General features: G+C 34.4%; 2 protein-coding genes across 5 annotated transcripts; both read right to left on the bottom strand.

Annotated features, from left to right (window-relative positions):
* Positions 1-12,261: 12,261 nt before the first annotated feature.
* Positions 12,262-29,958, bottom strand: LOC100922596 (alpha-1-antiproteinase 2-like). 2 transcript variants are annotated; one of them, XM_023504697.2, is made up of 6 exons: positions 29,897-29,958; positions 22,133-22,251; positions 19,902-20,540; positions 18,285-18,555; positions 14,418-14,565; positions 12,262-12,525 (listed from the first exon to the last, which is right to left on the bottom strand). In XM_023504697.2, exons 3-6 carry the CDS (start codon positions 20,536-20,538, stop codon positions 12,325-12,327), a joined length of 1,257 nt encoding a protein of 418 aa, XP_023360465.1. In that variant the 5' UTR covers positions 20,539-20,540; positions 22,133-22,251; positions 29,897-29,958; the 3' UTR covers positions 12,262-12,324. The 2 variants fall into 2 exon arrangements, with proteins under 2 accessions (XP_023360465.1, XP_012406132.2); XM_012550678.3 differs by lacking the exon at positions 22,133-22,251.
* Positions 29,959-43,361: 13,403 nt separating this feature from the next.
* On the bottom strand, positions 43,362-70,379 carry LOC100919984 (thyroxine-binding globulin-like). Of its 3 annotated transcripts, XM_023504684.2 has the most exons (6): positions 70,314-70,373; positions 61,015-61,172; positions 51,047-51,697; positions 47,924-48,197; positions 45,649-45,796; positions 43,362-43,636 (listed from the first exon to the last, which is right to left on the bottom strand). In XM_023504684.2, the coding sequence occupies exons 3-6, from the start codon at positions 51,678-51,680 to the stop codon at positions 43,433-43,435; spliced, it is 1,260 nt and encodes a 419-aa protein (XP_023360452.1). In that variant the 5' UTR covers positions 51,681-51,697; positions 61,015-61,172; positions 70,314-70,373; the 3' UTR covers positions 43,362-43,432. The 3 variants fall into 3 exon arrangements, with proteins under 3 accessions (XP_023360452.1, XP_023360447.1, XP_003756626.1); XM_023504679.2 differs by lacking the exon at positions 61,015-61,172 and having other exon boundaries at positions 70,314-70,379; XM_003756578.3 differs by lacking the exons at positions 61,015-61,172; positions 70,314-70,373 and adding an exon at positions 54,354-54,493.
* Between the last annotated feature and the right edge of the window lie 1,710 nt (positions 70,380-72,089).

Genomic DNA, 72,089 nt, shown 5'->3' with positions numbered 1-72,089 from the left:
GTCAGAGTGCTAAGAGTGGAGTTAGAGGAGTGAAGAAACAGATCAGAGAGCAATCCCAATACAGGTATCTGATTTCTGGTTGTTTCTAAAAATAATCCCCAAAACTGAGTCTGACAGGGCAATTTCAACAGAATAAAGGATCTCAAAGTTAAAACCAGCAAATCATCAATCTGAACTAGTGATATAGGGAGTGGGGCAGAAGTGCCTAAGGCAAAGTGAATAGGAGTCCCATTCTTTCAGGTATTTTGAGGAAAATAAACCACTTTCCCCAATTTCCTATCTCTTCCTCCCTTTTTTTTCCCCCTCACAGAAAGGAATTATCAAATAACCATTCTACATATAAATGAATCAAAATTCCTATACATAACAGACTAGTACAGTATATTTCCTAAAATTTCCTCAAATGTAACAGCAATAATTACACAGTTTTAACAATTTCCATCCCAAATCTTAAACACAGCAAAAGATGGCCCAATCAGGGTTCCCAAATTCCTCATATCAATCCAAAGTACACTAGGAGCAGGGACTATGGTCTCTCAAAAACTGCTTCATGCTGAGGATGGGCCAAAACACTCAGTCCAGGGAGGAATGGGTGTGGTCATGCTGCCTACTACCAAAACTTCAGATGGGCTGATCCATGTCTCAGAAGGGGTTCAATATATGTAATTTGACTAAAATCTAGAACAACAAAAACACATCTGACTGATCTACAATAACTGCTACAAGACATGGAGAGGCCAAAATAGATTGGCCAGCAGCTTCCTATGTGATGAGACGCTTGTCTCACAGGCGAAAGGCTGTCAGCTATAGTCCCCATAAATAGCAGTTAGATCTCACTGTACTAATTGTCCTCTCATTATTTAGAAACTTTTTTTAAACACTTGAATATCATAGACACAATACCCAGGAACAGATAGATGATGAGGCTAAATACTTATTTGCCCAAGTATTTAGGATATATATATATATATATATATATATATATATATATATATATATCCAGATTGGAAACAGCAAGGTATGACAGAATTGAATTGCATTAACAGTTTCTATTGACCATTACTTTGATCATTGAAATCAGTCACAGGAGGAAAAAAATGCAGGGATACAACTATAACATAACATAAGCAGTTAAAACTCAACTTTCAGCACATACAGGATAAAATAGCTTTAATTCATTTTTACTCCAGTTAATTGTCCCATTAACTGTCAGAGGGTGGAGCTTTAAAACTCCCAAATAGCATTAACTATAAACCCAAGAAAAGTTTACTTCCAATAACAAATCCCATTAACCAAGGTTTCAGATAAATCCTAAACAGATATTTACCCTAACTTTATATTTATAACAGTAAGAATGTCTCAGTAAGTTCACTTTTTTCATATCTAAGTAGATGTTTCAGAAGTGAATATTATACATATAAACCAGTTTGCTTTTAAAATATCCAATACATAGACAAATATTCAGTCAATTAACTTAAAAAACAGTCCTATCTCTTGAAATCCTTTGCCAAAACCAAGTCTCTGCAGAAAGTGGCTAGAACACACTTTGGGGGGGGGCGGGATTCCACGTGGTCACTATTCTCCCCCACTCCACCTCCAAAGAGGCAAGGAGAAGGGAAGGCAAGCCCTTTTCTCCCTACCCTACCTAACTTCTTTCTACTCCCAAATACCTTCCTAATACTTTCTCTTTCTTCCTAAAATCATGCAAACCTTTAATTACTTTTACAAATCAATCCTTTATAAATCACCTGCATTCTCCTTTCCTTCAAAACTTTTAAGATTCACAATGCAGTGAATAGCTAAATGATTCCATAAAACTCACATGTCCAGCAGAGTTGGACTTAAAGCACAACGGTTATGTTATAATATAGGTAACAAACTCTGAACCAAACTAAATACAGCTTTTTTAAAAAGAAGATTTTTTTTTCTTCTGCCTAAGCGTTCTTCTGACAGCAATTAGCATCTTCCTTATCTCTAGAGATTTATTGTCCAGCTCAGGCTAAGCTTGAATTTTACTCAGCTCTAGAGACCAAAGATATAGTGCTAAAAGTGTCCAGGAACTTAAGTCAGAATGATGTAAGAATATACATCCATATAACATTTTTAAAAATAAATATAATGTCTTTTGAAAGTCAAAGGAAAATGACCTAGACATAAAAAATAATATTCTTTAAAGTTGAGCACAACCTTATAGGCTATTTAACAAAATGAATGACTTTGAAACATTTCTGTTAAGGAATCTAGAAGTCTTGAAATGGCAGACATTTTTCATTCACTTATTGCTCTTTCCCTTTAAATGTGTCAAGAAGTGTACTTTCAATCATACCAAAGATATGGAGGCCTGTGCTGAAACCTCCAAAACTTCAAACACTGGGTAGGTATTTCAGCTAGTTTGCCTACACATATTTTTTTGACTAATAAGGATGAAAAATTTTTAAAAAATGATTAAAAAGGAATAATATAACATATTATTTGTAAAGTTATGACTTTTAAATGAAAAATAAATCACTCAATGTCGGGAGATTTTCAATTGTTCTATTGAAATAAATTGAACTGGATATAGAAAAACTTGAAATAGCATCTTGAGGAAAGGATCTGAAGATCTCAAAGGAGAACTAAAAAGATCCTCTTTCAGAGTCAGAATATCTAGCTTATGGAACAGTTAGCCTATGGAACTCTAGCCAAATGATTCTTCATTTGTCCAGGAATAATTAAATTTAATGACCAAGAATTCTGGTGACAGTTATTGCCCTTCAGCACCACCTAGAGTTGGAGAGAAGTAAAGTTTCTTTTCAGGGTTTGCTGTTTTCTGTTGCTACCTGTGCTTTGAGAAGGAAAAACTGAGGGGGTTTTCAGGCTGCTTTGGTTTACTGATGATCTGGCTTAAACAATCAATGCAGACTATTGCTGTGGACATCATTCTGATCAGATAACAGGGCATCAGAGTGAGTCAGTAACTGATCTAATCTCTATAGGTAATTTGATAAGTTTACAATTCCCTGGTTTGAAGAAAACAGTTATTTATATTAAGTAACACTTTGAAAATGTGCTTTTAAAGGGATGGTTAATTGAATAGGCTTGTAAATGTTATTTTTGAATGGAGAAAAGAAGGGAATTTTTCCAGATACAGAATCAACAGTCAAACAACGAGGAGAGAAATGTGTTGCAAATGTTCTTAAATGGACCATTATATTGAAGCTTGAAATTCAGAGTTGTAAACTCTCCAAACAATGAATTTTCTTCCCTTATGTATTTCACCATCAAGTTTCTGTAAGAGCTTGTCCATTCTTCACTATAGTTGATGACTGCATGGATGGGAGAATGGAATTTCAGTTCTATTTTATTGTAAAATAAATTATTATTCATGTATTTATTTTAACATTAGCAATATATTAATGTAATTTTGATTAATATGTTATATATTATATTATATACTTAATATATACTGTAATTAATATAGTTAATGTATTTTTCTTTATTGTTAAATAGTTATATTGAAGAGCAAAAATGTCATTATCATGCATAACTGATTATGTTAGTGTGTTGTATGGAAGCATTCCCTTGTGAATGATTGATTGTGTATATGAAAACTATATTGGATGGTAGCTCAAGAGCTAGAATGATGAATTAGTTAAGTTTATTTACTTTCAAGAGGGTTACCCCAAGGATTCTTGAGAGTGTTTGAATGTAGCCATGTTATGGTAGTCTAATTCTGAGAATTTAGATCTATTACTGTGAGAGTAGATTAGAATGAGTGAGTCAAACCCAAAGAGAAGTAGGGTGTTGTCATGTCCTGTAAGAATGATGACATCTGATTTGTTGTTGTTCAGTTGTTTTCAGTCATGTCTAATCCCCATTTAGGTTTTTCTTGACAAAGACACTGGAATGGTTTGCCATTTCCTTCTCCAGTTCATTTTGCAGATTAGGAAGTGAGGCAAACAGATTTAAGTGACTTTCTCAGGGTCACACAACTAATTAGTGTCTGAGGCCAAATCTCAACCCAGGTCTTCCTAACTGCAAGCCTGGCACTTCATCCATTGCACCATTTATAGATATATATCATCCAGTGCCAAAGACCATTCCATACCCCACTCAGGACAATCACACATTTTTGTAGATGTTGAATCCTAAAAGAGGGGGAAAGCTGTAAATAATTTTTGTTTGATTCTATTTGAGAGAACAAGACAAGACAATCTTGTCATTCACTAAGCATTTTATTTTTATTTTTTTTAATAGCCTTTTATTTACAGGTTATATTCATGGGTAACTTTACAGCATTAACAATTACCAAACCTCTTGTTCCAATTTTTCACCTCTTACCCCCCATCCCCTCCCCCAGATATATTATATCTAAATATATATTTATATTAAAATATAAATTAGATACACAATAAGTATACATGACCAAACCGTTATTTTGCTGTACAAAAAGAATCAGACTCTGAAATATTGTACAATTAGTTTGTGAAGGAAATCAAAAATGCAGGTGGGCATAAATACAGGGATTGGGAATTCAATGTAATGGTTTTTAGTCATCTCTCAGAGTTCTTTCTCTGTGCGTAGCTGGTTCAGTTCATTACTGTCCCATTGGAAATGATTTGGTTGATCTCGTTGCTGAGGATGGCCAGGTCCATCAGAACTGGTCATCATATAGTATTGTTGTTGAAGTATATAATGATCTCCTGGTCCTGCTCATTTCACTCAGCATCAGTTTGTGTAAGTCTCTCTAGGCCTTTCTGAAATCATCCTGTTGGTCATTTCTTACAGAACAATAATATTCCATAATATTCATATACCACAATTTATTCAGCCATTCTTTAACTGACGGGCATCCATTCAGTTTCCAGTTTCAAGCCACTACAAAAAGGGCTGCCACAAACATTCATGCACATACAGGTCCCTTTCCCTTCTTTATAATCTCTTTGGGATATAAGCCCAGTAGTAACACTGCTGGATCAAAGGATATGCACAGTTTGATAACTTTTTGAGCATAGTTCCAAACTACTCTCCAGAATGGTTGGATACATTCACAACTCCACCAACAATACATCAATGTCCCAGTTTTCCTGCATCCCCTCCAACAATCATCATTATTTTTTCCTGTCATCTTAGCCAATCTGACAGGTGTGTAGTGGTATCTTAGAGTTGTCTTAATTTGCATTTCTCTGATTAATAATGACTTGGAGCATCTTTTCATATGACTAGAAATAGTTTCAATTTCTTCATCTGAGAATTGTCTGTTCATATCTTTTGACCATTTTTCAATTGGAGAATGGCTTGATTTCTTATAAATTAGAGTTAGTTCTCTATATATTTTGGAAATGAGGCCTTTATCAGAACCTTTGACTGTAAAAATATTTTCCCAGTTTATTGCTTCCCTTCTAATCTTGTCTGCATTGGTTTTGTTTGTACAAAAACTTTTCAGTTTGGTGTAGTCGAAATTTTCTATTTTGTGATCAGTAATGATCTCTAGTTCTTCTTTGGTCATAAAGTCCTTCCCCTTCCACAGATCTGAGAGGTAAACTATCCTATGTTCCTCTAATTTATTAATAATTTCATTCTTTATGCCTAGGTCATGAACCCATTTTGACCTTATCTTGGTGTACGGTGTTAAGTGTGGATCAATGCCTAGTTTCTGCCATATTAGTTTCCAATTTTCCCAGCAATTTTTATCAAACAGTAAATTCTTATCCCAAAAGCTGGGGTCTTTGGGTTTGTCAAAGACTAGGTTGCTATATTTGTTGACTGTTTTATCCCTTGAACCTAACCTATTCCACTGATCAACTAATCTTTTCCCTAGCCAATACCAAATGGTTTTGGTAACTGCTGCTCTATAATATAATTTTAGATCTGGTACAGCTAAGCCACCTTCATTTGATTTTGTTTTCATTAATTCCCTTGAAATTCTTGACCTTTTGTTTTTCCATATGAATTTTGTTGTTATTTTTTCTAGGTCATTAAAATAGTTTTTTGGGAGTCTGATTGGTATAGCGCTAAATAAATAGTTTAGGTAATATTGTCATCTTTATAATATTTGCTCGCTCTATCCAAGAGCATTTAATATTTTTTCCAATTGGTTAGATCAGACTTAATTTGTGTGAAAAGTGGTCTGTAATTTTGTTCATAAAGTTTCTGATTTTCCCTTAGCAGATAGATTCCTAAATATTTTATATTATCAGTAGTTACTTTAAATGGAATTTCTCTTTGTAACTCTGACTGTTGGATTTTGTTAGTGATATATAAAAATGCTGATGACTTATGTGGGTTTATTTTATAACCAGCAACTTTGCTAAAGTTGTGGATTATTTCTAATAACTTTTTAGTAGAATCTCTGGGGTTTTCTAAGTATACCATCATGTCGTCAGCAAAGAGTGATAATTTGGTTTCCTCATTGCCTATTCTTATTCCTTTAATCTCTTTCTCAGTTCTTATTGCCAAAGCTAGCGTTTCTAATACAATATTAAATTCACTAAGCATTTTAAAGACAATTCCCTATAACTATGGCCATATAATTGCTAAAATATGTAGACCTATACTATTTCAAATGATTCTGTCTTTTCTTTATTTTCATTCCTAAAATAAGCTAAGAATATCTGTCCTTGTTTCTCCAATTGCAATTCTCAAAATGCTGTCATAAAGTAGTTCTATAATATTCTCACAAAATTATATGGCCTATATCTTTTTTTTAAATGTTAAAATAGAACCAGACATCATTTTGCCTTTTCTTTTCTTTCTTTTAAAATTTATAAAAATTTATTTTTTAAAATAACAACTTTTTATTTTCAAAATACATGGAGATAGTTTTCAACATTCACTCTTACAAAACATTGTATCCCCCGTTTTTCTCTCTCTTCTTCCCACCCCTTCCTCTAGACAGCAAATAATCCAATATATATTAAACATGTACAATTCTTCTATACATATTTCTATAGTTATCATGCTACACAAGAAAAATCAGATCAAAAAGGAGAAAAAGTGACAAAGAAAACAAAAAACAAGCAAACAACAACCAAAAAATGTGAAAATACTATATTGTAATCCACATTCAGTCCCCATAGTCCTTTCTCTGGATGCAGATGGCTCTCTCCATCACTAGTCTATTGGAATTGGCATGAATCATCTCATTGTTGAAGAGTGCCATGTCCAGCAGAATTAATCATTATATGATCTTATTGTTTGGATGCTATGATAATTGTGGAAATTCATATCAGAAAATTGCATGTTTAACATCTATTGTATTTTTTGCTTTCTAGAGGAGACAACAGAGATGAGGGAGGGGAAAGGAGGGAGAAAAAATTTGGAACACAGCACTTTGTAAGGGTGAAAGTTAAAAACTATCTTTGCATATATTTTGAAAATAGAAAACTATTATTTAAAAAAATGAATTTGGATGTTATACCACTTAGTATATATATATGTTCTATTGTTATTACTTCATTGTTTATGGTGCCTTTTATTTAGTTTTATAATAAAAGCTTTTTATTTTTCAAAATACATCCAAAGATAGTTTCCAACATTCAAAACTTTGTGTTCCAAATTTTTTTTTCTTCCTTCCCATCTTTCCCCTCTTCTAGACAACAAGTAATTATAGTACCTTTTTAAAAATAGCTTTTTATTTACGAGTTATATACATGGGTAATTTTGCAGCATTGACAATTGCCAAACCTTTTGTTCCAATTTTTTCCCTCCTCCCCCCACCCAGATGACAGGATGACCCATACATGTTAAATATATTAAAGTATAAATTAAATACAAAATAAGTGTACATGTCCAAACCATTATTTTGATGTACAAAAAGAATTGGACTCTGAAATATTGTATAATTAGCCTGTGAAGGAAAACCAAAATGCAGGCAGGCAAAAATATAGGGATTGGGAATTCAATGTAATAGTTCTTAGTCATCTCCCAGAGTTCTTTCACTGGGTATAGCTCGTTCAGTTCATTACTGCTCCATTGGAACTGATTTGGTTCATCTCATTGCTGAAGATGGTCAGATCCGTCAGAATTGATCATCATATAGTATTGTTATTGAAGTATATAATGATCTCCTGGTCTTGTTCATTTCACTCAGCATGAGTTCTTCTAAGTCTCTCCAGGCCTTTCTGAAATCATCCTGTTAGTCATTTCTTACCGAACAATAATATTCCAATTATAGTACCTTTTAGCAAGTTGTAGCTTTCTTCCCTAACTCTTTTAATTAGTTCTATTTCTGCCTTTGTTTTGAGATCAGGATTGCTATTCCTGCTATTTTTTTTTTTTACTTCAGTTGAAGGATGGGATATACTGCTCTCGCCTTTTATCTTTACTCTGTGTGTCTTTCTGCCTTAAAAAGTTGTTTCTTAAAAACAATATTTTGTAGGATTCCAGTTTTTGCTCCCCTCTGCTATATGCTTCCATTTTATGGGAGAGTTTATTCTATTTATAGTCACAATTATGACTACTAACTGTGTATTTACCTCCATTCTATTTTTCCTCCTATTTGCCTTTTCTCTGTATTCAACTTTCCTTCCTTGACAGTGTTTTGCTTCCATCTACTACCTTTCTAGATCTTACCTCTCTTCTGTCAGTCCCTACCTCCATTTCCTTAGTCTCCTCTCCTTCAACTTTCCTGTTGGGTAAAAGTTTTCTATAGTCAACTGTTTATGGATATTCTTCCCTCTTTGAGCCAAAACTGCCGATAATAAGGTTCAAGCAATGCCCATTACTCACTTTCCCACCTTTCCCTCAACTGTAATAATTTTTCATGTGCCTTATCATGTGAAATGATTTACCTCTTTTTACCACTCCTTTGCTTTTATACCCAGTGTACTCCCTTTTCAGCCTTTAATTTTTTTTGTCATTCCTGCAGATTCACATTATATCTATAGCCTCTATCTATGTAGATTCCATTTAGCTAACTTTCAGTGGTAAAATTTTTAAGAATTACAAGTATAATCTTCCCATGTAGGGATGTAAATAGTTCAATTCCACTTGAATCCCTTATGTTTTCTTTCCCTTTAGCCCCTTTCAAAGCTTTTTGTGGATCTTGATTTTAGAGATATCTTTTGGTTCAGTTCTGATTTTTTCCTTATTAAAGCTTAAAATCTTTCTAATTCACTAAATGGTCCTTTTTCCCTTGAATTATTATGCTTAGTTTTGTTATGCAGGTGATTCTTTTTTTGTAGTCCTAGCTTCTTTGCCTTCCAAATATCATGTTCTATGATGTCTGATACTTTAGTGTTGTAGCTGCTGTTAACAGAATTTTACTGTCTTGGTCTCTCAATTGTCAATAGCTGCTGCACAAAGCAGGTTTACAGTATTTTTTTCTTTGTTTTTTAGAGATGAAGTAGCAGTTTAATCAATCAATTTCAGAGGGAGAAATACAGTTTGCAAACTGGAAGTTTGTCTCCTTAGCAGGAGACCTCCTCCTGTTTCAGGAAAGGTAGAGATTTTATACACAAATCATAAGTGGGGGGGAAGGTAGATTAAATCATTATTTTTTAAATGTATAATCATTTTCAGGGCCTGAGTGATTTCCCAGGACAAGCTCACAAATGCAGAACAATATGGCTAGTCCTGTGAGAACAGTTTTTGTTTCAAATCACAGAAATTGTTACTTGGTGGGAGGATAGGACCAGAGTTCTGTGATGAGAACAGGTTCAGTAATTTTGGTTTCATTTCACTTAACATTCCCAGAAGAGTATTGTCAAAGATTGATCATTTCAAGCTTGTTGTATGATTCTGATTCCATCCAGAAATGGTAGCTCTGAGAGATCTAAATTATTAATATATTCATTATACATAGCATCTTGAAAATTATGAAAATCACAATAATTTTTCCTTATTGCTAAGTCCTGTGTAATCTTGATTGTTGCTCTCTGATATTTGAATTGTTTCTTTCTGGAATTAGCTTGTAATATTGTAATAGGTTTTTCTTGACCTGACAGTTATGTAATTCGGTTATAATGTTCCTTGTAGTTTGTTCCTTGTAGTTCTTTCCTGAAGTGATTGATAAATTCTTTCAATTCTTATTTTGCCCTATAGTTCCAGGCTATCAGGGAAGTTTTCTTTTTATAATTTCTTGAAAGATGGTGTCCAGGTCCTGTTTTTGATTATGGCTTTCAGGTAGTCCAATGATTCTGAAATTGTTGCTCCTGGATTCATTTTCCAGGACAGCTGTTTTTCCAATGAGGCATTTTACATTGCCTTCTATTTTTTTTATTCTTTCAATTTTTATTTGATTGATTTTTGATGTGAATTTTTGTGTCTCAATTTTCAGATGAAGAAATTGAAAGTATTTCTAGTCACATGAAAAGGTGCTCTAAATCATTATTGATCAGAGAAATGCAAATTAAGACAGCTCTGAGATACACACATCTCAGATTGGCTAAGATGAGAGGAAAAGATAATGACAAATGTTGGAGGGGATGTGGGGAAAATGGAACACTAATACATTGTTGGTGAAATTGTGAACAGATACAACCATTATGGATAACAATTTGTAACTATGCCCAAAGAATTATCAAACTCTGCATATCCTTCTATTTAGTCATGTTTCTATTGGGCTTACATCCCAAAGAGATCTTAAAGGAGAGAAAAGGACCCACATATGCAAAAATGTTTGTGGCAGCCCTTTTTTGTAGTGGCAAGACACTGGAAACTGAGTGGATGCTCCTCAGTTGGAGAATGGCTAAATAAGTTATGGTATATGAATATTATAGAATATTATTGTTATGTAAGAAACAATCAGCTGGATGATTTCTGAGAGGCCTGGAGAGACTTACATGAACTAATGCTAAGTGAAATGAGCAGGACCAGGAGATCATTGTAGATGGCAACAACACAATTATGCAATGATCAATTCTGATGGACATGGCACTTTTCAACAATGAGATGATCCAGACCAGTTCCAATGATCTTGTGATGAAGAGAGACATCTACACTCAGAGAGAGGACTGGAAACTAATAGTGGTTCACAACATAGCATTTTCACTCTTTTTGTTGTTGTTTGCTTATATTTTATTTTCTTTCTCATTTTTTCTGGTTTGGTTTGATTTTTCTTATGCAGCAATAGAATTGCATAAATATGTATGAATATATTGGATTTAATATATATTTTTATCATGTTTGACATATAGTGGATCACTTGCCATCTAGGGAAAGGGATGGGGGGAAAGGAGGGAAAAATTGGAACACAAAGTTTTGTAAAGGCTAATGTTGAAGAATTATCCATGCATATATTTTAAAAATGAAAAGCTTTAATATAAAAAAGAATTTTTGTGTCTCCTTTTTCCATTTGGCCAATTGTAATTTTTAAGTAGTTATTTTCTTTTTCAAAACTTTTGATCCTTTTTTTCATAATTCTTTTGATTCACTTTCATTTATTTTCCCAATTTTCCTTTTATCTCTCTTACAAGATTTTAAGGGTTTTTTTGAGCTCCCTATATGAGTTCTTTCTGGATTTGGGATCACTTCCTATTTTTCTTTTGGGTTTTGCCAATAGGTGTTTTGACATTGTTGCCTTCTTCTGAGTTTGTGTCTTAATCTTCGCTGTCCCCACAATAACTTTTTGTGGTCAGATTCTTTTTTTTTGGTTGTTTTTTGCTCATATTGTTTTGGCCTTTTCCCTTTTAAATTTGAGCTTTGCTCCTAAGGGGCATTGTTCAAGCTTCTGTACCAGAGGCTGCAGTCCCTGGCTGGTAGTTCTCAAAGTTGGAGTTGGCCCATTCACCTGGCTATGCTGATGCACATGGTAGGTGCTGGTATTAGTGTCTGCCTGCTCCACTACATTGGGGATCATACAACTGGTAAGTGTGATGCCATATCTGAATACAGGAAGAATTCTATGCCCTGTATTGCCTAGATACCTGCAAACAATACAATAATCCTTGACAATTCCAAAGTATACATGATGAAAAATGTTATCAACCTTGAAAGAGAAAACTAGTGAATTCTGAATGTAGATTGAAGCCTCTTTTATTTTTAAATTTTTCATGCTTTTAAAATTTTTTGTAACAACTAATGTGTAAATATGTTTTATATGATTTCATATATATATATATATATATATATATATATATATATATATATAACAGAAGGGAAAGAAAGAGAGAATTTGGAACTGAAAATTAAAAAAATAATAAAAAGAATGTGAGTTTTAATTTTCTTCCTCAGTGCTTGACATAACACACAGTAGATATTTAATAAATACTTTTCAATTGATTAATTGAAGATCCTTTGTAGAGACTATACTAAATACTAAACACAGACTATTCATCTTGGTTTGTAGTTATTATTTTTATTTATTGCAACAGTAGCTTCTGAGTCACAGCTAACTTTAATCCATCAATATTTGTCTGTGGGATTGACAATTTTCCCCAAAAATAAGTGTTGGTGAATGTTTGTATCCATAAGGGATACAATGAAGGGTCTGTTGAAATTCATGATGATAGGCTGAAAGGCTATGTAACGCTGGATTCCTATGCCTGTGGCAGCAGCTGCCACGGTGCCATTTTCATTCACTTCAAATGCCGCCTTATGTAATACCTAGTAGGGGAAAGATACACATTGTCACTCTGGGTAATGATTAACCTGGCATAGTTGAGAGCAAGTCTCTAAAAGAATTCCTATGCAAGGACAGAATAGGAGAGGGTGAGTCTATTTCAATTTCCAGAACGTGTAGTACATCTTCATGAGCTTACTCCCATAGACTTGAAATTCATAGGAGGTATAAATAGAAGGGACCCAAAAGAATATGTGGCTTGGGTCTCTTATTGTGGATACAGAGGGCCAGAGAAAGTAAAGTTATTTGAACAAAACCATTCATTCCACAGGTAGGTGGTGCTGCAATGCATGGGAGGCCAGGTCTAGAGTCAGGAAGATTCATCTTCCTGAATTCAAATCCAGCCTTAGACACTTACTAGGTCTGTGACCTTCCACAAGTCACTTAACAGTTTGCCTCAGTTTCATCATCTGTAAAATGAGCTGAAGAAGGAAATGGTAAAACACTCCAATAACTTTGCCAAGAAAACCGCAACTAGAGTCATAGAGTCAGACATGACCGAAATGACTGAACAATAAAAATACATTGCACCTTTGAAGGTGAGATTTGAAAATGTAAAATCTTCTTGGGATTAATTAAAGGTGAATCTAAGCAATGCCTGCAGATTGAGATGAGGAAAGAAAGTATTGGAGGCCTGGGTCTTTAAAGGATACTGGAGGAATCACAGAGAAGGGAACAAGTCTATTATGGGAAAGCTAGAGCCAGAAAAGACAACAATTTTCTATTTCATAGTATGTGGAAATCTAGCCCTAAACTTTATTTCCAAGAAACAAGTGATATAAAGAAAAAGAGAAAAGCAGAAAATTGTACTTTAGAGTAGAACAAAATGAATAGAAGTATATTGAGACAGAATCTAATGAACTATAGAGATCATTTAATTCAATTTTCTCCTTTTGCTTGTGTGAACACAAAATTACAGAGATGTAATCTGTCCAAGGTAACCTAGAACTCAAAGTAGAGAATGTATAAGACATTTGATTTCTTTAGGCTATATTTAAAAATTGTACTTGCTCACATACAAACATAGTACACACAGAGTGTATACACACACACACACACACACACACATACACACACACATACATACATACTGTTTCTATAGAGGCTCCCAATCTAGAGCCTATGAACTTATTCTTTTAAAAAATGGTTTGATAACTCTCTTTCAATATAATTGCTTTCCTTTGCAATCCAATGCATGTTATTTTATGCACTTGAAAACATTATCTTGAGGAGTTCATAGGTTTTATCAGATGAGTTATAAAGATACATGATGCAAAAAAGGTGGATACTGATCTTGAAGCTTTGAATCTTTAATCCTGCAGATGCATCTTGATTTAACAAACTTTCTGTTATTTTCAAGTCATTTTTGACTCTTTCTGACCTAATTTGGGTTTTCTTGGCAAAAAGGCTGGGAGAGTTTGCTATTTCTTTTTCCAGTTCATTTTACAGATGAGGAAATTGAGGCCAAAAGGGTCACATAGCTAATAAGTATCTGATAAGAGATTTGAATTCATAAAGATGAATCTTCCTGACTCTATCCATTGTGCCATCTAACTGTTCTTTTCATATGATAAACATACATGTTTTGTTGATGATAGGTATTACCATGTCTATATTTGATATTTTCCAGCTTTGTGGAACTTGTGAGAGCTTGTGTCCTTCTGACATGTCTTTTTAAGAACCTAGGGTCACCTACATAAATCAAACAGAGGTATTTAAAGGAGTTGTGATAGAATAATATACACATATTAAAACTACTGCCAAATCCTATTATACATGAAGGCTCTTTTTCTGCATTTTATATTTTTAAAAAAATTGATCTTTTTCAGTAAGGATAGAGCACACCTCAGAAATAAAGCCTGCAGAGTTGACTCACCTTGGAAACTTGTAGTTTGAATTGTGTGGAGATGCCTGAGAAGTCTGCATCATTAGTGAACACATCTCGTAAGCCAATTTTGGGAAGCACTTCTTCAAGATCATAAGTGGTGGAGATTGAGATCCTGGGCAGATAAATATTCACCTTCCTGTTGGAAAAGAGACCCAGAAAGAACTCAAATTTGCTACTCTACTTGCTGTTTGCTAAATGATTCAGCTCCCCAAAACAATGGACTTTTTTGTTGTTCCGACTTTTTGTGATCCCATTTTTTTTGTAGGGGGGCAAGAATACTGGAGAGGTTTTGCCATTTCCTCCTCCAGTTCATTTTACAGATGAGGAAACAGGAAAATAGGATTAAGTGATTTGCCCAGGGTCACACAGCTAATAAGTGTTTGAGATAGAATTTGAATTCAGGAAGATGAGTCTAACTTCAAATCCATCCCTCCATGCACTAATAGCATCACCTAGTTACTCATGCAATTGCCTTTACTAACAATTTAATATTGCTCATGGTACTGCTGTCCCAGGAAGAAATACATAGAAAGACAAAGTATTTTCTGTTACAATTTTGGTCAAATTTCATTTTATGTTTAGTCCTGAGGGACAACAGGAAAAAATCTGTATGCCTGACTGAGCAGAGCTAGAAAATATATAAACATTATACAAACATTATGGGCAGCTGGATGGCACAATGAATAAAGTCCTGTTCCTGGAATCAGAAAGACCTGAGTTCAAGTCTAGTCTCTGACACTTTCTAGCTGTGTGACCCTGGGCAAGTCATTTAAACTTGGTTGTCTCAGTTTCCTCATCTGCAAAAATGAGCTGGAGAAGGAGATAAGAAAATAGTCCTGTATGTTTGCCAAAGAAAACTCCAAAGGAGATCACAGAGATGTTGGACTTGACTGAAAAATGACTGAAGAACAACACCAAGATTATAAGCTCCTTACAGATAAAGACTGATTTTATTTCCATTCCTCAAAGCATCACAGAATGTTAGAATTAAAAGGAACTTTAGAAGTTATGTTAATCCAAGATGTACCTTGACTGAAAACCTCTCTACTACCTTCTACAGGTCATTCCCAAAAAGGGCTGGAACCATTGTAGGATTTTAGTGGTATGTTTATGTGTCTGTGATTGGTGAACTTGTTTAAAATATATTTTAAAAACTGTTTCAATAGAATTGGCTTTCTTTCTAATTCAATCATTTATTTTATTTGAAACATGTAAGCATATTTTAAGCATTTAAAGCAGCTTTAAAAAGGCATTTAAAAATGTTATTCTGAGAAGTCAATAGCCTTTAACTACTTAGCCCAAAAGACTCCAGGAATTGAAAATAAAAGTATTAAAAACTTGCTCTATTGGTGTCCAATTCTTTGGGCCATTGAAGGGCAATTCATATTCAGAATTAATTGGGCTAGGTGGCCTTTAAGGTCCTTTCATTTTTCAGATCCTGTAATCATTTGGTTTCCTAGGGACTTCTTGAAGACTTCCTATGGTGGGGAACTGATACACTGTCTCTTGGAGCAGCCTTTCGGACAGATCTATTTGTTAGGAAATTTGAGCCTAAACCTAGCTCCCAGAGCTTTAGTGGTCATAGAGAAACATTCAATAGCCACATTTTGATTGATTAGAAGCATCTACATTAAATCCAAATTAAGCCCCTTGTAGAAATAAAAAAAAAATGCTCCTGATGACCACACTGTCTCATTCATATAATATATTTTTTAAATGGTACCTTTTAAATTCTTGCAATTTGCAACTTTTCTTTTTTCACATGAATTAATAATAGTTTCTATCTCTATAGTACTTTAAGGTTTACAAAGCCTCAGAAAGAGCATGTATGATCTCATTTTACACATGTGGAAAGCAAAGCACCAGGAAGCTAAGGGATTTGCCTGGTGTCACACTGATGGAAGAGTAGAAGAGGCATTTAATCTCAGGAAGTCTGATTTCCCCCCACAATGCCACAATACTTCTCATTAAAATCTGTTGGAAAGACATCTGCAGTCTTATTGATAAGTAAAGTCCATACTGTATAGGCAAACATACTGCTGATTTATCTTGTTTATTCAGCCACCCACATCCCCAAAGAGACTATGGCACAGTAGAAAGAGCTCTGAGTTTGGAGTCAGGAGGTTTGGATCTTGCTTCTGCCCCTAACTACTTGTACCTGACTTTGGGAAAGACTCTTCTCCACAGGCCTCATTTTCTTTATATGTAAAACAATGGAGATGAATTAGATTTTTCTTTAAAATATCTTCTAGCTCTCTGTGCTCCATGTATCTCAGACAAAATAATACTCTTAGTTGCCTGTGACATTGTTGTTGGTTATAAATTTATTTTATAAAAGAAGTTAAATTATAGTCTGGTAGAAAGAAATGAATCAGGAGAGGATTTATGTTTAAGAACCAGATCTTTCAAGTATATAGTTGTGACCTATGGCAAAAACTTCCCCTTTTTACCTTAGTTCTTGTCTATCAAATAAGAATATTATTCTATCTATCATAGAGTAGTTACAAAAATTATAATTGCTGAGATTTATATTGTAGTTTAATATTTGTGAAGCTCTCTATGAACATCATCTCATTTGATTTTCACAGTAATCCTGGAAGGGCAGATGTATGGGAATTATACCCACTTTACAAATGAGAAATTCAGAGATGTAAGTAACTTGCCCATAACTGTACCAATAGTAAATTCCAGAAGCAGAATTTGAACCCAAGTTCCCCCTCATTTCAATTTCATTTATTTTTCCTCTTTGAAATCTCCTGTACAGTTTAAATTCCTATACAGATTCAAATATTCACTGTTATAATTCTCTAAGGAAAAGAACTCAAGATCAAAGACCAAAGTAATGGCTTATGATAGATATAAGAAGTTTATGGCATATTATTTATGATTGTAATATCTCATCAAGAATATGTATACTGGAAAAATGAGTGAATCTGTCATATAGCAAGCAAGGAATAACAAGTGGTAAGCCTAAGGGTTTCACTATTATTCAAAATGTCTAAAAGAACAGGAAAAACAGCTGTGAGTGGGGCCTTTGGGAAAGATTTACTCGCATGGGATGAAAAGAAACAGTGATTTCAGTCTGTGGCAGTGTGAGGAGAGCCTAACACAGAATCAGAGCACAGGTTTTTGATTCAGACCTGTGTTAAAGTCTTGACTTTGATAGAAACTGTGAGTTCCCAGCAAATTACTTCTCTGTTCTCAGACATTATCTTTTCCTGTTCTAAAAGGATTGTTGTGAGAATCAAATGGGAAATGCGCATAAAACATATTGCAAATTGGAAATCCTCACTCCACTCCACTATCCTCTAAACTTTTAATTTCTTTTCCTTGTCTTATCACATTGATCATACCTGGCTAGGTATTCATACCTTGTATTACTTCTGCTATCTACCACTTTCAGTCCTCAACAAGCTTTACTCCCCTTGATGTACTCTATAATCCAGAAACACTGGCCCTATTGGTATTCCTAACATATGACACTCCTGAATTTTTATTGGCTAATTTCCATGTCTGGAATGCTCTACTTTTTTGTCTTCACCTCCTGGCTTCCCTTCTGTTGAGAGTCAGTTGATATCCCATGTTCTGTAATAGTAATTCCCTGGTCCCCTCTTCTCTTTCAGCTGCTAGTGTTTTTCCTTTTAAATTACCTCCCATTTATACTATGTATATCTCATACAAACATAATTGGTTTTATGTTGTCTCTACAATATGAGGACTGAGACTTTTTTTGTTTCATTGTAATCTTAATATTTATCATTATGTTTGGTATGAAATAAACATTTACAATTTAACTTGTGATTTCTTTGCTTGATTATTTATAGCTGTTAACTATTAGCAAGCCTACTACCATACCTTTTTTTGGTAAATCTAGAACATGTTATTCCTCCTTTAGTGATTATAGAATTCAGTGACTGCTCCAATTTGCCTTCATCTGGTAGAATTAAAATTAACCAGACATTCCCCTCATAGGGCAGGACAACCATTGAAGAGAACAATTCATCCTCACGGCTGTAGTACAATCTTTCCTTTTTCATCATCATTGGCACTTGTATTGTCGTGTTCTTATCCACATAAAAATTCTGCATCTCAGTAAGGGTGGGATTAAAAGAGATTTTCCAATTTCCTACAGAAAAAACAAAGAATAAATTATTGTGTAACCTTGTGAACTGGGAATGTTGAGTTCTGGAACATCCAGTTAGCATTCAACTAAGTTCAAAGAATACATTTTATTAAGTGCCTACCATTCACCAGACTACCAGCCTAAAAATAACCTTGTGTTAGACCCTGTGGAAAAATAAACACCTCATGGAGATTACAATCTAATAGAACAGATAGGACGTACTTATTCACAGAAATAATTACGTGAAAAATGTCTCAATAAGAGCATAGATGAGTAATGAAAAAACTCTTTGAGGTCCCTAATCTATATTGCATACATCAAAGAAAGGAAATGATGTCATTTGAAATGGTTCTTAAAGGAGGTAAATAATTTTCATGGGCGAAGATATGGGGGAAAGCCTTCCAAACTAAGAATTGAGAGATGTGGGGGGAAAACTAGCACCTCAAACTTTCTCTTTATTCCTAGAAATTTCATCCCCAGAGACTGGTAAGAATAGACTCATTTGGTGAAATTTCATCTAATGCATGTCAGAAACTTTTTAATTTGATCAGGGAAATTAGCTTTTTTTCTGAACCTCACAAAGAGCCATTCCTCTATGCTTCAAATAGATGATGTATAATAACTAGATAAAACTCCATACCCAGTGACTTTCTTGAAAATAGGATATTGAGGGAGTGATTTCCCAACTATGATCATCTTCTTACTACCAACAAAGAACTCCAGTCTTCTCAGAATTATGGAATGGGCTACTTTTATACCTACCTTACTATACTGATGTTACAGGTAGGCTTCCAAGTCTTTGTTACAGTTAAAAACAAAGTCCCCTCCAAGCTTCAACTAATCACAAAGGTCAATGACTTTATTCATCTTGCATAGAGGATTTTCTGCTTTACAAAGGCATTTATTCTAAGTTGGGCAAATTACTTTCCCTCACAGTCATTGCAAGTAGAATGCATCATTGCTAGAATTTAAACCCAGATCATCTCTGTTCAAAATCAGTATTATGTTAAACACATCATTTAACACATGTTAAACACACGTAATTCCTGAATGAAGTGAAGGTTATCAGATAGACTGAAAAACTTAAGTAAAAGCATTAGGTGTCCTTTCCCAGTAGAGTCAATTTAGGAAAAAAATTTTAACTTAAGAAATAACTAAAATAGTTGATACAAAATTAAAATAAATGCATTATTGCTTAAAGATAACATGAATTAACAGGAAAATTTGATTTATAATCATTTGATTTATGTGCAGTTTTCAAGAACAAAGCTATATTATATAAATTGAGATTCAGACATATTCAAAATTGGGAACAAGAAGAACATACTCTTGCATACAAGAAGTCTTACCCTTAAAAAAAATGTAGTTTATGAGAAACATTACTGTGCTGGCATCTAGACTCTTGAGTAATTCTGGAATTTTTCCATGTGTTTTCTTATCAACATAATCATTAATTTGCTTCTTAGCACCTTCAGAATCTTTGAAGTTTGCAGCAAATACTTCAGCTCCATATAAGTTCTTGACATCATCTAAGAATCCTTGGAGTGGTTCCAGCTGATTATCAATGAAGAGGCCATTGCCACTTTCCAGTTGAATTTTGTCTTCTGTTGTGTTCAGTAGGTGGACAAGATCTTGGAAACCTTTGTGGATTTCCCTTTCTTGAAGCTCTGTGAGATTAAAACCCAGCCCTTCCAAAAGATTAGTAAGGGTTGATGTTTTAGCTCCCAGGGAAAGCATGGCAAAGGCAGTGGAAATACTCAAGGGAGAGAAGAAGACATTCTTGTGAGGATTTTCAGAAACTAAGAACTTTAACAATCTTCCAGCAAATTCTGAATTTGCTGGCCTTATTTTGTGGTAGGCCAGTCCATGGTTAGCCTGAGTAGTCTGCTCTTCAGTATTAGATTGCTCTTGGCAGAAAATAGCTTTTGGAATCCAGGCCACTAGCAGGAGCAGGTAGAGGGGCAGCTGCATTTTCCTTTGGGACATTTCTAAAATAAGTCAAAAAACAATATTATGATATTTGTTAAAATGTCTGGCTTATGTAACATGAGATTTGTAACTGAATTCTGTGCAATGTAAATGCATGCATTTTTTTTTGTATTTACTGATCAACACTGAGTGCAAAAGGAGAAATTACAGCATCTAAAATAGTGGATAATTAATTTTCAAGAGATGGAGGCTCAGATGCACTTAGGGTAGAGAGATTAGGGCTTTCTATTTGACACCAAAATCTGAGGGGGCAGTTCTTCTTTCCTGCTGTAGTCTGGAGTCATATCTTACCATCTCATACCCTTTGGGAACTGGGGTAGAAACTTTTGGAGGAGATTGAGGGTTTTGTTTAATAATAAAATATTTAATAATTGGCACTGAAAAATGAATGCACAACACACTTTAAAATTTAAACTGCATTATTAATATTTTCTACATCAATTTTTAAGTCTGGAAAATCTATAAAATAATAAATCTACCTGTGACTTGTTTCATTTACAAATTTCCAAGGTTTAAATGCTCACATTGAAAGACTATATGAGAGAGATCCAACAAACTCCAGGGCACCAGAATCACTTCTAGTGAATGTTGGGGCAAAAAAGGATGGGGACAAATATGTGAGACATTTCTTTGTCCTCCAGATGCCAGGAAATAGAGGCTGGGATTTTCTGGGAAATGTAGAAAGACATTTCTTAATCAGGTGCTGCACAGAGGTCTTTTATTTGATGTTTGGCCATTTTCAATCATGTCTGACTCTTCATGACGCTTCTTTGGGGTTTTCTTGGCAAGAATATTACCATGGTTTTCCATTTCCTTTTCCAGTTCATTTCATAGATGAGGAAATTAAGGCAAACAGGGTTAGGTGACTTGTTCAGGCTTACATAGCTAGTAAGTGTCTGAATTCAAGTCTGAACTCAGATCTTCCCAGCTCTAGGTCTGGTATTCTATCTACGATGCTACTTAGCTGCCTCCAAACAGAGGCCAAGGCAGGATATGATAGCCCAGGTGAACAGGGATATGATGGCCCAAAGAGATCATTGGAAGGAACCTTAGCTGTCACAGAGTTCAACCAGTTCATTATATAGTTCATATTCAAAACCATATATGCAAAAAATAGTAAGTGATAAAGCTGAGACTTGAAACTACATCCTTTGATTCCAAGTCCAGACTCTGTTGCCATCCATAACTGGGTCAAGCACCAGCCTTAGGCTGGAGATCCCTGGCCTCATGTCAATTAGACAATGAAGGAGCCACCTCAAGGCACAGGAGAAAACAATTAAAGAAGGCAAGTCTGGGAAGAAGAGATAGTCTCTTAGTCCATATCTTCCTTTTGAAACTCCTGCCTCACTTATGCCAGGGACTTTCCTTTCCCTCAGAGTGGTGAGCTACCAAGTTTCTCAAATTTTCCTGTAGGCTAGAGCCTGTGGTAAAGAAAAATTGTTGTTAAGCTATTTATCTGTTTTGTGACTCTATGGATTTGTCCATGAGATTTTATTTGGCAAAGATACTGGAGTGGTTTGACATTTCCTTCTCCATTGTGTCCTCATTTTACAGATAGGGAATCAAATCAAATAGGGGTTAAATGACTTGCATAGCATCATCCAGCTAGTGAAGGACTGAGGCTGAATTTGAATTCACAGCTTTCTGACTCCAGGACCAGTGCTTTATCCCCTCCATCATTTAGTTGCCCATGGTAGAGAGAGGACCAGCCTGGAAATGAAGATGGAGAGGAAAGTGATACGAATGAACATTTATTTAGTGCCTACTAGAAGCCAGGAACAATGCTAAGTATTTTACAAATATCTCATTTGATCTTCACAACAATCTTACTGGTATTTATCACCGTTTTACAGTTGATATAACTGAGGAAAACTGAGGTTAAGTGACTTGCCCATTTATAGCTAGTAAGTATTTGAAGCTATATTTAAACTCATATGTTCCTGAATCCAACCTTAATACTCTGTAACCTCTGCTACCCACCTGCTTTAATAAATGGAGAGGGTATTGAGCTGAAGAGTTTCATAGGGTACATTTTGGGCAGAGACTAGCGTGTTTTAGAAAATATCAATATGTTTATTGAAGTAACAGTCCCAGAACAAAAGATAGGACAGAATGGAAAAGTGGAGACAGTGATGATCTTGCAAAGGGGGTTGGTTGATACCACCCTTTAGGACTATTGTATGTATATAAATATATAGTATGCTCTTAGAGGAAGAAAACTTGCTAAAGGAGAAAAGTAGAGGGAGAATCTGGAATTGTCAGTGAAGATCAAGTTATATTTATCCTGCTCCTATTCTTGACCCAGTGGATCAAGAGACCTGAGGGAAAGAACAACTATTTCCAGACAGAGTGGCCAGGGATGTAATATCTTTCAGGTAGAGTCAGGAAGTGACATGCTAGATCTGGCTCATCTGGTGGCAAGAGCCAATTATTAAATTTGCAGTGTGAGCATTTATTATCTCAGAGATCAGCAAATGCTACAAATCAGGGATTGGTTTACTGTTTTGTTGATTATCTAGCTATATGAAATATCCATAAGGTTATACTTAACAGTGTGTTCTAAGTATATATCTTTCTGCCCCCAAGAGCTGATTGTTAAACATTTACTAGCATTCTTCTGGATTCAAGTTTCTATAAATGCCAGAAGATGTGTAGTGTAAGGTCATGGCTTAAGATAAAGAAAAATTTGCCCACAATATAGCAGGGCTTCCAAAAAATTCTAAGAAAAGGGAATGGTTGAGGATTAGAAATTAGGGCCTGGTGGCAATGGGAAAATAATTTTTTTACTTGCGCAGCTTGAGACTGAATCACTGGGACTCAGAATGAGAAAAGAGTATAAATCATAGCACAGGGGATTTTTCATACTTTACTTTGTGTCACAGTTGCCCCAGATGCCAGAATTCCTAGTTAAAACACTGGTTAGAGGATAGAGATCAGTGTGAGGGTTAACAATTAAATGAAACTATGACATTGCTACTCAGGAAGGCTTATCTTTTATTCTGTTCTTTATACTTCAGAGTACACTGACCTCTTCCTTGTTTTCTCTATGTTTATTTGTACTCTCAGAAGATTCACATTCATTGGAGTTCAATAATTGGAAATAACTTGTGTAGTCCCCCCTAATCATCTCCTCATCCCACAGCGGATTTTTAATGAGCAAGGGATAAAAATCCAAGCTAAAGAGATGAACCTCTAAAAATGGAATAGCAAGTGTTTCATTCAGTGATTTCTAAGGTCTCTTTCAGCTCTATATATCTATGATTCTATCTATTCTCAGGTAAAATATGGTCAGTATTCAATCAGCACAAGAAAGAAGTTGGTGTCATGACCCATAGAAATAAAAAAGGATTTTCCCTTTTAAAATTTTCCATATCAAATTTGGTGTGGAAGAATAACCAAACCAAACCAAACCAAAACAAAAATACTACTATTGAGAGTATAGCTGCCACATATTCATATATGTCCTAAAGCCAAAAGTATCATGTCCCCTTGTGTAATGCTGGTCGAAATTAACTTGAAAATAGCCCAATACCATTCTGGTATCATTCTAGTTAACCAAGAAAGTCAGAAATAGTTTAGTGCTGAGCGTTCCATTGGGAAAGAAGGAGGAGACTGTTCTATGGAGTATAATGAAAGCTTTCACCATCAATGAGATCTTCTTGTCTAAATATAAACTTGAATATTTGAGTGGAAGGGTCCTTAGAACATCTTTAGTCTAGCCCTATAGAATGTTTTAGAGAGATAAAGTCACTTGCCCAAGTTTGTAAAAAGAATTATCAAAAGAAAAGAAAAAGAATTAAAACATGGGACAATTACATGGTGTAGTGGATAGAGCACTGACCCTGGAGTCTCAATTCAAATCTGGTTTCAGATACTTACAACTTACTAGTCTTGTGATTCTGGGCAAGTTACTTAACTCCTATTGCCTCACCAAAAAAAAATGATAAAGCAAGAGTTATCAAAAGAGCTGGAACTAGAAATGACTAGTCCAATGATTTTTCTCTAGAATTGTTTTTTGGAAAGGATCCTTTAAGAAAAACAATCAACTAAACAAATGTAGATTAGGAAATTAAAGCTCAAATTGTCTAAAATTTTATCAATAGATATTTTAATCTTTTATTATGGCTCAGAATGAAAATAATATAATTAGAGTTAGAAGTTAGATCTAAGAATTCATTTGGTCCAGGTCTTCTAAACCTGGATTTTTGAAAAGAAAAAAGCCAAAAAACAAGACCAAAACAAACTTTGATAATTGTGTGTCAAAAGAATTAGTTTTCTTTGTAATCCGATATATTTTACTTTATGCATATAAATATATTATTCTGAGAAGGGACCTATAGTTTTCACCAGATTGTCAAAATCTCAAAAAAGTGCTAATTTAGGCTATCCCCTATTAAAACCATAAACCTGTTTACAATATCCTTGATAAGTGATTATCAATTTTTTTTACTTACATACATTCATTAAAGAAGAACTCATTGTTTCCCAAAACATGCTATTTCATTTTGGATCTTCCTATATATAAACTTATTTTTATATTGAGTTGAAATTTGCATTCAAATAAAAGTAGAAGGAATCAAAATATTCCCTTCATTTGTAAGTCTTTTGGGACTAGGCCCAAGTTTGGAAGTCTTGTCCACCAAGAAAGAACTTAATTGTAATTGAAGATAATATTGAATGGAGGATTTTAAGAAGATGGTGGAGTAGTGTGTAAATTTCAAGCTCTCCAGGTTTCTCCCACAAACAGAACAAATTTGCCTCAGATGAACATAGACTGGTGAAAGATCAAGAAGACCTGGGGAAGAACAAGCATCTTTCTGGTATAACCTGAGATAAGAAGAATGACTTCAGAATGGGGTTTAACTATTGTGGAGGGAAAATACTGCCAGGCTGTCCCCACAGAAATACCAAATGGGGAGCCTTGAGGATGGCTGGGTTTGGCTGAAGCCTTAGCAAGAATCACAGAAACTTTCACTTTCCTAACTGTGTGTACAGTAAGGGTCTGAATCTTGGAAGACTGAATGAACATCTGCTAATTAGGAATGCCAGACCCACCTGTGCTGCAGAAACATGGCCCTGAGTGAGAAGGAACCAACACATTCAGTGACTACAGAGCCAGTGGGGTAGGGATGCTGCTGGCTGCAGGCACTTGCAGGATGGTAGAGTTTTTGGTCTGGTTTTAGAGGTTTTGGTTTTGGTGGTTTCCAAGTCAGAGGGGAGAGCTGAAGTAAAGCTAGAGGCACCATCTTGTCATCCCATGACTAAAGATACTTACATTAATACTTGTCATGAAAAAAAAAAATTAACCAGCAAAGGAAAGACTCCAACCATAGAAACTTACTATGGGAATAGGGAAGGTGGGGTTTCATCTTCAGAGGAAGACACTGAAGTTAAAACACTTCTTCTATTCCAAAGAGTAATGTTAAATGATTTCCTGCCCTGACATAATTTATAGAACTCAAAAAGGAATTTAAAAATCAAATGAGAAGGGCAGCTAGGTGGCTCAATGGATAGAGTGTCAGTCCTGAAGTCAGGAGGACCTGAGTTGAAATCTGGTCTCAGACACTTAACACTTCCCAGCTATATGACCGTGGGCAAGTCACTTAACTCCAATTGCCTCAGCAAAAAAAAAAAAAAAAAAAAAAAAAAAAAAAATCAAATGAGAGACATTGAGGAAAAACAAAAAAAAAAATCCAAGAAAAAACAATATGAAAAAAAGTTAATGAACTAGTAAAGGAGATACAAACTCTTAAAGACAAAAAATAACTCTTTGAAAATTAAATTTGACAAGGGGAAGGCACCAAAACTATAAAAGACCAAGAAATAACAAAACAATATAAAGGATGAAAAAATGGAACAGAATGTGAAATATCTTATATGAAAAACAATAGATATAGCGAGCAGATCAAGAAAAGAAAATGAGAATAATTAGACTACCTGAAAACTATGAACAAAAAAAAAAGAGCCTTGACACAATTATGCAATAAATAATTGAAGAAAATTGTCCTGGAAAGAAGGAAAAAGTAGAAATAGAAAACAAACCCACTAATCACCACCTCAAACAGCTCATTTGGGTAAAACACAAATATTATTGTCAAAATTTGAAATCCCCAGATCAAAAAGGACATCTTTCAAGAAACAAGGAAAAAATTCAAAGATACTGGAGCTACAATTAGAATTGTATAGGACTTATCAGCAATCACAATAAAAGACTGCAGATCCTGAAATCATATCTATCAGCAATCAAAAGAACTAGGCCTGTGGCCAAAAACATCATGTCCAGCAAAATTATTCACAATATTGAATTTAAAAAATAGACATTCACAAACTTGCAGCTTTTTGGGACTTTCTTTCAATGAAATCTGAACTCAGTAGAAAATTTAACATATAAGAAAATTAATTTCAAGGAACTTAACATGGACAAATTGTTTATGTTTTTCAGATGGAAATGTGTACCACATATTTAAGGTTGAGAATCAGTAATTTGGTAGCTCAAAAGAAAGACTAGGACAGAATTGAGTATGATCTGACTCTAAAAAGCAAAACCATCAAGGGAAATGTAAAAGTAGTAATTATGTTATACAAATGAGGTGCCGAGGAAGAATAGAAACATCACAGGGGGAGGGAGGCTCATAGTTCTGAAAACTTACTAACATCAGAAATGGGTCAGATAGGCAATAGTACATGAAGGATATAACACTCTCCAAAATCTACAAAGAAATAAGGGGGGAGGGATAAGGCCAGGAGAAGCAAAGAGTAGGGTAAGAAGACAAGGAAGAATCCATGCATGGAGGGCAGTTAAATAATACCAAGGCAAGTTAAGGAGCAGAATTAAAGTGAAAGAGCTAGTAGGGATAGGGAAAGGAGATATACACAAACACTACATCAAGGATCAGGAATAGAGACAAAGTCAAACTTAAAGATTAAATCAAGAGAAAAATCTACATTATATATCAGCCATACTAATATTGTTTTAGATGCATGTTTACATATGGTAAATGCATGTATGTATATAAATATGAGTATATGTATATAATGTCTCATGCAGCTCTATATATGTATATCTATTTATCTATCTATATTTATGTCTGGATTTGTGGATGAGTGTGAAAGTATATGTATATATATACATGTATATATGTATATATCCATATATATGTATATGTACACACACACACACATATAAATCTGTACTTAACTATATAGTCTGCTTGGGATGGATGGAGGATAGTAGGAGGATGAGAGGGGAAAAAAGGAATAAATTGTAAAAAGTATGCAGCATACTGCATATATGCATATACATATGTATAAGACATCAAGATGAAACAATCTACAAGGAAGCAAAGATAGACACTTATGAATATAATTTCTTCTACTATTATATATCCTTTCTTGCAATGGAAATTTATTATTATATGTTTTGAATCCTCCCTGATGTTCTGAGCATACATGACAATGTTTTGTTTTGTTTTTTAAATTTTCCTTTTTTTTTCTATTTTGTTTTTTCTTATTTAATGGCATAAATAAAATAAAAAAATGACACTTTCATGTGTAGCAGGTTTTAGCTATGAACACATGACAGAAACAATTGCTTCCAGTCACTCACTCTCTTTTCTACCATGTATCTCTGATTTTTTCTCTACCTCCACTTTCTTTTCACATTTCTTGTCTCTGCTTTTTCCTCCTATTCTCTTGCTTCCTTTTCTTCTTTTCCCCTCTTTATATCCCTCCCTTAATGCTTTTGCTTGTTTGCACTAACTACAATCTTTACTTAGTCATCAAGAGCAATCACTGGTCTCTGATATATGACAGTCAATGATGTACTTTCAAAACCCAAAAGACATTTCTCTTTTTTATTTCTATTGCCTGGAGGTCTTAGAAGGCTCACACCCACTTTAAATCCATACCAGAAATGCCATTCCTATTTCCACAGACCCAGAAAATAAGTTCCAACCTTAAATGTCTCCATTAGGTTTGTGCTAAATCAAGATTACCTTAGTTCAAGCCTGATGTCTCAAAGGTCTTCTGGGAATGTCCTCAGACCAGATTTAAGCTTACCTAAAAATTACTTCATGCTATCTAAAGTTTTCCTGGGTTAGCCATAGATTGGAATCCACTTTCTAGAATACCCTAAAATGTCATTATTTTCCTTGTTAATATAAATCAGCAAGGGTCGGAGGTCTCCTTTTACCAAGTTTTACCTTGATGTCTTATACATCCATATATCAGACATCGTGGCTTAGTTTGGACCTATCAACTTAATACCCCTGTGTTGTCCTAGTACTGTCATTAAGGAAGAGGAGGAATCTGGATTAAGTTCAAAGAACTTGTTAGCTCAGAATTGTTAGTGAACTTGACTCCATAGTACCTCTTATGATTCTGGGCACTTTTTATATAGATAAGAAACTGGGTAGTAATAAGAGAAGTGGAAATTCTTCCTGTCTTGAGACTAAAAATAAATTCTAAATGTACTTAGGCATGGTTTGGCATGCTTCATTGCTTGCAAAGTAGTTTACAGATATTCTTTCATCTTACCTTCATGACAATTGTGGGATGTGGGTATTATTCACTCTATTTTGCAGGTGAGGAAACTGAGGCAGGCAGAGAGTAAGTGACTTGTTCAGGGTAGATAAAAAGTTTTGAAGGCTGGATTTGAAGTCAAGCCTTCTTGATTCTAGTGTCAGCATATTATCCATTGGGATAGTATACACTTTTTCTTTCTTTTGGCATCTTTTTCATTTCTTGCCTTAAATTGTTCAATCTATCTTACAGGTCAGAATATCAAAAGAGATGATATGTTTAAGTTACTTTGTAAGCTAAAAAGTAGTATATAAATATCAAATCTATTGTCGTTTGTATCTTTGTTTTGGGTGACCTCCTTGTCTAGTTTCCCCTAATATTTCCCCTTTTAACCCCAAACTACACCTTTTACTTCCTCTTCCAAGTTTTTGCTATAATTGAAAAGTAAAGTATAATTTTAATTCTTAGGTTTCCTCTAATAGATAATGAGATTATTTGTCAAATCAAACATGACTCCTATCCCAAATTATACTTCTATAATATATTATTTTTGCTAATGAAATGAGGTTCAGACCCATTCCAAAGATAATTGTTTTGCATTGATTTTGTTGAAATTGCTTTCATTGATGTTCAAATAAATAAAGGAAGTTCAAATAAATATAAGAAAGTTTCAAAAGTTTCTATTACCACTACCCCCTTTCTCAAAATGCAGTTACCAATGATTCAGATTAATACCCAGAGATCACCAAAACCCTCCATATCCTCAGCAATACAAAAGACACAAAGTTGAATATTCTCAAGTTTAAAAAAAATTAAAAATAAAAGAATGACTTACAGTAGATTCCAAAGGAACTTCTTGTTATTACTAGTGCTATATCTGCCAGTCCCTTACTTATACTGTTAAGTGGCATTATGAAATAGACAAATCCTAGTTAATATTAACTCAAGCAGTACAGGATGATGCTCTAGCAAGCAAAAGCAAATCTTGGGCCTTGCTTACGTGTATATCACCAGATAAATACCAACTAAAATTTAGAGCTGGGGAGAGGAATTAGTCAAATTATGCATTATATTTGTGATTGTGTTGTGAAGCATAATCCTGCAGTAGGATCACAGGTCAGAGGATTTAGAAGTGTAAAGGACAATAATAAATTATATTCCCAAAGTCATAAAAGTAATAAATAGCAGATTATAAACAATATCATACAGTTTCTATAAACTTAAATAAGACTTTGGAGCAGTGGTTCTTAAACTTGGAATCTGTGAAATTTTTTAAAAGTTATTTTTTATTAATTTATTTTATTTGAAAAAACAGACTAAGAAAAAAAAAAGAAAAACAGAAAAATACAAAACATGATAAAGCAAAACAAAAGAGAACATTGTCACATGACCAGTATAACATCAGGGAAGATTCAAAATATATAACAACAAAACAAGAAGCATATGCATTAGAAGAAGAAATTATATCCATGAATGTCCTTTTTTTTTTTTTTTTTTTTTTTTTTTTTTTTTTTTTTTTTTTTTTTTTTTTTTTTTTTTTTTTTTTTTTTTTTTTTTTTTTTTTTTTTTTTTTTTTTTTTTACTTCCTTGCAAATTGTTCTTTGGTTCTCTGCTGTATACCTTATTTACTTTATTCTTTTTCCTCTCTTTCATTCCCCCATCTTCAAATAAGCTACAGTTAAGAAAAGATATATTTAACCATACATACGTAGATATATACATAAGCTCACATCTCATACACACACATCTTTCCTATCCCTGCTGACTCTTTAATTCAATTCTGCTCCATAACTTGGCTTGGTATTACTTAACCTCCCCTCACCCAAGGATCCCTGTCTTGTCTTCTTCCTTGCTTTGCTTACCCATTCTCTCACCCCTTCTCCCTTATTTCTATTTAGATTTTAGAAGGGGCTATACCCTTCATGGTATATATGAAGTGTTGCCTATTGAACTCATTGTCAATGTGAGTATTTTTCAGAAATTGGAGCCCTCCTCCCCACTGTAATGTCTCTGTGTCTGTTTTTCCTCTGCAGCTCATGGGTATAATCTGATTACAATTTTTACCTTGACTGCCAATTTTTCTTTTGAACTACCCTATTGTTAAAGTGAATCTTAAACATATAGTATACATTTTTCCATGTTAAAAAACACAAACAATTTGTCTATGTGTCCAATGTTAAGTTCCTTAAAACTGAACTTTCATATTAACTCTTATATGTTAAATTTTCTGTTAAGTTCAGGGTTGATTGATAAAAAGTCCTGAAAATCTGCAAGTTCAATGAATGTTGATTTTTTTTTTCATTCAAAATTATAGATAATTTTGTTGGATATGATATTTTTGGCAATGGGCCTAGTTCTTTTGATTGTTGGTAAATATGATTCTAAGAACTGTTGCTTTTTATTGTAGCTGCTGCTAAGTCTTGCACAATTGTAGCTCCAGCATCTTTAAATTTTTTTTTCTTGTTTCTTGCAAAATTTTCTCTTTGACCAGGGGGTTTCAAAATTTGACAATACTATTCCTATATGTTTTACTCAAAGGATCTTTTTGAGGTGGTGATTGGTGGATTTTTTCTATTTCTACTTTCCTCTCATGTTACATCACTCCAGGACAATTTTCTCAAATTATTTCCTGCATTATGGTGTCAAGATTCTCTTTTGGTCACAACTTTTTGGCAGTCCAATTATTCTTACATTTTATTTTCTTGAACTCTTCTCCAGATCTCTTGTTTTTCTTATAAAATGTTTCACATTCCATTCTATTTTCTTCTTTATAATCTGTTTTGTTATCTCTTGGTCTCTCATAGCTTCACTGGCTTCCCCTTGCCCAATTCTATATACATACATATATATATATTTTTTTGCTAAGACAATTGGGGTGAAGTGACTTGCCTAGGGTCATATGGCTAGGAAGTGTTAAGTGTCTGAGGCCAGATTTTAACTCAGATCCTCCTGACTTTAGGGTTGGTGCTCTATCCACTGTGCCACTTAGCTACTTCCCAATTCTAATTTTCTTTTTTTCTTAAAATTTTTTTTTTATTATAGCTTTTTATTTACAAGATATATGCATGGGTAATTTTTCAGCATTGATCCTTGCAAAACCTTCTGTTCCAACTTTTCCCTCTTTTCCTCCTATCCCCTCCCCTAGATGGCAGGTAGACCAATACATGTTAAATATGTTAAAGTATATGTTAAATACAATATATGTATACATGTCCATACAGTTATTTTGCTGCACAAGAAAAATCGGACTTAGAAATAAGGTAAAATTAACCTGAGAAGGAAATCAAAAAGGCAAGCAAACAAAAACAGGGAGTGGAAATGCTATGTTATGGTTCACATTCATTTCCCAGAATTCTTTCACTGGGTGTAGTTGGTTCTCTTCATTATTGAACAAATGGAACTGATTTGGTTCACTTCATTGTTGAAGAGAATCACTTCCATCAGACCAATTCTAATTTTCAAATAATTATTTTCATCTTTGAAATTCTATACCTTTTTGTCTAGTTGGTTAACTTTTCCCCCCTAAACTTCTTGTTTTTCTTGGATGGTTTTCATTTTTCATTTTTTAGTTTTTAGTTTTTCCTCAATGTCTCTCATTTGATTTTTAAATTCTTTTTTGAGTTCTATAAATTTTCTCTGGGTAAGGAACCATTTCATATTACTCTTTGGGTAGAAGTTTTATTTTTTTATTTTTTATTAAAATGTCCTCCTCTGATGACCCTGATCTTTTCTGTTCCCATAATATGTTTCAATGTGGGGTTCTTTCTTGTTTTCAGATTCACTTTTTTGTTTTAGATAAGAGGTATTAGTGTAATACAGCACCTCTAATTATGGGGTAGGGAGATGGTCCCTCAAGCTTCCCTTCAGCTGTCCACTCTGACCAGGAATCCTAAACTAAGAGCTCCACAAGTTGCCACAGCCAGTAGTGTCCCTGCCCCTTTGCTTCTGCACTCACAGGTTGCTGGTTCCTTCCCCCCGCAGGGCCACATCTCAGCAGCACAACTAGGCCTGGTGTTCCCAATCAGCCAAGGTTCACTCAGTCTTCCCGTACATGGGGGATAAAGAAAAAGTAAATTTGGAATTAAAAATTAAATTGAATAAGGAAAAAAAAAGATAGTTAATGTAAGGAACAAAATATTTTACCAAAAACTTCACTGATTCATTGATGCATACAGATAAAGATTTATTTTACAATTTTTCAAGAATGAATGCCTAGGTGAGTAGACACACCTTGGAAACTCCAGAAGCAGCATTTTATTTCCTATCCTGAAGCACAGGTCCCTCCCCTGATTCCTCATTAATTGGATATTATAGAAGTCATACAACATGAATCTCCACCCCTCATTACATAACCAGTCCCTATTCCCAAGGATTTTACATTCTAGAAGGTGGAAAAGTAACAAAGGAAGACTAAGGACAGAGACAAAAGATTCTTTTCGAATATCAAGCCTCCACTACTGATTACAAAAGTCAGTTCCTGTCCCCAAAGAGTTTTCATTCTTTTGGGGGAAGATAAATTTCACCCTTGATTATTACTTGATGTCCTTGAAGGTTTCAGTTTTCTAATTTAAATTTCATTTCTCCAATTTGATTTTCATAACTATGGAAAACAAATGTCCATCTGTTTCTCTCAAAGAAATAACACTAATAGCTGGAATATTTGGATTTAGGAGAAACACTAAATTACTGTTTCAGTATATTCATACTTAATCTGTTCCAACTGCTTGTTGAATCCCCACCCATTCAATGTGCATGTTATTTCCTTCAAGAAGAGATTCCTTTTCCTCTTCCATTATCATAATGAATTCTTCTCTTCCTCCCCCACCTTACATACTATTTCACAGTTATTATATATTTAATTTTTATCTTTCTTTCTTATTCCTGTACTAAAATTTAAACTCCATGAAAGCAAGAACAATGTTTGATCTCAATTTCATATATTCCACATAATAAATGCTTAATGTTTTTTGATTGATTAATCAATATTTATTCAGTGAATACTAATTTTCTGTAAGATTTTGATAAAACATGAAGGAAAGATGCAGCTTTAATAAGAGGCTTTGGCAATGCAATAATTCCCCTTCCCCCCTTTTCCCCCCAGCCAATGGTACCATATGCAGGCTGCAGGGTCATTCTGTGGGAGGAGCAGAGGGAAATCAAGATAGTCACATTCAAATCTCACTTTATGAAATATTTGTTCCCCCCCCCTTTTTTTTTCTAGACCTGGTTAATGTGGAAATTTCTTTAGTGTGACTATTCATATTTGTAGTGAGTTTTGTATTTCTTGCTCTCTCAGGCCAAGGGAGGAAGGAAAAAATTTAAACTGGAAATAAAATTAAATTGAATAATTAAAAACAAAACAAAACAAGCCCCAACAGTGGCAATCTTTGAGTTTATCAAAGGTTACTGGGCTTATTTGCTTCTGAATATTGTATACCTAATCTGTTCCATTCATCAAGCACTTATCCTTTTCCAATTTAAACTGTTTTGATAACTAAGGGTTAGAAAATTGTTTTATTGGTATTGCCCAGCTCTTCCACCCCATTATGGCCTCTTGCTGGAATGGTAGTGTTAGGGTTAATTTTCTTACTACATTATTTTATATTCCTACATGTTTCCATTTTCCCCTCCTTATTATGTAATTCATAAAGTGCTTTCATTTTACTGGTTCTTTAGGCAACTATAGAACTATAGGCAACTCCCTGCCCCCTCCCCCTCAACTGGCACCATATCTAGGCTGTAGTGTCATTCTAGACCTTAGGGCTAGAGTCATTGACATATTGTTAGAATAGAAGCACCCTAAGGTCAGGGGGACTTTCCTACTGCTGTCTCCCCTAGAAACTATATTCCATCATTATTGTTGAGGTTGGGAAGAGACCCCAAAAGGTTGAAGGTCACAGACTGGTGTCCCCAGGTATCTCAAAAGAATTTGCAGGCTTGAACCCATCTCTAAGTCAAGGGGGCAAAGTTTATTGTAATTGTAATGCCAATTGAAGCTGTCTAAATTCCAAGAGAATTTAGCAAAGAAACAGAAGCAAAGAGACACATTTATCTAGTTCTTCATGTTATAGATATGCTAATTTTATGGCCTAGGGATAGAACCAAAGGAGTGGTCTTTAGAATTTGGTTATCACTGACCAAAAAATTATCTATCTGACAGTCAGCAATGAACTGAGGAGTGGTCTATTTACTTTTGTCTTGGGAGTTTGATTTGTGGAACTATTCTGAGGCCAGAAGACTTTAGAATCAGATAGATTGTTAGAACAATAGTATTCTCAGGTTGGGTATGGGGAGAAAGCCTCAAGGTCATAGATTCTAAACCCAGAAGACTTTAGAATCACTGACATTGTTAGAATAGAATCCCCCTAAGGTCAGGGATCCTTAAAATTACAGCTATATCTCCCTAGAAGTTATACCATATCACTATTGTTCTAACAATATGTCTGTCAATGATTCTAAATTCTTCCAGCTTTAGGATAGTCCTACAAACATTGCTGACTGTCAGATAGATAATCTGTTGGAGAGTGATAACCAAATTCCTGAGATAATAGTGAATAGACCATTCCTCAAACCTCACTGTAAGCCAAAAATTAGCAATAATAAACATGAAGCACTGGTCTCTTTGTCCTACATATTTATCTTCTTTTTTGGTTCTTTGCAAACTCCTTTTTGAACTTAGTCTGCTTCAGTTGGTATTACAATTATAACAAACTTTGCTTCTTGACTTGGAGATGGGTTCAAGCCTGCAAATTCTTTTGAGATATTTTACGACACTGGTCTGTGACCCCAAGCTTTTGGGGTCTCCTTTTGAATCTCAATAGGATGATACTTTTCGTTTGGACCCCTCTATACTGTTAATTAATATCAAAAGTGGAAGATGGAATGCACTTGCCAGAAATGAACTTTTTTGGAGAAAGAAAATTGAAAGTACTAAGAGGATGCGAATCTTTTCCATGGAGCCCAGTAGCCAGAAACTAGGAGATTAGGCATTCAGTTGTTGAGAGCTTGACCCTTACACCCCTTACCTCCACCCCCTCCTCCCCCAGCAAAAATAGATTGCTGAAGATCAAGCAATTAACCCCAAAGGATCCAAGGACGCTATCCTGTGGCTGTTACTTCTAGTGATAGAAGCTTTTACCTGGGAGGGGAAGGGAACAGCAGGGGCAGATTCAGGAACAGCACAAACAGCCTGAATGGACTCGGTATAACTTTATTCTCTCAGCTACAAAAGGGAAAACTACTGACAAAAGTGTATGTATAGTGAAAAAGAGCTGGATAGCCTTAAAGACAGGCACCAAGAGAATCCTGGGCAATCATTACAAACCTGGATTGCTGGGATTATATTTAAAGAGGTGCTTGAGTTAGCCCTCTAGCGGAAGGTGAATGAATTGCCTTAGGGTTTTATTGTTGACCCCTCCAGACTAACACAATGTAACTATCCAGTTTACAGGGATAGAATACTCTATTAGAATGGCTTTAAGCAGCCATCAAACAAACATATAATACTAGGAGGAATTTCGTAGTCGATCCAGACAAATAGTGATCCATTCTTACAGAAATAATTCCTTTCCTGATAAAGGAAGCAATCCATCTATTGTTTTACCCTAATCCAAATAGAAAGGCTTCCCTTGGTGATATTATAACCTGGGACGTGGCTGATAAATTAAAAACTACAGAGTCACTTAAATGGGCCACTTTCCTTATTCTTCTTTTACATCTAACATTCCCTGTTGAGCAAGGAGCTTCCTCCTTCAGTGACCAGAAGAGGTACAAGAGACAATAATGTTTGTTTATTGGAATAAGATAGGGGGTGCCTTTAAGAGATAACTTTTTGAGAGAGAAGTCAGGAAACAGATAGAAAAAAGTGACTGTCCTCAAAAGTTTTCTCTGTTCTGCCTAAATTTCCTTAAATTGTTCTGCTTCATTTTCCCTGAATTGTTCTGCCTCAGTCTCCCTGGTGGCAACCCCCCTTCTTGGCCATTAGGACTGAGATAATTAAGGCTGGGATCCCTGATCACTAGCATTACAAAGAGTCATAAACTACAGATGGCTTATCTCAGTTACCTAGGTGGGACTTTCTGAACCAGATTTAGTGGCTCCTAGCATCTTCCCAACTTATCAGAATTTATGATCTTTTCTGACCCCCAACCTGTCAGAACTGAATTTATGGTCCCTTTCTTGGAACTTCCCACTCACCAGTGCTCTACCCACCCCTCTGCCTTTGTTTTCGTGATTGTTGGAGCCCTATAAGAGTTTTTGGAATCCCTTGCTTCTTGCTGGATACTTTGGGACAAGAGTCTATTCCAGCCATTTGGGGTCAATATGGATCCTGTTTTGCCCCCAGTCCAAGCTCTCCCTCTAATAAAAATATTAAAACCTCTCTAATCTCTTTCTTGCCTCAGTTTCTCCAGCATTACATTTCCAGAAAGTTCGTGTGATTGTGGCTGCTAGGTTATGAGGGATCCTGGAGGCATATAGTATCAGGCCTCAAAACCCATAAATGTTGAAAGATGCAGGGTAACCTCCAAGGCAGTCTTGGCACAGAGAAACCCTAAAGAAGTAGCACCAGTTGATTAGGGAGAGAAAATGGGTTGAATGAGAAGGCTGTGATAAGGATGATCCAAGGGAGGGGGAAGCAAATCACCTCTAGAATGAATTGAAGGTTTACTAATAGGATATTTTGTATTACAGAAGTCTTGGAGAAGTCAATAATTATTAAGGCACCTCAGGATGAAATTGGTAGTATTTATGATAATGTTCAGTCATCCCAATCAGCATGTTGAACCTAAAAAAAACCCTATTGGTATCTCATGACAACCTGATCTTGACCTTCTCACACTATAGATCAAAATGACAAGTATAAAAATGCTCTTTCCCATTCCTGTTTCTCTGCTGATTTGGTTCATCACACTTGTAAGATGTTTTCCAAAATAAAACTGTTCTCTAAATTACTGACCTTAGAAAGTCCTCTTAAGCCCATTCCTATTACTGTATACATCCTAAGCCCATTCCCATCATTGTATACATATTGTTTCCACCATTGTATATATCCCAATATGCATTGTATGCATCCTATGATTGCTTTAGGCTGTGAAAAACCTGTTTTTCTTGTACAAGCATCTGCTTGATGATAAATAAGTAAATTATCTAACTGCATTCTTTTTGCTTCTGTTATCTCTTGCTTGCTTTTCTAGTTATAATCCTATATGAATTCTATGCCCTAGTTACTCTGCACCAAATTCTTTGGTCCCATTGGTCACTAGTTTGTTAAACTCTCCACTTTAAAATTAAATCAATCTCTATTCACCTCAATTTCCCTGGTATTACAGGCAGAGCTTTGAACAATGCTCCTTTTTTTCACTTAATATTTTATTTTTTTCCAATTACATATAAAGATCGTTCTCAACATTCACTTTTATTGAGTTCTAAATTTTTCTCTCTTCCTTCATTTTCTTTTCCTTTCCAAGACAGAAACTAATATGAGCTAGGCTATATATACAATATTAAACATATTTCCATATTAATCATATTATGAAAGAAGAATCAGTACAAAAGGGAAAAACATAAGAAAGAAAAAAAAACAAATTCTAAAAAAGTGAAAATGGTATGATTCAATCTGTGTTCAGACTCCATGGTTCTTTCTTTGATGTGGATGACATTTTTCATCAGTCTTTTTTTGGAATTGTCTTAGATCATGATATTGCTGAGAAGAGATAAGTCTATAATAGTTGATCACATAATCTTGCTGTTGCTATGTGTAGTATTCTCCTGGTTTTGCTCACTTTATTCAGCATCAGTTTTTCTAAATCTTTTCAGTTTTTTTCTGAAATCTACCTGCTCATTATTTCTTAGAGAACAATGGTTCTTCATTACATTTGTATTCCATCCCAAATTAATGAATATCCCTTCAATTTCCAATTCTTTGTCACCACAAAAAGAACTGCTATGAATCTTTTAGTACATGTCAGAACTTTTCCCATTTAAAAATTAGGTCTTTGGGATATATACTTAGTAGTGGTACTGTTGAATCAAAAAGTATGAACAATTTTATAGTTCCAAATTGCCTTCTAAAATGGTTGGCTCATTTTACAATTTTATCAACAATGCATTGGTGTCCCAGTTTTCCCATACTTGCTCCAACATTTATCATTTTCTTTTTCTGTCATTAGCTAATCTGATAGATGTGAGGTGGTAATATAGAGTTGTTTTCATTTTTATTTCTCTAATCCAAAGTGATTTAGAGTATTTTTACATGATTATAGATAGCTTTAATTTCTTCATCTGAAAACTGTCTATTCATATACTTTAACTATCAGATGGGGAATGACTTATATTCTTACAAATTTAACTCAATTCTCTATGTATTTCAGAAATGAGACTTTATCAGAAACAGTGAGTATAAATTTCTGCCCCAACTTTCTGTTTTCCTTCTAATCATGGATACATTGGCTATGTTTGTGCAACCCCCTTTTAATTTAATGTAATCAAAATTATCCATTTTGCATTTTGTGTCTCTATCTCTTGTTTGGTTATAAGTTTCTCCCTTTTCTAAAGATCTGGCAGGTAAAATATTCCTGCTCTTCTAATTTGCTTATAGTGTAATCTTTTTGTCTAAATCATATACCCATTTCTAGCTCACAAAGGATTTGAAATGTTGATTTATGCCTAATTTCTACAATAATGTTTTCTAGTTTTCCCAGCTGTTTTTGTCAAATGATGAGTCTTTATCCCAGATGATGGGATCTTTGAGTTTATCAAATAGTAGATTACTTTGTCATTTACTATTGAATCTTGTGTACCTAACCTATTCTACTGAATCATTACTCTATTTCTTAGCCAGTACCAAATGATTTTGATGATTGCTGCCATATAGTTCCAGATCTGGTATAGCTAGGCCACCTTCCTTTGTATTTTTTTTTTCATTAATTACCTTGATATTCTTGATATTTTGTTCTTGTGGACAATTTAAAAAAATTTTTTTCTAGCTGTATAAAATAATTTTTGATAGGTTTAAGTACTGCTCCTTTTACTCAGACTGTGCACTTAAAAGAAGATGTTTAATTATGTTGACTTTTGGACAGTGGCCAATTGCCTTGTCATTTGGTCTGGTCACTGGCAGAAAATAATTTAAAAAATCAAGTCCAACTCAGTATCATGGTTATTCCTATGGATTTGTGTAGCTCCCAAGCTGAAAACTGATAGTTCATATGTCACTTATATATCTGCCTACTGAGTACCATTTTATAAGGAATATAAATGAAATGTCATGGCTGATCAAGCCTACATAAATGACCTCAGTAGCACAGCAGCTCCCATGGGAATTTAACACACTATGTAGAACTGGGCTTCCAAGAGGATTCCAAAGAAGTGAGGTATTTGTACTTTCTGTCAACTCTATCACCTTGTAGGAAGGAATCCCTTAGAGAAAAATCTGTTCGGTAAAGCTTTTTAGATCTTGGCCAATGAATTATGTAGGCCCTCTTCCTCATTATATGTTTATAGCAGTAAATATTTTTTACATGTTGTGGGGCGGCCAAACTTGTGAAAAATCCTGATGCAAAGGCTATCATCTCAGTCCTTGAAAAAAAAATCCCTCTTTGCCCTGGCTAACCTTATTATATTTTTGTTGCAATGAAACTTCATTTCTTTTGCAGGTCAGATTCAATAATAGGCTTGAAATCAGGGCATAAAATGGATCTTCTACATGTCATATTCTACATCTCAAGCAAAAGTGAAATTATACTTTCACTTTTTTTTTTATACAATGAGCACTTTTTGAAACAAACCTTATGCTCCAATGCTAATTATTGTTGCTGCTTGTCCTTCATTCTGAGAATTATAACAGTAGGCAGGTGATTCCATCACTTGAAAATTAATTGGATTTAAGTGAGGGAGGACTGTGCATAATCACCAGTCTCACTCTCTATTCCAAAGTCCTCTGGGACAAGTGGTAAGATATAGATCAAGATGACTGAAGATGGTTGCAAAGGTAGGCCTTATCCTTTTTAAGTCTAAGGTGTTTCCTAGGTCTCAGTTTGATTGAGGCAATGCCCATTCAGCAATTAAGGCTAGATAAGAAATGAGGCAAAGAATTGTTTCTTTTACCTAGGAAAAAAAAATCTAATCTGGGAGGGCAGATCATCAGGTTTTCTGATCAAAACAGTATCCATTGCTATTTACATTTACTCTGAGTCAATCAGGGTCCAAACAATGACTGAGTGAAACTTGGGGTGGAACCTATAGTTGGTCAGTTAATGAGAGCTAAAGTGATTTGGGTTTGAGACATAGTCCTTAAAAATTTTAGCTGATAAACTTCAAGATGTCTTGTAATGTTTCAACAATAAAAATTTATATTCCTGCCCAAGTCCCCATTTACTTACCCCAGAAAAACCAATCAACAGGTCAAGAAGCCTATTAGGACCATACAAAAAAACCTGAACAGTAATCAAAGATTGCTCTCAGTGCGTTCAAGTGAACAATCTGGTGGAAGCCAGTCTATGTTAATTAATAAATCCCATCTGAGATACTGAGTCAGGGAACTGAGGAGACATTATGGATCCTGCTTCCTTGACCGAGTGGGAGGAAAAAGTGACTAGAATTAGGAGGATGTTAGCTAATGCTGGGGAGAACTTTAGGCTCTGGCCAACAGTCTTCTTTGCTTTATTTCTACGGGAAGTGCTGGATTCTAAATGGGAACTATTTGGGACACTTAGCCTTCATATAGTCTTTAGTTGATTTGTTGTCCCCCATACTTGTATATCTCCCAAACATCTACTTCCTGACCATCAGCCATAAAATGAAGACAACCAGATACAGGAGCAACTTGGAATAATCCTTTTTGCAGGCACTCTCTTGGTTTTGTGTTTTCTTCCCAAATATAGCTTTGGGATGTTAATAACCCTCAACTTCTTTCTGCATCTGGTTCAACAAAGTTTTACTTCAACAACAGATAGATGCTACCCTGCTCCAAAAAATACCTGCTGGGTACTTCAGCATTTCCAAATCCTGTCCCTCTGAAAGATAGGCATGGAAATAATAATGATCATGATGAGCTGTGTGCAATCATGCATTCAGTAACCATTTATTATTTCCTTCATTGTCTGCCTTATACAAACTTCAGAGGAGCTAGCTTTAATCTGCATAGTGGGGTTGCTGGCGGGGCACTGATTGTGAGCTTTTGAAAAATGTTTCTTACTGGAATGCCATCAAATCCTTATTTCAGTCTCTTGCCAAAATTATACTGTTACAATTAACTTTTCTACTTCCCTTTCTTAATTCCTATTTTCTTGATCTGTGTTCAACACTTCTTTATCAGGTAACTTTATTTTACTGGTTCTATACATAGCAGGGTTCTCTCCTTCTGATATCATGCCGATTGTCTCAGATGATTTCAGCTTATATAAGGATACTCCCCATCATGTGATGCCTATTCTATGCATGGACCCCATATACTGAGACCATCCCTGTGGGTAGCTAATTTTTGGAATTTTCCTTTGTATCTTTTGCTGCTGGACTTTGTTGGTAATGTATAAAAATGCTGATGATTTATGTGGATTTATTTTGTTTCTTACAACTTTGCTAATAGTTTCTAGTAGTTTTTAGTTGATTCTCTAGGGTTCTCCTCATTACCTACTCTAATTCCTTTGATCTCTTTTTCTTCTCTTATTGCCAAAGCTAATACTTCTAATACAATATTGAATAGTAATGGTGATAGTGGGCAACCTTGTTTCACCCCTGATTTTATTGGGAATGGTTCTAGTTTGTCCCTATTACATATGATACTTACTGATGGTTTTAAATAGATACTACTGATCAGTTTAAGGAATCATTTATTCCTATACTCTCTAGTGTTTTTAATAGGAATGGATGTTGGATTTTATTAAATGTTTTTTCTGCATCTGTTGAGATAATCACATGGTTTTTGTTAATTTGGTTATTGATATAGTCAATTATGCTAATAGTTTTCCTAATATTGAACTAGCCCTGCATTCCTGGTATAAATCCTACTTGGTTGAGATGTATTATCCTGGGGATGACTTTATGTAATCTCTTTGCTAATAGTTTGTTTAAGATTTTTGCATCAATATTTATTAGGGAAATTGGTCTATAATTTTCTTTCTCTGTTTTCAGCCTACCTGGTTTAAGGATCAGGACCCTATCTGTGTCATAAAAAGAAGTTGGTAGGACTCCTTCTTTTGTGGGTAGCTATTCCCTTAAGAGTAGTAATAAAGTTTGTTAATGCTATTCTCTGTGAGATGATGTTTTTCATCTAGACTTCCTTGCACTACATACATCAATTGTTTTAGGCCATAATACATATTTATTTTACACTTCAGTAAGGGTAGGCTGTTTACTAGTAGCAGTTATGCAACTATTGTTCCTTTGGTTCCATCACTTTTCCTAGAAAGAGAATGCTTCGAGTGACTTTATCCAAAATCATCACCAGGAAGGGCCTATTGAAGACAATCAAAGCACCAGGGTGAGCTAAAGCTGATCGAAATTCCATCCTTAAATCTGTGATAGCCACAGCTTCGGTGCCCTTTTCTCCAACGTCTAACACAGCTTTATGAACTACCTGTCAAGAAAAAAACAAATATTATGATGTATGATATCACCTGTTTTCACCTGACTTCTCCTCTACTCCCCTCCCTCCAAAGAACAACATCCAATGGGAAGATTCCTCATGAACTAAATACATAAACTTATACATAAACTAAACAACAGAATAATGTAAGGATATTAAAAAAACACTGGAATTGGAATCAAAATATGACCATAGAGGCATTGAGTTCAACTCTTTTATTTTACAGATGAATAAACTGAAGCACAGAAAAGTGACTAATTGACTGTCTTATCCCCTATCTACACAATTCTGCTTCATTCAGTTCACATCTCAATTTTACTTGCCTGCGTGACCTGTAGTGAGCAACTTCCCTCTCTGGGTCTTAGTTATCTCATCTACAAAAGGAGGTGGTCTGCTAGATTATCTCTAATGTTCCTTCCAGATCTGGATCCAAAGAAAAATCATGAATATAGAACAATCAGGTAGATTTTTTAATAAAGCATAGAATTTTGAACAAAATGGCAATTTAGAGGATATCTATTCCAGCCCCTTTCACTTTATAGATGAAAAAACAAATAAGAATATTAGATTAAGTGGAGAAAGAAATGATATTTTTTCATTGCAGTATGCTATAGACTACTTGGACAGAAAGAGGAAAAAGATTTGAGGAATATGAAAAGTCTGGTGCAGAGGCTGATACAGCAGTGGGAGCAGAGTTAAATTGTCTGGATATTTGATAAAATTCAGTCAAAAGTAGAGCTGCTAATAATATCTTACTTAGGAACTTTTTTCTTTTTGTAAAGGTAGATAAACCAACAGGGAAAAACGTATTTTTGTATCTGATTCTCACTGACAAGGAGAAACTGGTTGCGGAGGTGGAAATGATGGGAAATCTGTGGAAGCTCTGTCTTAAGAGTTTGTGATAAAGGAGAGACTAAATATTCTTTGACATGCACTCTTAGATGGAGAAAAATAAATTTCAAAGGTTTCAGAGGCTATAGGGTAGTATTCTATGACCAAAAATGTTTCAGGGGAAGGAAGCTATGGAGAGAAGGGAGATACCCAAGACAGACACTGAACACACAAATGTATCATTTGGTAGTTATGTCATATCAAGAATTCCTTTTGTGTGTATTGTTTGGTCCCTTCCAACTCTCAAATTCTCTGATTCTGGGAAACCAACACTCATCTAAATGATTTATCTAAAGTCACAGCATAGCTAACAAGCAGCCAGAGTCAGGAGTCAAATTCAAGGTTATAGTTTGTAAATGCAATTTTTTTTTTCTAGGACATGAAGAAAAACATCATTTATAAAGACTGAAACAAGTTCACTGTCCTGATCAGCTTGTTCTGGAAGCTCTCTAGTTTGACAATCTTACTCCAAAATGTGGTTTCTAAAACAGATCATCTAAAAGTGATCCAGTTGTGGCAAAATGGTTTGGTGTGAGGTATAAGAATGAGAGTACTGCAATCTCCCCTATTCTGGACATTATCCTTCTATTAATGCAAATTGAGACTGAATTAGTTTTTTTTTTTTTTATCATTTTGTCACATTCCTAATACTTAGTAAGAGTTTAGTCAATTTGCAGCCAATTATATGCTTGTAAATATTTAACAACTAGCTCTAAAAACAAAATAAAACAAAAAAACCCAAAATGTTAAAATTAATGTTAAAATTGTTAAAATTTAATTTGCATTAACATTTTCAATCAGCAGCATTAATAATATTAACATTTTCTCCAAAACTTTCTTAAGTCTAGAAATAAGCAAAAATAAAATGAATTGTTATTTGTAGTGTTGATCAATTTTCAAGTGTCAATGCTCCCACTGAAAATTTAACTTTGGATCATTTGGGCTGGTTCAAGATGGTTCCAGCATATCTCAGTCTACAATTCACCCCCCTCTCCAGGAACAGTTGTCTATGCACATCTCTTCTATATTATGCTAATATAATTGATTTAAACTCAAGTGGAAGACTGTGTTATTTTTGTTAAAAAGAATCTATTATAAATTAGTCAACTCACATTTGAAATCTTCAGTTTGAAATGTTCTGAGATACCAGAAAAATCTGCCTGGTTAGTGAAAGCATCTTGGATTCCCATTCCTGGGAGGATGGTGTCCAGGTTATATGAAGCAGAAATGAAAAACTTGGGAATGTATAAATTCACTAACCTATTAAAGAGAGAAAATAAGAGATTAGCCTTCGACCCTCACAGGTTTTGTTATCCTCATCCAAACTCCTGACACTAGGAGTCTCATTAGTAGAAATTGGAAATGACAAGTATGGGATACAGTAAACTGAGTAAAGAATGTCCCTTAGAGAAATAGCATAGCTTATTTGGGAAAGATTCTCTTTTGATTCAGAGATTCCAAAAATGTGAATTGAACATGTGAAATGACAGATCAGGGAATATAGGAGAGGAAGTGTGCCTTAAATGATCAGTGATCTCTCTCTCTACCACTCCATAGCAAAGGAGGAGTGGATATGGCAGGTCTAGAAGACACCATGCCAAATGAGGGACAGTTTGTTATGATAGATTCAATATGCAGAATGCACAGTTTTGGACATGGACAATGTATGAGTTTGTTTTGCTTGACCATGTGTATTTGTTTTTAAATAAGTAAAATTGTTAATTTAAAAAAAATTAAAGCTTATTATTTATAACATAACTCCTATTATAATTTGTTATGTATTTATAAATATAAAATAAATAAAGATTATAAATTAAATGAAAAACACCTCCCCATAAGTTTAATGTTAGAAAATTCTTGATCTTGATGAGGTATATAGACTTCTTTTTTATCAAAGTTCAAATTGGCCTGGTAAGATCTTGAAGACTCCAATGTGTATTATTACACAAGGTTTGTCCCACTTCTTTCCAACCCTGTTTTTTTTTTTTTTTTCTGAGACAATTGGAGTTAAGTGACTTGCCCAGGGTCACACAACTAAGAAGTGTTAAGTGTCAGGCCAGATTTGAACTCAGGTCCTCTTGACTTCAGGGCTGGTGCTCTATCCACTGTGCCATCCAGTTGCTCACAAACCTTGTTTTTTTTTTTTAATATTTTATATTGATATAGCACCTTACAGAATTCTTTCTAATTTAAAAAACATTTTCACATTCATTATTTCATTTGATTCTCATAATATTCTTAAGAGTCAGAAAGGGAAGAAATTCCATTTGATAGAGAGACTCAATTCCTTGCTTTGTGAATTTAAGCCCTATTTAACTTTGAAAATCTGGTTCAAGTACTTTATGAAAACTCCTCAGTAAGAAATGCTTTCTTTTGACTCAGACCTCACAAAGTCCTTTATTGATATCTTATATATTATTTTGTTTTGTAGTTCTTTCATATATTATATAATCCTATTTAAATATAAGCTCCTTGAGAAAAAATTATTAAAAACATTTTTATTAAACATTTTTAATTAACAGTAGTACTAAGTACTAAATGCTATTGCTGTAAGTATAAAAGTGATGCAATTCTTGTCCCCAATGAGTTTACATTCTAATAGGAGACAACACATTTAAGGAGTGATCAGTAGGAAGAGATGTTTGAAGATACATTGCATTTTATTCACTTTTTTACTCTCTCCCAGTGCTTAGATCCTTAATATAGACCTATTATAGTATCATAGTCTTTTAGTACAGAAGTCATGAATAACTGTAAACATTGAATAAGGGTGTCTATCTGGGTCAGGACCCTATGCTAGGTGCTGGAAATATAAAGATAAAATGAATTGCATAGTCTTTGATTTCAAAGAAATGATAATCTGATAGAGAGTTGAAAAAATACTTGCATAATTATAATAGAAGTTAGACTTAAAAAAAAACACATATAGCATAAGGCAAATAGAAGTAGTAGAACTAATTTTGAGTTCAAGTCCTTGGATTCTAAATCTAGTCAGAGTAGAGAATACTTTTTTTTTTTTTAAAGTAGTTTCCTCTCCCACCCCAAACAAAAGGATCATAGATTTAGAGTTCAGAGGAATGCTAGAAAATATCAAGTCCAATTTTCCCTCATTTTATAAATGAGGTAACTGAAACTCAGACAGACTCTGTGACTTTCCCAGGATCACACAGCTAATAAGTGCTGAAGCCAAAATTGAAACCCAGGGATTCTGAATCCACTCTGTCACACTGACTTAGGCATGACACCTGGGGCTGATTCATGTGGCTAAATGAGGCAATGAGATCCTAAATTAGGCTGACCAGAGTAGAAAGTGTGAGCTTAGGTTCACAACCTAGATTGTTCTTTCCAGGACTGACACTTATGTCCTAAAAAAACTTCTCCATCTACCCTTTCTGGAGCAAGTGGTTCCATCTTCTCAGAGTTGTTGACATTAGAGTATCCTCCAGCAACTTCATCTGGCCTTCATCAGGAAGAACAAAAATGGCCAGTGCATTTTTACTGTAGTCCATCTGAAGTACAGTGCAGTTCAATATCCTATCCATGAAGTAAAAGTGTTCTTCAACTTGGTGCATGAAGGAAACCTTTATCACAACTGACTCTCTCATGTAAAAATTGCCATTTTGCTTGGTTTCTAGAGGATCAAAAGGTTTCTCCCATTTAGCTAAAGGGACAAAGAAAAGAGATCATTACATTTCCTGGGGAAGAAAATTTATAGTTCAACCACAGAACAATTGGGGAAGATTAGAGATAAACCTTAATCATATCATTACTACTCATTTCTGTAAGGGCTTTTTAAGATTTTTAAAGTACTTTATTTATAAGACCTCTATGAGAGAGGTGGGACATATTTTATTATCCCAGTTTTATAGATGAGAAATTTGAAGCTCAAAAAAGTAAAGAGAGGCCCATGCTAGTAAATGACAGAAGCCAGCTTTCATGAATCATAGATGTTACATTTGGAAAGAAATTTAATAGTATTTTTATAGTTCTTGAAGTATTCATCATGGAGGGGCAGATAGTGCATTCCTTCTTCTATATCACTGTTTCCCTTTGCCACCAGTGTTCAAGTATCCCTCCTTATTTGAAATTCACTCCATTGATATTTATCACCTAGTCAAAATACTAGTTTGAAGAGTTAGGTGACATAATAGATAGTACAGGATGTGGAATCATGAATTCAAATCTGGCTTCAGATACCTAATAGCTCTGTGACCCCCATGTAAGTCATTTAACTCTGTTTGCCTCAGTTTCCTCATCTGTAAAATGAGCTGGAGAAGGAAGTGGCAAAATACACCAGTATTTTTGCCAAGAAAACCCCAACAGGGGTCACAAAGAGTTGAATTTGACTGGAAAAATGACTGAACAAGAACAAAAAAGTCATTCCCCATCTTTTCTCATTGAGTTCAATGTCTTTCTCTTCATCCCACCTTTCTATCATTCTATGTTTCTACTCCCAGGAACCAATCTCCTGAAAAAATCTGTCTGAATTTGTTTCTACCACTTCCTGTCCTACCTTTTGCAATCTGATTTCCAGTCTTATCATTAAACCCTTCTCTACAAAGTTACCAATACTCTCTTAATTAACAAATAGTAGAGTTTTTTCCCCTCAATATTGATCCTTCTTGATTTCTTTGATTTGATTTGATTTGATTTTGAAAGATTTGATTAAATCTTTGATTTAACAGTGTTGACATGCTTTATACTATTTATTCTCTGGATTTTCATGACATCTTGATTCTCCTCTTCCGTTTCTGACTCCTCCTTCTTCAACTCTTTTTACAAGGTCTTCATCTATAATATGGTCTATAATTGAGGATGTATCCAAGACTATGTTCTGGGTTGTCTTCACTCTCTATATGCTCCTGCTTGATGACTTTATCATCTACCATGGATTGACATCTCTTCTATGGAGGTAACTTGCACATCTATGTATCCAATCAATCAGCAAGCATTTATTAAGTGCCATGCATTGTTCTAAGTGATAAGACTAAAGATACTAAAAAGAAAACTATCCTCTCAAAAAAGCTTGTATTGAGAGAAGCTAATATATAAATAATTATGTAGAGAATACATATATTATACCACATTTTATATCTATCTATTAATTAATATTAATTATATTAATATATTAATATTAATAGAAAGAAGCCAGAAAGGAAACTCTTATCTCAAGCCTCATGTCAGGGGAGGAGCAGGGAAATGATTGTTCATATCTAAAAGAATTCCAAAAGACTCATAATGGAAAATGCTATCCACACCCAGGAAAAGAACTATGGCATCTGAATGCAGATTGTAGCATACTGTTTACACTTTTAAAATTTTTTTCATGGTTTTTGTCTTTGGTTCTGATTCTTTTTTCACAACATGACTAATGTGGAAATATATTTAATATTATTGTACATTATTGTACTTATATTAGCTTTCTTGCCACCTTGGCGACAGGTGGGAGGGAAAAAAAGAATTAGAATTCAAACTCTTAGAAAAATGAATGTTGAAAACTATTTTCATATGTAATTGAAAAAAATATTATTAAGTGGAAAAAATAAATCTATACTTCTGAGGAAAATAACTCAGATACTTTTTTGGTTTAAAAATATGTAGTAATATATATGTACATATATAATAAAGGTTATAGTAATTTGTAAGATTTGTACTATTTTGTAGTATTTGGTACAATTGATATCATTTTAGGTTTATTTCAATTCAAAAGTAAACATTATGTATATAAAAAAGAAAAAAATGATTATTCAGAATCACTCAATATGTTTGTGTCAGAGGTGATGCTTGGACAGAGTTTTTGCCACTTCTTAGATCAGTTGTCCAGTAGTTCTCTACTCTACCACAATGTTCTTCCACCAACCAATCATTCTCATAACACTGAAGCAGTTGACATTATCATAGCATTTTACATTTTGCAAAGTGCTTTCCTTAGAATTCTGATGAAGTCCAAGTGTTATCATCTACATTTTATAGATCACTGGACTATAAATTAAGGTGAGGAAAAATCATGAGAGGCAATCTAATTCAATCTCCTCATATTACAGATATCATGAGAGGCAATCTAATTCAATCTCCTCATATTACACATAATAAAACAAAAGCTACCCAGATTGTGACTTCTAATTTTACACAGTGTATTTTTGTTTAGTCACTTCAATTGGCTCTGACTAATGACTCCTATTAGGGTTTTCTTGGCAAATATAATGGAATGGTTTACATTTCCTTCTCCAGTTCATTTGACAAATGAGGAAACTGAGGCAAATAAAAATCACATAGCTATTAAGTATTCTGAGGTAAGACTTTGAACTCAGGAAGAATAATCTTTCTGACCCCAGGGCTGGCACTCTATCCACTGCACCACTAAGTGTGTGTTGAAATTAAATACTTTAGTTCATCTTCTCATCAGTGCCAAGACCATTAAGCTCTTTCCTCTATACTATGATGTCTTATGAAAAAAAGTATCAGGAAAGTAAACTTGAAATGCACAATTATCTATGTAAAAGTCCTTACCTTTAAAGAAAATAAAGTTTACTAGGATCATGTAAGTATTTGGAACAAGATCTTTGATCACCTCTACAATCTTCCCTTTGGTCTTCTTCTTCACATAATTATTGATCTTCTGTTCAGCTTCTGAAACATTTGAGAAATCAGTAGAAAAAGCCTCTGACTCATACAGCTTCTGGATGCCACTTGTAAACTGGTTGAGAATTTTCACCTGCTTTTGGATGAAGAGGGCATTTCCTGCCTTCAATTCAAGTTCCTTGTTAGGGAGATTCAGGGTATGGATAAGGTGATGGAAACCATGGTGAATTTCATCCTCTTGCATCTCTGTCAGGTTGAAACCCAGACATTGTAGGATCTGAATCTGTGTGTCTGATTGGGCACCAAGAGATATCATAGCCAAGGCTGAGCTCACACTCACTGGGGAGAAGAAAACATTCCTCCCAGTGTTCTCTGAGGCCAGTTTCCTATATAAGTTGAATGCAAAGTCAGCATTATTTGTGGACATTTTGTATAAGGTTGAGTTCCTTGGGATAGAATGTTTGACTTCATTACCTTTACCTTCATGCTGAGTACCAGGAAAACAATGAACAGTAGCATGAAGCCCAAGAACTATGAAAACAATGTAGAAGGAAGATGACATTTTGGTAGAAAATATATCTGCAGAGGATGAAAGAATAGGAGATTATCTAGTTTTCAGAAGTAAATGAGTGATTCAGCATTCAATTCAATGCAATTCAATAAATTCTTTTAAAGTGACTATTATGTCCAAAGTTATGTGCCCTATGCTGGAGAAACAAAGATGATAAAAAGAAAGAGTTGACAATATAACGGAAGGACAAGACTTTATTATCAGGGTATTGGGGTTTCCTCTGAATAGATTCATAGTCTACAGTGAAGCATAAGGATTCAGATGACAAATAGGAGAGGTGGTACCGCTGTGTTTTCCATTACATAGTCTGATTAGTTACATGGCCCTCTCTTTTTGTAATTTGTAAGATTTGTACTATTTTGTAATATTTGGTACAATTTATAGCATTTTAGGTTTATTTCAATAAAAAATAAAGGAAAAATAAAAATTAAAAAAATAAAGGAAAGCTGCCCAGTGATTAGTTATTGAAATTCCATTATTGTTAATCCATTCACTTGGGCTAAGCATTGACCTCCCTAAAATACATGTGTCTAAGTCCTTCTCACTAGTATGAATTTCAGGGATCACTGATTCAGAGCATTTAATAGCATTTTAGAGCTATAAGGAAACTTACAGATTACTTAATTAGACCCCCTTATTTTTCTGAAAAGGAAACTGAGACTCACAGAAAGTGACTTCCTAAAAGTCACACAACCAGTTTATAATAGAACCAATCCTAGACTTCTAGGTTAGAGATTATTCTCAATATGACTATAATTTTCTTCCTTCCAGGAAGGATGAAGCAAAGAAGAAATGCTGATCTCTAAACGATAAGAGAGCAGAAGATTTTGAAAGGGAAAGAAAATCTATAGATGAAAGAAGTGAGCATAGAGCCTTTGGAGGTAAACACTGCCTGTTTCAACTACTCATGGATTCAGCAAGCTGCATCTAGTACCAGAAAGAAAAAGCCTTGCTATGATATGTTTCCTTGTTAACTACTAAGCCAAGAGGAGCTACCAAAGAAATGCTCTTCCCTTAACTTCTCTAGTTCCCCAGGACTGTCCCCTCACCCTAATTTAGTGGTTTCCAAACATGATACAGTGATGCTTTACTCATATTTTTCCCAGAAAAATTTATTCCATCCTTTATAATTTAAAACCATCGACATAGTTCTCTTAACTTGTATTTTATTAAAATAAAATAATTTATTATAATTTTTAACAAAAACTATTCAAACATACAGTAAAGTAAGCCCTAACTCATTTGTCAATAATTTAGGTTTGTTGAATTTTCCTTCCATATACACAGATCAAAAATTAAAACAAACCTAAGTTATCATTTTATGCCTACCAGATTGGCTAAAGTGATAGAAGGGGAAGGTGAAAAATGTTGGAGGGGATGTGGAAAAATTGGGACACTAATTCATTGTTGGTGGAATTGTGAACTGATCTAACCATTTTAGAGAACAATGTGGAATTATGCCCCAAAAGTTATTAAACTGCCTATACCTTTTGGCCCAGCAATACCACTCTGTGGGCTATTTCCCTTTTTTAAAAAAATTATTAAAGGTTTTCATTTTCAAAATATATGCACAGATAATTTTTCAGCATTGATCCTTGTATAGCCTTGTATTCCTCTCCTTTCCCCAACACCCTCCCCTAGAGGGCAAGTAATCCAATATATGTTACACATGTTAAAACATATGTTAACACCAATATATATAAACATATTTGTACAATTATCTTGCTACTATATAGTCTATTTCCAAAGATGATTTGGGAAAATGAAAAAAACTTATATGTTTTAAAACATTTATAGCAACTCTCTTTGTGCAAATTTCCAGTAAAGAGCTGGAAATTGCAGGGGTACATCAGTTGGGGAATGGCTGAATAAGTTGTGGCATATGATTGTGATGGAATACTACTATAGTATAAGAAATGATGAATTCAGTGAGCCTACATAAACACGGAAAGACTTGCATAAAATAATGAAGAGCAAAATGAGCAGAACCAAGAGAATATTGTATCCAATAATAGCAAAAATGGTTTTAAGAATTACTTTGAGTGAATATGTTATAAATATAGTTATAGTTATAAATATTGAATAGGTGAATTATTATAAATATAAAATATATTGTTATAAATGTAGTGAATATAGTTATAAATATTGAATAGATGAATGTTATAAAGATATAGTTATAAATATTAATTATAAAAGACATAGGAAGAAAGATTTTATCTGCATCCAGAGAAAGAACTGAGAAGTAAATATATAGAATAATTTTGCACACACACACACACACACACAAATACACATATACACATGTACTTTTTTTGTGTGTTTAATGGTAATAATCTCGAGAGTGGGGAAAGGTGCAGAAGAAAAAACAAAGGAAAAAAGACATTTACATGATAATTATGTTGCATATTTGAAGGGAATATCAAGTTGTGCATAGAAGACTTGCAGTTTCACATGCAATCATCTTTTTATTGTATTATTCATGGAAATGCTTGTTTTATTTCATAAAGTAAAAATAAATTTAAACATTTTTATGCTCAAAGAATTTTTACTGGATTTACTTTCTGAATTAAAATAAAACATTAAAAATTGTATCTCTTAAAAATAATCCCTCTGTGCTTTCCTAGATGGTCTTCATTTAGTTGCTGTTACCCCAAATATTTTTACCTGGTAGCTAGCCTTCTAGTGATTAGTGCCTCCATAGACACACATTCAGTTGCTGGGCCTTTCCTAGAAACTTTGCCAACTTCATTGCACCTGCCAGAGCTCATGCTTCCTTTGGCACCAGAGAGCCCAGATTTACCCTCAGAATATAATGGAGTATCTGAAGAAGACATTAGTGCAGGAACACTTAAGTATAGATTATTAGAATATTGGAACCATTAAAGGCTCTCAAGTCATAGAGCTATATAGAATGTCAGAGCTGGAAGGAATCTTAGAATACAGAAGGCAATAGTAGTGAAAGACTTCAAGAGGTTATCTATTATACTAATCATGTTTTACAGATGAGAAAACCAAGGTCTAGAGATATGACCAAATTCACAGAGCTAAGTAATAGATGATTTGATTTATTTTCAATTCAATACTTTCTTCATTTAATAAGGACCATGGAACACCTAATGATAATTGCCAGGACTGTATACCATGCCTAAAACATTTGTCTGGATTTAAAGGACTTCACATCAGTCTAGGTGGAGATAAGAAAGGACAGACACTTGATGTAGTACCATCCAGGATTATGCAGGTTTGTCATGTTCCTGAGACTATGCAAGGAAAGATGTTCTTAGTTCTGGGAGTGGAAAGCCCCATAAGAGCCATATGATGTCATATGATTTAGTATCTGAGACATGCTGCCTATAGTGTAGGCCATTCACCAGGAGATTGAAGAAGGAAACCCAGGAGCTCAAATTCTCATGCATTTAATAAACTATATATAGTGCCAGATTGAATAAGCCTTGCTATGACCTACCTTCCTAGTCATATCCTAAGCTAAGAGAAGCCATCAAAGAATAGCTCTCCCTTCAAACCTCTGACTCCTCAGAAGGTCTGGCCTTTCAACCTTATTCAAGATCTCAAACATGATATAGTAGCACTTTGCCCCTGCTTTTTTTTACAAAAAAATTATTGTGCTCTTTTAAAACTTAAAACCATCTACATGAATAGTTTTCTTAGCTTGTGTTTTATTAAAATAAAATAAGAAAATTTATTATAATTTTAACAAATTATTCAAATATATAATGAACAAGCATATTTAAGTATTGAAAAAAATACTTAATCTTTTCAATGGTAACTTATAAATTATAAAACTTATAATAACCATTATGATATTATCAATGTGATGGGGAGACTTCTGTTTGCACAGATTTTGATAAAATATGGTCTAAATAATAATATTTCTACTTGATTCTTTTTCAATCATTAAGATTGATATAGTGTCTCTGTAACTACTCCACCAATAGAAAACCTGGATTCACACAAATGAAATGTTTCAAATTTTAGCAACATATAAATTACTTTGTTTAATAAAAAAATTACAAAATTACAGTAGTAATTTAAAAACATTAAGTAACTATTATGTGCCAGGCACTGTGCTAGGCATTATGCTAAATACTGATGGTATAAAGAAAGAGAAAAGATAGTCTTTGTCCTTAAGGAGTTCACAATCTAGTGCGGGGAGGGAGAAACAAGTAAACAAATATGTACAAACAAGCTATTACAAGATAAATAGGAAATAATTAAAAAAGAGAAGGCATTAGAATTATGAAGGGAGTTATGTGATGGAGTGGATAGAGTGCCAGGCTTAGAATCTGGAAGACTCATGTTCCTAAGTTCAAATCTGGCCTCAGATACTTCCCAGTCACTTAGCCGTGTTTGCCTAAGTTTTCTTCTCTGTAAAATGAGCTGAAGAAGGAAATGGCAAACCATTCCAGTGTCTTTGCCAAGAAAACCCTAAATGGAGTCACAGAGACTTAGATATGACTGGCTAAAAATGAGTGGGCAACAACATTATAATTAAGAGGGATTGAGAAATAATTCATGTAAAAGATGATATTTTAGTTGGAACTTAAGGGTAGAGAAGCCAGGACAGATGAGTAGACAGCAGGGAATATTTCAACAAGAGAGAATGTGTGGAGCTAAGAGATGGAGCTTCTTGTTTGTGGAACAGCCAAGAGGATCAAAGAGTATATGGCAGGGAGAAAAGTATAAGAACACTTGAAAGGGAGGAGAAACATAGGTTATGAAAATAGAAAACACTAGAAATCTGAGTTTTAAACTTTTTTCAATATACTATTACCAATATATTAACCATTTCTGTTCAGATAGACCAAAGGCATTATATTTGTCTGTGGCAAATGAATTTGCGATCTATTCATATTTAGAAATATACAAATCTATAAAATCAACGAAAATTGCATTAGTAGACCAATTAAAATCAACAAGCAGTATTTACTTTTATATTTTATTTGTAGAGCAAGAATTTTTAAAAAATGAGAAACATCAAAATGTTTAAATATACAACTTGTACAAGTCTTCCTTTAAATTTCTAATAGGGAAAATATCCAACATTCCTCATTTTCTCTTTACACCAAAAGGATGCTAGGGGACACTGGGGCCTCCTACTTGCTACTTCTCACCTTCTGGATGTGACCAACTAATTTTTTTTATCATACAATTTCCAGGAAATCTTTTATCTCTGTTCTTCGAAATTCTTTATTTATATAAGTTAGCATCTGCTGATACTCATCATTTGACTCTTTATTTTCTTCTGTGTGAAAGCCATCAATTTTAGGCTCTTTGAAGACTAGTAGGTACCATGCCCTGCAGCCCTGTATCTGGCAGCATATTGGCATCAAAAAGTTAGGCCTTAGTTTTTGGGAGAAGTTTGGAGTGATTAAAAGGAACTTTCAAATTTCCTGAATGCAATCCTCCTCTTTCTGTTTAATTGGCCATTTGTATTTTCTGTCCATGACAAATAGATGCACTAATAAATAAGCTCTATACATTGTTTATCCAATTGCATGACTTAATTTGGGCAACAGATGTATCTATTTGGTTTTTCCTATGTGGATAGTCAGGTAAAACTCTTTTGAGTGTAACTGATTCCTTTCAAGAGGTTATTCAGTGTATTGGCATTTGATGATGTCGTGTGCAAACAGGAATAATTGGACAACCTCTCCACATACAAGGAATTCTTCAATATAGAGGTTGCTCTGCCTTCATCAGAGATGCACACCCCTTTTATGAGCATACATATTTTACAGTTCCATGGTTAGGTGCTTATGATTAAAGTATTGTTGAATAAGTTTATCTTTCATGGAATCTAAACTGATTTGGCTATAAAGATGGGAGCCTCTTTGTTGAAAAAAAAAACATTTAGAGGATGCATTCTGCTCTCCCAAACCAAAAGCTTTTTAGTAATCACTAAATAATAAATATAGTGGAATCTTGTATTTTTTTTTCATTTTTAAGTCAGTTGTGTAATGTTGAAGATATGTTTTCTATAGAATATCACTTGTGAAAGCCTGTGTGTGCCCTACAAATATCTTCATGAAAGATGCTCTAAGTTCAGATGACTTTTTTTAAAAAATGCATATAACTGGGAAAATGGACACTATTGTTGTTATTCATTCACTTCAGTCATGTTCAGCTCTCTGTGATCCATTTTTGGATTTCCTTGGTAAAGATATTTGCATTTTTTTCCTTCAGTTCAACTTACAGATGAGGAACTGAAGCAGAGTTAAGTGACTTGTGCAGGGTCACCCAGATAACAGATGCTTATTAAGCCCTATTGCCTGTTTTAGTATTAATATTGATATTTTCAAACTCTTCCCTTTATTAGCTATCTTCTAAATCAATCTCTCAGTACCTTCACAATTTTGTAATCTTCATCATAAATATTTTCTATAAATATTTGATCTAAGTCATTTACTTTTTCTACTTTTGTTCTCTTTCATGCAATTTCTGCACCATCTATTAGCACATATAAGATTCTTCCAAGTGGTCTAAGTGAGGGGTTTCTATTGGTCTTAATGGCATAAATTTTTTAATAAAAATCTTTGCATATATTTTGTGTTTTTTAATAATTGTTTTCACCCATCCATTTTCATCCTGAAATAGTCTCAAGATGATGTTGCTTAAGTGGTTCTCTTGCCAAACTTTAGACTGGCACTGCTTCTTTTTGCTTTATGAGGCAAAAGTACTCATCATCTTCTATCATTCTTTGCAGTAAAGATATTAAAAATAAATTTGTATTCTTAGCTAGAGTTAACTTTGGCTGATGTCTCACTGTGTAAGTAAATAAAATATTTTAAAATTATGGCATATTTTAGATTCTTTTGATTTTCTTGAAATGCCATTTGTACTCTTTGCAAAAAAATCTATCAAAATTTCAAGGGAAAATTTTTATTATGATAACTAAGAAAAATAGTCAGTTTTTTTATCTCAAACATTTTTTAAAGTACCTTGGAATGAGAAAGACACTGGGTTTTGTAATAATACAGACTTGTTCTATTCTCTGCTCCTATATTATTGTACAATTTTCTAAGACAGTTCTCTTTGTGGACAGCTTTAAAACACTGAAAAAAAAGTTGTTTACTCTTGTGAAAACTTGGAAAATTGTATATAGTTCCTCACTCATATTTCTGTATACAGATAGTTATTTATGAAATATGCAATATGTCCAAATTGCATGAGTGGCCATCCAATGTAATTCTATCATATAATGTCATTTTTATTTTAAAAAAATACAACAATTACGTTATTAATTTCTCTTGATGTGGCATTGTCATTCATGAGTTTACTAAGAAGCATAGCTTCCTTAAATATTCATACAAAACAAAAGAGGTGTATTTTCTTTCCATCAGTAATGTGAATCTTAATGACATATTGAATCATATTTTCATGATTTTTTTAACTTTGGATATATGTATATCTTTTACTTAAACTCTTATCTTTATTTTTTATCAGTTTTCATTGTTCTAGTGGTTTTTCTCTTCAAACTGGTTATATAAATATCTATTGTAAAGAATACTTTATGCTCAAGTACAACAAATAGATTATATTAACAGAATACATCTATCTTATGACTATATAGATTGATTGTGGCTGATCATTCCCATGTCAACATCTAGCACATGCTAATTCAAATATGATTTTGTTTTTACATATTATATGCACTAATTCTTTTGCTATCTCTGTTCAGAGCCAATTTTTCAGAAGTCCTAAAAAAGTAGAAAAATGGCTATATTTATAAGGCTTCATTGTTACAAAGCTACTTGTAAGAATAACTTAAACTTTAAAAACATAGCTGTATATTTCCTTCTCACCACTCTCTTCCTCTCAAATAAAACACATTTTTTCAATGGATTGTAGTTAGAGCTTTCCAATCTTTCCTCTCTGGTTGGAGAACTGGAGACTTGAATACTAAACTTCTTCCAATACCTTCTTTTACAGAGTACAGAAACCCAACTTTTTGGCTCACTACACTCTGTTTGTACTGCTCTGTCTGGTTTTAACTTGATGGAGACAAGTCTTCTGCCTCTTTCTGTGTCCTTTTGTATGTAGTCTCCTTCAATTAGACTGTAAGCTTCTTAAGGGCAGCAACTATCTTTTTTAAAAATCATATCCTCAGCACTAGTATCGTGTCTGGTACTTATTAAATACTTAGTAAATCTTTATTGGATTGAATCGGATTATATGTCAGACTATTATGCTTATATGACATATGATTATATGTCAAATATTATGCTTTGTGCATGGGATACAAAGACAAAATTGAAAGAGTTTCTGCCCTCAGGGTGGTTTCATTCTAATGACAGAGCCTAGGAGAACATGCCCATAAAAAAGTATATACAAAATAAATGCAAGGGAGTTTTGGGAAGGAGTTTTGATTAATGGTAATGGCGGGGGTGGGGTGGGGGGAGGGAGAGAGAGATCAGGAAATGTTTCATGAGAGATGAAGGAAATAAAAAATTTCCAAGGAATGGAGGTAAGGTGGTAGCATATTTTGGGTATATAAGATAACCAATATAAAGGAAAAGAGATAAAAATGTAGTATTTTGTGCGTAGAGCAATAAGTACACTGGATTTCAAAGATAGAAGGAGGGTAAAATATCCAAAGATTTGAAGGGTAGAAAGAGGCTAGGTTGTGAAGAGATTTAAATGTCAAGTTTATTTATTCTTTTTTTTTTAACCTAGATGCATTATGGAGTCACTGAAGTTTATGGAATAAGAATGGTAGTGGTGCTGATAATGATATGATAAAACCTGTGTTTTAGGAAGATCATTTTGGTTATTTTGTAAAAATGGACTACGGTGGGAAGAAGCTAGTATCTCTGTTGTAAGAGCTACTTAATAAACCCTTTTCAGGGCTGCTTATCTACTATTGGTGTTCATTTTTCACCCAACTCTCACCTGTGGTTCCAAGAAGCTGTGGCATGTACAGCAGCCACATCCCAGTAAAACTATTTCAGCAGACAATCTAAACCAGGTTGATGACAACTAATAGGCCTCAAACCTACTGGTGAATTAGGAAAATCTGAATCTCTGAATATCTGAAGCATGTGAAGACTTCTCCTATTTGTTCCAAAGGCTATGAAAGTGGCTAAAGCAGGCACTGAGGAGTTTTTAGAGCTTGGCTAATTGTTGAAGACATTAAGGTCATCTACTGCAAACAAAGCTATTGCTAGTCATCTTGACTTTTATCTTGCAACTGCAGTCTGATGACTCTGGAAGAAAGAAGAAAGTCAACACAACTCTGCCTCACTTAAATCCAATTTATTCACAAATCAAAAGACATCACTCATATTATATTACCATTTTTACCTACCTCAAAGTCCTGTGGTGATAGGAAACTGATGAAGCAGATCAAATGCACTAGTAGCTGTAGTTACAACCCTGTACACAGACAGTACAGGACATAGTACTGTATTCTTCCTGGAATGAAGCAGCAGTGGGATTTGGCAGCTTCCTGGATGTCTGAGTAGTCTTTTTAAAAAGATCACATTGTTTACCTTCTGTTGTAAGGAAAGAGCTAGAAATCATCTGCTTCATCTAACCTAATCCTTGTCTGTTTATCATGGCAGACAGGAATATTATTATGTAGCTAAAACACAACAAAATGTATAAAAACTTTTGAAAAGACAATTTCACTCATAATTGGTACATGGAATATGCCCTTGTTTATGGGTAACAAGAAATCTAGTATGATTGAAAGATGAACAATTCTTCTTGCCACAGAACTCAGTAGGTATCTTATCTAAATAGCTGTCCTGAGCGAAACAATACTGGTAAGTGAAGGCCAGTTTACTGAAGCTGGAGCTGAATACACATTTCTCTGGAGTTGTTTCACAATCAGATCTATTCCAGGCAATTATGCCTTTCAAAAGGAGTGAATGAAATGAAAATGCCACTTGCAGGAAAGTGACCTGCCATCATCATCAGCGCATATACATCATGCACTTTTATCTTGCCACTGCAGTCTGATGACTCTGAAAGAAAGAAGAAAGCCAACACAACTCTGCCTCACTTAAATCCAATTTGATAATGTCCAAGAAAAATTATATTAATACCTAAAGACTGTTATCATCAATGTGCTAAGAGGATAAGATTATAATTCTGGGTAACTTTAATGCTCTCAGAGTAGGCACAGATTATTAGACATAGCAGAGAGTCCTTGGGAGGAATGAAGTAGAACAGCAACAGCAGTAGCCACTGATGCCAGAGGCTTGTGTGTCTCATGACCTTCTCATCACCAACAGTGCCTTCTGTTTAATTAAATGCAATAAAACATCATAGGCACAACCTTCCTATTTAATAAGCTGTTATTGTAAGATTAGGTAGATAGGATGTGAGAATGAAGAAGGTGATGATGGGTGGCACAGAGTGATGGACCAATCATAGATTTATCCTCTCCAAACTAAACCTTCTCATTCAACAAAAAGGGGTCGCTCTAAGGGAAGACAGCTACCATAAGGCTTAACTTAAGCAAATTAGAGCACTTCTCCTGGAACAATCATTTTGTTGCTACTTTGTAGGGAAAACTGACCCAACTCATGGTTTGGGATAGTGAAGCAGAGAAGTGGGCAGCTTTAAGTGATTTGGTATTTAGCATCACATTTACTCATCTGGGCCAGATTGCTGCAGACATCAAAGTTGTTTTGATGAAATGGTGGGGAAATCACAGGTTATTAAACCAAACACTAAAAACCCCACAGGGTTTACCAACAGAATAATTTGTCCATTGCTAAGAAGGAAGCATTTATTTCCAGTAAAAGTAAAATGTAAGTGAAGTTTAGAGAGATGCAGGATTCTTGACTCAGTAAGAAGGAAAAAGAAGTTCAGTTTTAGGCTGATAGTAATAATTAGCTTTTATGAATTGCTGGAGCTTTTATGATGCCCTGAAGGCTATTTATGATTCAAAGATTTATGGTATATCTCAACTACTCAGCACTGATGAAGCCACATTTGTTAATAAGAACATGATCCTGTACTTAACACTTTCATAATGTTCTCAACAGTCTGTCTTCAACCAACATTTAATCCATTGACCAAATATCTGAGGTTGAAGTCAATCCCTCTCTAGATGAATTTCAAACTGAAGAAGAGATTTTGAAAGCTATTAGATTCCTCTCACATGGCAAAGCATCTGGTACTGATTCTGTTCCAGCTTAGATTTGCAAGGCAGGGAATTCACTGCTCATAAAAAAAAACAAAACTGAAATATTCCAGGTTATTTGGCAAAAGGAATTTATTCCCCTAGGAGTTCAAAGATACTCTCCACTGTCCATTTCTATAAAGGAAAGAGAAATTGGTTGTCCTGGGACAATCACATTGTGTGTATATGTGTGTGTGTGTATGTGTGTGTGTGTGTGTGTGTGTAAGAGAGAGAGAGAGAGAGAGAGACAGAGAGAAAGAGAGATAGAGACAGAGATAGACAGAGACACAAGAGAGAGACACAGACAGAGAGACAGAGACACACAGAGAGAGATCTTAGTTATTGATGGCAAGTTTGAGAGCCAGTGTAACTGGCTAGGGAATGGTAGATATGGGTTTTCATTGCCTGACAACTCCAGGATAAATGTAAGGAACAGAAGAGAGGACTATATATAACATTTGTTAATTGGACCAAGGTTTTTGATATTGTTAGTCATGATAATTTGTGGGAGAACATGGCAAAATTAGGCTGCACAGAGAAGTTCATCAGTACCATATAGCAGTTCCATGCAGCATGCTTTCTGGATTCTTGATAATTGACAATATACTCACACTTTCTCAGTCACCAATGAAGTGAAGCAGAGCTTAATGCTTACTCCTATGCTTTGATGTTGTTGGATGCCTTCAACAAGGATGAAAATGACACCACAGTCAGCTACTCTGATGGTAAATTATTTAACTTGATAAAATTTCAAGCCAAGACTAAAGTGGAGAGAGAGTTGGTGTACAACCACAGATTTTTGTGCAAGCTTTGAGGCTAAGATGCAACAGAGTATGGATCAATTCTCTCCTGCTTATGCTAATTCTGGCCTGACAATACCAAAAAAAACAAAACAAAAAACAGAGATTCTCTATGAGCCAGCACTGAACTGTCTATACTTCAGTTATGGTCAATGGAGAAATTATGAATGCTGCAACTAAGTTCACTTACCTTGGCAGTATATGTTCCTGGGATGTACACATAGATGGTGAAATTGATGTATGCATTACCAATGCTTGTTCAATGTTTGGGAAGCTCCGAAGGAAACGGCATGAAAAGAGATATTAGGCTGCCCACAAAATTGAAAGTCCATAGACCTTTTGTGCTGACCTCATATTTGTATGCTTGTGAAATCTGGATAGCATATCAGTGCCATGGCAGGAAATTGAACCAATTCTGTCCCTTTAAAAATTATGAGGCTAAGACTTTAGGTGAAAGGTAAGAATTACTATTAGGAGCCTGCATAGAAAGTAGATTTGGATGCCATTCTGGATAGTGGTTTAGTGTAGTAGAGTAAAATGATTTCTTTAATTTTTTTATATTATATTATACCCTGTAATGGATATAGTTTGGTTGTAAGACTTCTTCTAACTCTGTTCAGTTGTGAGTAGAAAAGCAGAAGGCAGGTGCTAGAGGTAATTTGGCATTGGTTGAAGTTTTACTAAGTGTATGGTGGTAAAAACAAGGTAAAAAAAATAAAGGGGATTAAGAGGAGAGGAGAATATAGAATTCTATGCAATTGGGAAGGAAGGATAGTGGAATCAAAGGAGAGGGATAGTCTAGCAAATACTGAAGATTGGAGTGATTATATACTCCAAAGGATGTGTATCCAAAGGATACAAAGGATGGGTTTTGGAAGAGTGACATATAGGAAGAAATAAAATAAGAAAGTAGTATTGGATGAAGAAACTTCAGAGTTCTTTATTACTTGAGGAATGGTGAGAGATGCCATTCATAATCAAGGGTGTGACCATCTCTGTGTATGGTTGAAGTGGAGTGGAGAAATAAGATCATAGGAACTGAGCATATTAAGGAACTAGAAGGTTAGTGCATTTGAGGAAACATAAATATTTTGAAGTATCTTAATCTGAAAATAGGAGTTGAGGTGGAAGAGGATACTATAGATAAAGTACGTAATTAATTGAGAAAGAAGAGATGAAATTTTGAGGAATGAGGAGGAAGTTATTGGATACCAACAACAAGGATCTGGTAGCCTTAGGACTGAGGAAATGGAGACAACAAATATAGATGACCATTTCTGATAGTTTGGCTATGATAAGCAGGAAAATTATAGGATGATAATTTGAGGGAATGGTATGGTGAAGTGAAATTTTTGTTTTTATTTTGTTAATGATAGGCACAAGTAGTCACATTTGTAGGTCACAGAAAAGAGCCAGTGGGTAAGGAAAGGTTGAGGATAAGAAGAATGGAGGTGGAGGGAGAATAATTGAGGGGTAAATTCTAGAGAAAACAAAAGGCATGATATAAAAAGTAGAAAATTTGGCCTTAGCAAAATAAAATTGTCTCCTCAGAAATTGGAGCTGGATTGGATTGGAGGACAGAATTGGGAGGGGATGGTGTGAGAAGATGGAATTTAGTTGGGGAGTAAAGGAAAAGAAGGAGAGAGCACAAAGCCAATGGCCTCCTTTTTCTCAGTGAAGTAAGAATTGAAGAAGTAAAGAGAAGGGGTTTGGAAAGTTTGGAATAACCATTTCAAATAATTTAATCAGAGAATAATATAAAGTATTCCATGCATTAGTGAAGGCGCAGTTGATTCTAGAAAGCATAAATTTCAATATGTTTCTAACAAAACTCAGAAGGAAGAAATAGAAATAGAAACCCCAATTAAATAACAACAAAATACATCACATATCTAGAAATTAAATTACCAAGATATTTGAAGGACTAATTTAATTAAAACTAATAAATAATTTTTGTAGAAATAAATAATTGGAGAAATGTTCTATATTCATGGATGGGCTGTATTAAAAGAGTAAAAAAAAGATTATATAAACCTAATCTCTCTACAAATTTAATGCTGTACCAATCAAATAAAAAATTAATAAAGTACATAAAATAATAATAAAATTCATTTGAAGAAATAAAAAGCCAAAGGTTACAAATAAATAAAAATAGGATGGAGTGGGGTATGATGGCACAAAATTTCAAACTATTTTACAAAGAAATAATTGTAAAATAAAAAAAAACAAAAGATCTGGAATTGGATGAAAAAAGGTCAAAAGAAGAATAAGATAAGAAAAAACACAAATAACAGTGTAGTAATTGGTAATTTCATGAATACAAATGACTAGAAAATGGGTTGTTGACAGGAACTGAGAAAACTGGAAAGCATTCTAAAAAAAAACTGGATTCATTTTTAGTATCTTATGTCTTATATCTTTAAAAGCTTCAAATAAATAAACCTAAATGTAGTAAAGGAGAATAACATGTTATTTTTTTCATATTATAAGTAGTATAAAAATTAAGAAGTAGATGACATTTCTAAAAACAAACAAACCCCAAACAAAAACTCAGACAACTTCCATCACATAATATCAAACTCAAAAAAACTTCTGTAGAAATAAAATGAATGCAGCTAGAATCAGAAGGAGAATAAGGAAGGGACTAAGCATTTACATTTTTACTGCATACCAGTTATTGTTCTAAGTGCTTTAAAATATCTAATTTGATTCTCACAACAACTCTGCAAAGTGGGTGCTATTATTCTTCTTTTACAATTAAGGAAATTGAGGCAAATAGAGTTTAAGAGATATGGTCATACAGCTATTGAATATATAAGGCCATATTTGAAGTCAGTTCTTCTTGATTTTGGGTTCATTGTCCTATCTGCTGTGCCACCTTGTTTTCTCATAAGAAGTAAAAGAAGAAAAAATGAAAACTAGGGGGAAAATCATTGCGTGAAATAATTCTGATAAAGACAGGCATCTCAAGTTTGTAGGGAAATGACACACCCATGAGATTAAGAACATTCTCCAATAATGATAATAATAATACCTAATATTTATATGTATAATAAACAAATGATCAAAGGCTATGAACAAATAATTTTCAAAAGAAGAAATAAATTATCAATAACCACTTGAAAATAGTTCAAAATCACCTATAATCTGAGAAATGCATTATGGCAATTCAGAATTATCACCTCACAACCATTATGTTGGCAAAGATAGTAAAAGCCAGTAAAAGCCAGTTGAGTGGTTATGGGAAGAAAGAGATGCTAATTCACTGTTGGTGGCACACAGTGTTGGTGTGAATTGATTCAGCAGTTTGAAAACATTTGGAATTATGCAAAAAGTTTGCTAAATTGGTTGAGCCAAAAATTTCACTTCTAGGACTATAGTCTAAAGAGGTTAATTGCAATGAAATCAGACATGCAAAATATTCATAGATGAATTATTTATAACAAAGATTTGGAATAAAAATATAAATCCATCAATGTGGGATGACAACAAATTATGGCATACTTTGGTACATATGAAATGATAAATATGAGTAATTCAGAAAAATGTGGATAAACTTGAATAAATTAATAGAGTGGAGAAAGAAAAGTAAAAGGAACAAAAGGCAACTTGACTACAATAATATGAATATAATAAAAATGAAGACGTGAAAAGCTCAGTCAAATATGACAGTTATTATCATGTTTTATCATCAACATTAAAGCACGTCTCCTTTCTGTAAGCAATCAACAAATTTGTTTTTGTGGAACATATTTTGTTAAGGATGTTTGTTATGATTTTTGTTAAGATGTGTCTTGTGTCAAAACTAAATGTATCAATAAAATACTATTTTTTAAAGCATACTACATTAAGAACTTAATGCAACACTGACTTATTATGTAATTTATAAGTTATTCTCTGCATACCTCACTTACCCCACATACAAAATGAGATAGACTAAAATAGAAATTCTTAATCTAGGCGTCTTGAACTTTTATGTGTGTGTGGGGGGATTATAGCTATATTTCAATAATATTTTCTTCTCTAATCCTGTTTTTATGCACTTAAAAGATCCTTCTGAGAAGGGATCAAGAAGTTTACCCAGTCTGTTAAAGGCTAAAAATGATTCTAAAACCTCTAAACTATAATATCTCAAAATTATCTTCCAGATCTGAAATACAGTGACTCTATATTTTACTACTATAATGATGATGATGGCTATGATGAGTATGACAAGAAAAATTCCATTTCTAGTTTTGCCACTAACTAGATTATATCCTTGGATCTCAGATTCTTTTATCTGGAAAACAAGAGAGTTGCTCTATAAGATCTTTAAGGTTCTTTCTAGTTCTACTACATGTCTCATTGGTCTCAGGACAACAGCTTATATTTTGTTCTTGATATTCTTTAAATTACAAGCTATGAAATTGAATCCGGATCTCAATGAGAGAGCTGTCAAGAACTCACCAAGTCTTTTCTCTTCTAATTACTGGTAGCTCTTGAATCTTTTTTAGTTCTTGGCATATCCTTGAATATACAGGTCAAGAGACCCGAGTTTCAATCTCAGCTCTGACAGGCTGTGTGATCATTAGAAAATAATTTTCTCTGAGGTTCAATTTCCTCATCTGTAGTAAGGCACAGGAATACAGTACTTATACCATCTATTTTACATGATTTGTGAGAAAAAACTGTAGAAACCTTAAGACACAAGTGTGAATTATTATTATTAGCTTTACATTATTGATAAAGTTGCTTTCAAATATAATTTCTGTTACCCTATGATTTTTTTTTATTAAGGCATCTAACTCCCTTGACTTTCCTCAGTACCCTGACAAATCATCTGACTGTAATTGCCCACTTAATAAGTTTTGGATTTGCATGCTTTTTATCTGTTGGCTCAACTGTGGAGAATCACAGTTTAATCTCTCAGTGAGCAGGTCAGGCACCTGATCTTGTTTACTCCACACAGTACCATGCACAATAACTATATGTATACAGGATTAGATAAAGGGATTTCCCATCAATCAAATACCTTTTTGTTTTAATTCCCTGATCAATGAGAATTGGAAAGTTTCCCAAGAGATATCACTCTATAAACCAGACAAGTAGCATCTAATCTCAAATTCCACTTTTTTCTGGAATATATAGTTTGTTTATTTATATAGTATTAAACTAGTTAACAATTTTTGTATCTGATCTCCAACCAAAGACAGTAATTGAAGGGTTTTATCTCATAATTCCTACTTTGCCTTCACACATAGAACCAGAGACTATGTCCCTGATTGAGTAATCATCCAATATTTTATTCAATATTGAATGAAGGAATTAACAGAAATTCATTATAAACTCTTATTTCTTGGAAATCTCCAGTGAAAGAATTGGGCAATCTGTATTGTGAATATTTTCCAAAATTTCACTGTCCCTTGCATAACAAAATGCCTTTTTAGGTGCGCAGTTGATAGAATGTCAGTCCTGGAGTCAAGAAGAATCTTCCTGAGTTCAAATCTGGCCTCAGACACTTAATAGCTATGTGATCCTGGGCAAGTCACTTACCCCTGCCTCATTTTCCTCCTTATTAAAATGATCTGGAGAAGGAAATGGCAAACCACTGCAGTATCTTTGCCCAAAAAAAAACCAAATGGGGTCATAAAGAATCATACATTACTGAAAGATGACTGAACAACAACATCAACAACAATGCTTAACTTGAGTATCCTTATCCTGAGTAAGTGGCTTTTTTATAGACAAAAAATCTATGTCCAAACTCTAGTCCTATCTCTACCATTGACTCTGGGCAAGTGACTTCTCTTTCTGAGTTTCAGTTGACATCTAAAATTCTTTCCAGTTGTCACATTCTATAATCTAATAATCTGTGTTCTAAGGTCCCTTATAGTTTTATCACTCTGATAGCAAGGACTCTTGGGTTTTTTTTTTTCTACCTTCAGTACATTGCTTCACACATATTAGGTACTTAATAAGTATTTGTTTAAATTTATGCCATAAAAGTTTGTTTTAAGGCCCTTGAGCTCTAACATTTGATATTTTGGGGTCTCCTTCTAGAGCTAACGTGTATTCTAAATCCTTTTCTTGTTCTATCAAGTTTGTGGTCTGTATTCTATTATTTTATGTTCTGAGATACCTTCCAGTACTAGCATCTTATCCTCTAAGGTTCTTTATGGCTCTGCCATTCTTTCTTAGACTCTCTGGTTCTCCACGTAGAACCAGAATGGATTTTTTTGTACAATTACAGGATACATTTGTATACAACAAATGGAAGAATCGTCCATCAGTCAAGTAACTGTGTTTTCTTTGGCAATATCCATCACCAACAATGATATAAAAGAAAGACAATATGCCTCAGGAAGCAAGGGTCCCTCTTGTAGCATTCTTCTCCCTCTTTCCCTTCTTTCTGAAATTTAGATTTCTTCCTTTACAAAGATAGTTTCTCAATGCCTGAAGAACAATGTTCAAAAAGTGGCATTCTAGAGTAAGACATATCTCCAAGACTGGGAGAGGCCATTTGGTCACCAAACAAACTTAGATCCCTACCAGGGACAAGACTTTGGTGGGCTGGCAAGACTGAAATGCTATTAAATAACAAATAGAAAAGACTGGAGCCAAATTCCAGCGAATCCTGACTACACAATTCTACAGCCCTTACTACAACATTTCTAAAGAGAAATGAGTACTTACAGCACCTCCCCAAGGAGCCTCCTCAAGTCCCCACAAGAATGAATTCTTTTCTCACTTATGCCAGGAGATATATTGTGAAACAAAAGTTCTGGTTAAATATTAACATGAGCAGCATAGACTCCTATTTTAAGAGATAGCTCAAAGATGCCAAAGTAAAGAGCACTGAAGTGATAAGTAGTGGAACTTTGGATAGTTTCCTTGGCTGTAGTTTCTATTCATTATTAATAACAATAATGATAATAACTGGCCTTTGTATGGCATTTTAAATTGTTATATCATTTGGTCCTCACAACAACCCTGGGAGGCAGCCAACTATCCTCTCCTGAGCCTGAGTTGCAAAAACCTGTACTCTCTACAGGAATTATCATTTCCATATTACAGATAAGAAAATTGAAAATAAGAGATTAAGTGACATTCTCATGGCCATACATCAAATACATATCCAATGCTGGATTTGAACTCTAGTCTTTCTAGCCCCAATCCAACACTATATCCACTATAAATAGAACATTGGAACTAGTCGGAACCTTAAAATCATTTAATGATAGACATCAAATGCAATTTAGGGGTAATTTGAACTGTTTGTTGTTTGACCAATGAAGAAGTTAAGACCCAAGCTCACATAGCTAATTATTGATATTGAACTCTCTGAATTCCCAAGGCAGTGCTATTTCCATTCCTTAGCACTTATATTTTTACCACTTAAAATGTAACATGTACCAAATGAAAGAGGGCTAACAATTCAGGTTGAACCTATGATAGCACCAAAGGACCCTTTCCTTATATTTATTACAGTATCACATTGTTTTTGTGCTATTCCCCCTCCCAAACTAATATCCTCTAAGATAATATCAAATGGTCATCCAGGCTTCTCTTGAAGACCTTCAAAGAATTCAGGTGTGACAGAAGATAACCTGTTTCGAGTTCTGCTACTAGCTAGTCCTTGGGGATATCACTTTTCTTTCTCTGGGTCTTGAGTTTTCTTATTTGAAAAATTATAATTGAACTGGAAAAATCTATAAGTTCCTACTATATGTCTCACATTGGTCTTAGCTTTACCTCAAGCCTAAATTTATCTTTTTGTAACTTTCACACTTTGTTCGTTGGTCTAATCTCTGGATCCAGAGTACACCAAATCTCTATTCCACAATGTCATCTCTTCATAGATTTGAAGTCAGCAATCTGACTCCTCTTGAGCCTTCTTCTTTCCAGTTTAAATCAGGAAGAATTTGTTTGCAAATTGGTGTGTTCATGTCCTTGAACAACAAAGGAAAGAATATATGATCACTGCATTAGAAAAAATCAATCCTCTCTTCTTTCTCCTTCTTCTTCCTTCCTTCCTTCTTCCTTTCCTTCCTTCCTCCTTCCCTCCTTTCTTCCCTCCCTCCCTCCCTTTCTTCTTTCCGTTTTCCTTCCTCCTTCCCTCCCTTTTTCCTTCTCTCCCTCCCTTTCTTCCTTTCTCCTTCCCTTCTTTCTTCCCTCCCTTCCTCCCTCCCTTCCTTCCTTCCTCCCTTCCTTCCTTCTTCCCTTCCTTCCTTCCTCCCTTCCTTCCTTCCTCCATTCCTTCCTTCCTCCATTCCTTCCCTTTTCCCTTCTTTCCTTTCTTTTTTCCTCCTTTTTTTCTTTTCTTTCTTTCCCTCTCTTTCTCTATCCCAGGCTTGAAGTGTTGTGCCCACATGATGGTCACTCAGAAACCCAATTATACTACTAATTAACATGGGAGTTTTGATCTGCTCTATTTCTGACCTGGACCTGTTTGTCTCTTCTTAGGTAGCC

The sequence above is a fragment of the Sarcophilus harrisii genome, chromosome 2 (assembly GCF_902635505.1).
Source record: "Sarcophilus harrisii chromosome 2, mSarHar1.11, whole genome shotgun sequence".
Taxonomy (NCBI): domain Eukaryota; kingdom Metazoa; phylum Chordata; class Mammalia; order Dasyuromorphia; family Dasyuridae; genus Sarcophilus; species Sarcophilus harrisii.
Note: the sequence above shows the minus strand (reverse complement) of the source record. Positions and strands in the feature narration are given on the sequence as shown.

Coding starts and splice junctions, on each gene's coding strand:
- LOC100922596 (XM_023504697.2), bottom strand. CDS start 20,538: ATGTCCCAAAGGAAAATGCAGCTGCCCCTCTACCTGCTCCTGCTAGTG. Junction 18,556..19,901: donor AAACTACATTTTTTTTAAGG/GTAAGACTTCTT, acceptor TTTTTTCTGTAG/GAAATTGGAAAATCTCTTTT. Junction 12,526..14,417: donor TCAAACTACAAGTTTCCAAG/GTGAGTCAACTC, acceptor TTCCCCTACTAG/GTATTACATAAGGCGGCATT.
- LOC100919984 (XM_023504679.2), bottom strand. CDS start 51,680: ATGTCATCTTCCTTCTACATTGTTTTCATAGTTCTTGGGCTTCATGCT. Junction 48,198..51,046: donor AAACTTTATTTTCTTTAAAG/GTAAGGACTTTT, acceptor TTGTCCCTTTAG/CTAAATGGGAGAAACCTTTT. Junction 43,637..45,648: donor TCAAACTGAAGATTTCAAAT/GTGAGTTGACTA, acceptor TTTTCTTGACAG/GTAGTTCATAAAGCTGTGTT.